Raw genomic sequence first — 71,525 nt, 5'->3', positions numbered from 1 at the left:
CCCGGGTTTGGGCGCTCCCGCTGTTCCCGAACTCTCCCGGGTTTGGGCGCTCCCGCTCTGCTCCCGCTGTTCCCGAACTCTCCCGAGTTTGGGCGCTCCCGCTCTGCTCCCGCTGTTCCCGAACTCTCCCGGGTTTGGGCGCTGTCGCTCTGCTCCCGCTGTTCCCGAACTCTCCCGGGTTTGGGCGCTCCCGCTCTGCTCCCGCTGCTCCCGAACTCTCCCGGGTTTTGGCGCTCTCGCTCTGCTCCCACTGTTCCCGAACTCTCCTGGGTTTTGGCGCTCCCGCTCTGCTCCCGCTGCTACTGAACTCTCCTGGGTTTTGGCGCTCTCACTCTGCTCCCGCTGTTTTTGAACTCTCCCGGGTTTTGGTGCTCTCACTCTGCTCCCGCTGTACAGGTTGGGTGATTGGGCAGAAACATGGCAAATGCACTATAATGTGGATAAATGTGACGTTATCCACTTTGGTGGCAAAAACAGGAAGGCAGATTATTATTTGAATGGCAATAGGTTGGGAGAAGGGGAAGCGCAAAGAGACCTGGGTGTTATTGTGCACCAGTCGCTGAAGGTAAGCATGCAGGTGCAGCAGGCGGTTAAGAAGGCAAATGGTATGTTGGCCTTCGTAGCAAGAGGGTTCGAGTACAGGAACAAGGATGTCTTGCTGCAGTTGTACAGGGCCTTGGTGAGACCGCACCTTGAGTATTGTGTGCAGTTTTGGTCACCTTACCTGAGGAAGTACGTTCTTGCCATGGAGGGAGTGCAGCGAAGATTCACCAGGCTGATACCTGGGATGGCAGGAATGACGTACGAGGAGAGATTGTGTTGATTGGGCTTATACTCACTGGAGTTTAGAAGATTGAGAGGGGATCTCATCGAAACCTATAAAATTCTGTCAGGTCTGGACAGACTAGATACAGAAAGGATGTTTCTGATGGCCGGGGAGTCCAGAACCAGGGGTCATAGTCTAAGGATAAGGGGTAAGCCATTTAGGACTGAAATGAGGAGGAATTTCTTCACCCAGAGAGTGGTGAACCTGTGGAATTCTCTGCCACAGAGGGCGGTGGAGGCCAGTTCATTAAATATATTCAAGAAAGAGTTGGATATATTTCTTGAGGCTAAAGGGATCAAGGGATATGGGGAGAAGGCAGGGACAGGGTACTGAATTTTGATGATCAGCCATGATCTCATTGAATGGCGGAACAGGCTCGAAGGGCCGAATGGCCTACTCCTGCCCCTATCTTCTATGTTTCTATGTTTTTGAACTCTCCTGGGTTTTGGCGCTCCCGCTATGCTCCCACTGCTATTGAACTCTTCCGTGTTTTGGCGCTCTTGCTCTGCTCCCGCTGCTTTTGAACTCTCCCGGGTTTTGGCGCTCTCGCTCTGCTCCCGCTGCTTTTGAACTCTCCTGGGTTTGGGCGCTCCCGCTCTGCTCCTGCTGTTTTTGAACTCTCCTGGGTTTGGGCGCTCTCGCTCTGCTCCCGCTGCTTTTGAACTCTCCCGGGTTTGGGCGCTCTCGCTCTGCTCCCGCTGCTTTTGAACTCTCCCGGGTTTGAGCGCTCTCGCTCTGCTCCCGCTGCTTTTGAACTCTCCCGGGTTTGGGCGCTCTCGCTCTGCTCCCGCTGTTTTTGAACTCTCCCGGGTTTGGGCGCTCTCGCTCTGCTCCCGCTGCTTAAAAATAGCAAACTGTCTGACTCACTGGGCCTCATATTGACTGGAGCACAGAAGGCTGTGAGAAAGAAACAGCCTCTGTTACACAGGGAGATAGAGATCTAAAAAAAGACCAATCAAGTTTTAAAAGGAAAACTATGTTCTTTAACATACAAAAGCAAAATACTGCGGATGCTGCAAATCTGAAATAAAAACAGAAAATGTTGGAAATACTCAGCAGGTCAGGCAGCATCTGTGGAGAGAGAAACAGAGTTAACGTTTCAGGTCGATGACCCTTCGTCAGAACTGAAACTTTCACCATCCTGACCTGCTGAGTAATTCCAGAATTTTCTGTTTTTATTTCTTTAACACGTACCCCTGGCAAACCTCACATCTTTTACTGAGATGGCGTTCTTTCCAGTTTGAAGCGAAACCACCGTTCTTCATCCTTTGAACGCTGTGTGAACTCTGTGTGTGTGTTAAGTTGAAAAGTGAAAAGGAAGGGCCATGCTGTGGCATTGCTGTGAGCCTGTAATGAGTCAATTATCTGCTCCCTTTGAGCTGAAGATCAGAATGCACTCGCAGCTAGCTCCCTGACCCATGATGTCTTTTCTGTCTCGATGACCTTCTTTGCTGCTTATCAGTGGCAGTGGGTACAAAGCCTTCATAGTGGTAGAACCTAACACTGTTCACCGGGGTCAAATCGAATTATGGATCCGGTTCAGCCCTCACCAGAGAATGCTTGTGCGCTGGAACGTTCCATGTGATCGGTGGTAAGACGAGCTTGAAAAGTTCTTAATCCTGCGGATAAAATGGGCATATAATCATTAAGTGTCAGCGATGGCTCATTGCTGAGTCAGAAGGTCGTGGGTTCAAGTCCCACTCCAGTGACTTGAGCGCAAAATCCAGGCTGACATTCCAGTGCAGTTACTGAGCGAGGGCTGCACTGTCGGAGGTGCTGTCTTTCGGATGAAACGTTACACCGAGGCCCAGTCTGCCCTCACGGAAAAGATTTTATTGCTGTTTGTGGGAGCTTGCTGTGCATAATTTGGCTGCCACGTTTCCTACATTACAACAGTGACAGCACTTCAAAAGTATTTCATTGGCTGTAAGGTGCTTTGGGACGTCCTGAGATCGTGAAAGATGCTATAAAAATGCAAGTTCTTTCTTTTCTTTTATTCTAATTAAAAACTACAGATTTTACCTACTTGTTCCTGTTGCCAGTTCCATGCTGGAATGAATGCCACCTGACAAAACCTTGGCTATTAAATTGTGCCTTGCAGATCACCAGCGATTGCCTTAATGGCCACAGTGAGTATAGAGATGCTGCAAAGTAAACCCAGCAAGAGTTAATGGACCGTCCATAGACACCATCTGCCCTCTTATTTCCCTTACTTTATGGACCATTGACACATACAGTGTTGAGAACAGCAGGGCTGAATAGCAGTGAATGGTGTTTTTTTCCCCAGACAGCAGAAGGGTTCCCACAACCCATATGATTAGTGGGGAACCGCCCACACCCCCTGGATAGGAATATCCCACTGGATCTCAACCCAGACTTCACAGGCGAAGCTCGGGCCTTTGCTCGCTGGGACTATCTGGAGCGGGGTTTGAACCAGGCACATTATGATTCAGAGTCAGGAATGCTGCCACTGAGCCAAAGGCTCACACCAGTTCAAGTGTTTAAGGCAGAGAGTAACTAAGCCATTCAAACCAGGAAGGTCCCAAGTTCAATCGCTGGCTTGTGGTGAATTAGTTGATCTCAGCTCTGGTGCTTTAGCACCCATAAGAACATAAGAAATAGGAGCAAGAGTAGGCCATTTGGCCCCTCGAGCCTGCTCCGCCATTCAATAAGATCATGGCTGATCATCTACCTCATCTCCACTTTCCCGCACTATCCCCATATCCCTTGATACCCTTAATATTCAAAAATCTATCGATCTCTGTCTTGAATATACTCAACGACTGAGCCTCCACAGCCCTCTGGGGTAGAGAATTCCAAAAATTCACCACCCTCTGAGTGAAGAAATGTCTCCTCATCTCAGTCCTAAAAGGCCGACCCCTTATTCTGAGACTGTGACCCCTGGTTCTAGACTCCCCAGTCGGGGAAAACATCCTCCCTGCATCTATCCTGTCAAGCCTTGTAATAATTTTGTGTGTTTCAATGAGATCACCTCTCATTCTTCTAAACTCTAGAGAGTATAGGCCTAGTCTACTCAACCTCTCCTCATAGGACAATCCCCCCATCCCAGGAACCAGTCTGGTGAACCTTTGTTGCACTCCCTCTATGGCAAGTATATCCTTCCTTAGGTAAGAAGACCAAAACTGAACACAGTACTCCAGGTATGGTCTCACCAGGGCCCTATATAATTGCAGCAAGACGTCTTTACTCTTATACTCAAATTCTCTTGTAATAAAGGCCAACATACCATTTACTTTCCTAATTGCTTGATGTACCTGCATGTTAACTTTCAGTGATTTGTGTGCAAGGACACCCAGGTCCCTCTGAACACCAACATTTCCCAATCTCTCACCATTTAAAAAATGCTCTGCTTTTCTATTTTTCCTATCAAAGTGGATAACTTCACATTTCTCCACACTATATTCCATTTGCCACATTCTTGCCCACTCACTTAGCCTGTCTATATCCCCTTAAAGCCTCCTTGCATCCTGCGCACAACTTACATTCTCACCCAGCATCATCAGCAAACTTGTATATATTACATTTGGTCCCCTCATCCAAATCATTGATGTAGATTGTGAATAGCTGAGGCCCAAGCACTGATCCTTGTGGTACCCCACTAGTTACAGCCTGCCAACCCAAAAATGACCCGTTTATTCCTCCTCTCTGTCTTCTGTCAGGATCTTACTGAATGGCGGAGCAGGCTGGAGAGGCCAAATGGCCTACTCCTGCTCCTATTTCTTATGTTCTTACTGTTTTTGAATTTACTCTTTCCTGAATCCTCCCACCCCCCCTTCATTAGTTTAAAGCCCCTTCTACCTCCCTAGTTATTCGATTCACCAGCCCAGTTTAAGTGGAGCCCGTCCACACAGAACAGCTCCCTCTTTCCCCAGTACTGGTGCCAGTGCCCCATGAAGTGAAACCCCTGCCTCCCAAACCACTCTTTGAGCCATGCATTTAACCTTCCAATCGGTTTGTCCCTATGCCAATTTGCGTGTGGCTCAGGTAACAATCCAGAGATTATTACCTGTGAGGTTCTGCATTTTAATTTCGACCCTAGCTCCTCAAACTCTCAGCAGAACCTCATTTCTAGTTCTACCTTTGATTAGGGAGGGGAGAATTGGCTAAGGTTCCCTCACCTTATTGTGAATCAGGGACCTCGTTCAGGGGGTGGGTGAGGAGAGGATTAGGGTCACGTGGTGACCCCAAGGTTAAATTGATGGGCAGAAAATCGGACAGTTGCCATTCGGGGCAAGTTCTCCTCTCCACCTGATTTTCTTCTATTCACGGTGCCCACGTGATTCAATAGTCCTAGGTACAGGAATAAGAAAATCTTGCCCATAGAATTTAGCACAGGAGGAGGCCATCCAGCCTTCTCACCAAGTACAAGTTTAGAGTCTTGTCTTACAAATAGATACAATGCTGCTAGTCACTCCCGTGAGCTGTCTGAGCGTCTTATGTTTTGGCATCGCTTGTGTTGGCCAATAACTCAACATGTGATAAGATTACCCAGAAGTGTAACAACAGCATTCTCTTGTGATCTGAACTGGATATTTGTGTCGTGGACTGAGAATACACTTGGTAAGACAAGGCTGGATATGAATCATTGAGCTGCTTTATTTTATAAACAGGGAATATATAGAGCAACAGTTATGATAGAACTCACTTAATTCAATCAGTGCAACTTGTCTTCATGTAATAATACAAAATAATGAACATACTATACTTCACCACATCACTGGGCCGACTTGCTTGACTTAAACAAGTCTTAACTACCATCTTGCATTTTCCTTCTGAGCCTGTCGAAAACTAGCCTTTGCAGCTTTCTGATTAAAAACCTGACTGACTCTGATTTTAATCTACTTCTGTTCACAACTCAACGGGACGGTCTATCCCAGATAACCCCTGCCAAGTGGCCAGGATCAGAGACCTCCCAATACAATGGGTGTGAGGTATTTAGCGATTACTAAGACAGGTTAATGAATTGTTTATTATTTAGAGTCTTTGAGGAAACAATTTTGATGTCCAGCACATTGGCATTTTAATCACCTTCTATCTCAGTGGCTGTTTAAAAATTTATAAATGCAATTTCCTTCTTTCTTTACCAGATCTCCTCAAAATCTTTTCTGCTGTAATGAAAAGATTCCCTGTTTATCCAGTCTCTCCTCAAAACTAAAGGCACTCATCCCTTATATTATCATAATGAATTTCTTCTGCACTCGCCCTCCAATGCCTTGACATCCTTTCTAAAACAAAAACACCCAAATCTAGACTGGCCCAGAAATTCGGGTCTCCCCGGGTGAGTACGCATGGGGTACACACCCGTAGGCCCAATGGAAGTGCCGGTTTCCTGCATGCACTGCGCATGCGCGGGAAACCGGCACTTCCGTTCCCCTGAATGAAGGGGTTCAGAGGTCGAACGCGTGCGCAGGAGAGGCAGCGCGTGTGCATCGAACTTCGTTTTTTTTGCAGGTTTTCCCGGGAAGGTAAGTCTGCAGAAATTACACATTTAAAAAGCAGGCGTAAGGCCTGCTTTTTACAAGGTAAGTGGTGAATTAATTAAAATTAAAACATTTTTTCCACAGGTTTATTATTTTTAAATACTTTAAAGTAAGGTAAGTTTAATTTTAGCCCCGTTAGAAAATAAAATTATTTTTTTCAAAAATTTAAATTATTGTTTAAAATAGTTATTTCATGTAGTTTATTTAAAAAATATGCTTTTTTAAAATTTATTTGAAGATTTAGTATTTATAAGTTTTGACAGCTCTTCATATCAAACTTATGAATGGAGCATTCCCTGCTCCGATTGGCTCTCCATGGCCCACGTGATCCCAGGGGACGCATCGAACTAACTGCGCCCCTGAGATAAGCAAGCACTGCGCGCCGGCAGTTGGAGGAGGCCCAGGATCGGAATCCCACACGGGCCCAAAGCTCAACGGCCAGCGCGCTAGGTAAGTGCAGGTCGGGGGCTTGCACCCGCAGGAAGCCCCCGACCCGAATTTCTGGGCCAATATTGGTACTGTATTTTTTGAAGCAGTTTCTGTGCTGCACTGTGCTTTAGTTGGACTCCACTGAAGTGAGCACTGTGGATAAGTATGTATGAAAATCAATCCTTTTAATCCAGGGTGCCCCGATGTATGCTAATGCAGGGAGGATGTTTCCCCTTGTGGGGGAATCTAAAACAAGGGGGCATAGTTTCAGGATAAGGGGTCGCCCATTTAAAACAGAGATGAGGAGGAATTTCTTCTCTCAGAGGGTCGTGAATCTTTGTAATTCTCTACCCCAGAGAGCTGTGGAGGCTGGGTCATTGAATATATTCAAGGCGGAGATGGACAGATATTTGAGCTACTGGGGAGTCAAGGGTTATGGGGAGCGGGCGGGAAAGTGGAGTTGAGGCCAAGATCAGATCAGGCATGATCTTATTGAATGGCGGGGCAGGCTCGAGGGGCTGAATGGCCTACTCCTGCTCCTATTTCTTATGTTTTTATGAATGCCTTTACAACAACCTGTGAAGATCAAATCACAGTTTCTAGCCTTAATTTGCAGCAGGTAAGCAAAGCTGCCGAAGGGTGACGCAGTTACCTGAGGAGAGGGCAGGGAGATGACAGTAAACAAGCTGAGGTCACACCCAAGGTCAGGAGGCCCAGGCTGTGTTTACCAGCTCGAAGCTGCTGGCGCAGGCTTTGCCTGCCTGATTTATCACCTCTCAGGTCATTTTAATCTCATCTTCACTCAGGCATGAGGCATGACTGGCTGCTAAACATGTCGGAAAGAAACGGTGTTGTCCCTCCCCCAGCCCCCCTCCTCCTCTCTGAAGGCATTGACTCACACTGGGGTACTGTTCCACCTCGGGTTGCTAACTCTGGGTGGAAACATTCCTGGAGGTTTGATCACATGACTTCCCACCCAGTGAAACAGCCTTTTTTCCTCCCATCTCCAATATTTTTATGAACAGACAAAAGTGTTCAAAGAAAATGAGAAAAAAAAGCGTACCATGTTTTAATGCACTCCAGTGTTTCTCCCGGGCTGCTCCCAGCAGTGTCCGGGGGATCAATCCTGAATTTCTGGAGATTGAAGCACATTCCTGGAGGGTTGGCAACCTTAATTCTATGGACACCCAGTTTTGCTAAATCGTCCAAATGCGTGAGTTTAGACAATGGAATGCCAGCAATTAGTTGACAGTGCGCGGGTGCTCCAGTCCTGTCCTCACCCAATCACCGTGCGGGCATTCTATGTCAGGGGTCACTGGATGGATGGGGTGATCAGGAGCTGGAAGTCCCTAGCCCAGGGGTGCTGAGGCCAATGGTCGTATCCCCTACAGCCAGCTTAACTGAGATTAGCTTAACTCAGCACAGGCTGCCGATTTAACCTCTGACCTCCCTGGCCAGCTGCGTCAACTTTAGCTGTAGAGGTTATTACCAGCGCTCAACCGGAGCCCCGTGGACGATGCAGCCACCTGCTCCACAAGTGGAAGATGAGGGACGACCCGGAGTGGGACTCTGGCCATGAGTCCCACATCACATGGAACACATCACATCAACCTGCCCACTGAGATCTATTGCGGGAGGCACCTCATTTCTCCACTCGGCATCTCAGGAGACCATCGAATGGATCGCCAAACCAGACAACCCATTATAAACTGCTCCCGTCATACGAAAGTAGTAGTGCCAGAGGGAAGAGTGCATTCCATCCCAATTGTAAGGTTCTCAGTCGTAACCAGCTCTCCTCTAACTAGGCTAATGGACCCTCTCTAACTAGGCTAATGGACTCTCTCTAACTAGGCTAATGGACCCTCTCTAACTAGGCTAATGGACCCTCTCTAACTAGGCTAATGGACCCTCTCTAACTAGGCCCTCTCTAACTAGGCTAATGGACCCTCTCTAACTGGGCTAATGGACCCTCTCTAACTAGGCTAATGGACCCTCTCTAACTGGGCTAATGGACCCTCTCTAACTAGGCTAATGGACCCTCTCTAACTAGGCTAATGGACCCTCTCTAACTAGGCTAATGGACCCTCTCTAACTAGGCTAATGGACCCTCTCTAACTAGGCTAATGGACCCTCTCTAACTAGGCTAATGGACCTGGGGTGCTGGTAGTACAATAACAAGTTCTGTTCGGGGAGAGTCACTTTTGGCACTTTCACACTAAGTGAGTGCTATTGATTGCAAGCTCTCCTGTCATCAACAGTGACAAAGACGTGACCAAACAGAGAGCGATATCTCATGGGTCTCACCAGCCGCTGTCTGGGCTACAGTTAAAACTAAAGGCACAAAGCTGAGTTCCCCCTTTTCAGCATTGGGGATTATGGGCCTCTGGTCGTGGCAAGAAGCGAGGGCTAGAAGGACCTGGGTCTCTGTTGGAGCCCCCAAAAATTCTCATCACAATGTAAACTAGCTTCTAGCCCCTCAACATTTAAACCCTTGGCGCAAAATGACAGTGGGTAAAATTATGGTTACTAAAAAATTGAATTATCATTAGCCAAATGTAACGGTATAATGAGCAGAATAGGTGAATAGTGCTGAGATCTGACAGGAATTGTCTGGTCTTTGTTGATCTCAATGCTATTAACACAACATTTTGTCAGATCCTCGAGAAGTAGCTAGATTCTCAAATCAAATCCTTTATGGTCCTTCCCCAGTGGCTGTATGTGAATGCCACTTGAGGACAGGATTGGCTGTTGATGTCTCCACAGTCAAATAGCCGACTGAAACTCCGCACAAACTACAGAATTAATACGGCACTTTCACTAGTGATAAGGATGCTGGGATAGTACTGCTTCCATAGCGAAACAAAGAGAAAATCACAAATCCTGCAGTCGGGTGTGCTGTTGATACAGCGGAGAGAAAAAGAAACAGAGAGGAAAAAGAGAGAAGCAGGAGAAGGAGAGTAGAGTTTTAATGGCGCTTTAAATCCACAGCAGCAGGCCGTGCCCACTTCACTTCATGGTGTCAGTGGGAGCTGTGCTTTCATTGCTTGCTGCTATTGTTAAGCCAGCTCTCCATAAATACATCATCCCAACACCCAGTCTCACTCGAACAATAACTGAACATCAGAGACTCGGAGTGGGCTGTATCCATGGTAACAGTGAGCTTGAATTCAAGCACAGACAGGCCGTCCCTTTCTTGTGTCAGGCTGTTTCCCATCTTTATCCAAGTTGATGTTCTTGGTACGAGGCAATGAGTCAGGTATATAGCTTGACTGAAAATCTCACACCGGGGATTTGGCCAATGTTGGCAGCACTGCGTTAGATATTTCTCAATATAAGAGAATTATTTAATATATCTCAATATTATTTATCCTCCTGTTCTTTTTGGGCCTGGTCATTAGGAAACACATGGCTTGAAACTGCTCTGTAGGCCTGGGCCACAGCATTATATACTGGGGGACCTTGTACTGCCCTCTGAACCCAACACCCCACATCTTTCCTGCCCAACCTTAGACCACTATCGAGGATTGACTGCAGTCCTAAGAATGAGTAATACCACCTATATATACCCTACTGTGTAAGTATCTCAGTGTTTATACCTGCAAGTAACCTGTAGTCTGCATTCTGCAATGCATCACGGTGACCTGGGAAAGCTTGTAAACGGCCAAAGAGTTTCAATCCCTCGATAATGCTGGAACGCGCTGGGTGACATGATGAACAAATGCTTTGAAAAACAAGCTGGCTCTGTGCTGCGATACTAAATCATAAAGAATGGAGGGTCTCAGGTTGGATTCCCAATCTGTGCCGAGTTAGCTGATCTCAGCCAGAGCTAAGGAAGAGAAACAATCAGTCAGGATTCCCATTCCTGATTGCCATCAAATGGCTCCCGCTGGAAAGTGACTGTGTACACGTCGGGTGAGGACAGGGCTGAGCTCGGCTGTCATGGCTTTCATTTTTAAAATTCATTCATGGGATGTGGGTGTTGCAAAGCCAGCATTTATTGCCTATTACTAGTTGCCCTTGAGAAGGTGGTGGTGGTGAGCCGCCTTCTTGAACCGCTGCAGTCCATGTGGTGAAGGTACTCCCACAATGCTGTTAGGTAGTTCCAGGATTTTGACCCAGCGACGATGAAGCAATGGCGATATATGTCCAATTCGGGACGATGTGTGACTTTGAGGGGAACTTGGAGGTGACAGTGTTCCCATTCACCTGTTGTCCTTGTCCTTCTAGGTGGTGGAGGTGCTGCTGAAGAAGGATTACTTACGGGATACTGTGAGAACAGGCAGGTTTTGTACATCCACATATTTAACAGTTAGGTAGGGAGTTCCAGGATTTTCACCCAGCGATGATGAAGGATTGGCGGTATACTTCCAAGTCAGGATGGTGTGTGACTTGGAAGGGAACTTGGAGATGGTGATGTTCCCATGCGTCTGCTGCCCTTGTCCTTCTAGGTGGTAAAGGCCATGGGTTTGGGTGAATCGTCTGCCAACAACTCACTGTCATGGCTCACATTGAGCACTTGAGTGAGGTACTGGAGGGCTGCAACCAACTGCCAGCCAGTAGGGGTCAGCACCTTCAGGAAAGGAGGGGGTAAAAACAGGACATTTAACTCCGCCACAATCACCATTTGCCTTTTTCTAGAACTGTTAAATATGTGGATGTACAAAACCTGCCTGTTCTCACAGTATCCCGTGAGTAATCCTTCTTCAGCAGCACTTCCACCACCTAGATGGACAAGGGCAACAGGTGAATGGAAACCTCCAAGTTCCCCTCAAAGTCAAACATCGTCCCGAATTGGACATATATCGCCATTGCTTCATTGTCGCTGGGTCAAAATCCTGGAACTATCTAACATAAGAACATAAGAAATAGGAGCAGGAGTAGGCCAATCGGCCCCTCGAGCCTGCTCCGCCATTCAATAAGATTATGGCTGATCTGATCCTAACCGACAATCTACTATCACAGAACCATCTCCTGAATCTAACAGAATTAGACACACAAAATAGGAGCAGGATCAGGCTACACGGCCACTGGGCCCGCTCCGCTACCCACAGGGCCATGACCGATCCGAACCTAGACTCATGTCCAAATTCCTGCCCGCTCCCCGTAACCCTTAATTCCCTTTACTTCTAGGAAACTGTCTATTTCTGTTTTAAATTTATGTAATGATGTAGCTTCGACAGCTTTTTGGGGCAGCATATTCCATGGACCTACCACCCTCTGAGTGAAGTAGTTCCTCCTCATCTCAGTTTTGAAAGAGCAGCCCCTTATTCTAAGACTATGCCCCCTAGTTCTAGTTTCACCCATCATCGGGAACATTCTCCCCGCATCCACCCGATCCAACCCCTTCACAATCTTATATGTTTCAATAAGATCGCCTCTCATTCTTCTGAACTCCAATGAGTAGAGTCCCAATCTACTCAACCTCTCCTCATATGACCACCCCTCATCCCCGGGATTAACCGAGTGAACCTTCTTTGTACTGACTCGAGAGCAAGTATGTCTTTTCTTAAGTATGGACACCAAAACTGTATGCAGTATTCCAGGTGCGGTCTCACCAATACCTTGTACAACTGAAGCAATACCTCCCTATTTTTATATTCTATCCCCCTAGCAATGAAAGCCAACATTCCATTGGCCTTCTTAATCACTTGCTGCACCTGCATACTAACCTTTTGAGTTTCGTGCACCAGGACCCCCAGATCCCTTTGTACTTCAGTACTTTCCAGTTTCCTGCCATTAAGATAATAACTTGCTCTACGATTTTTCCTGCCAAAGTGCATAACCTCACACTTTCCAGTATTGTATTCCATCTGCCAAATCTCTGCCCACTTACTTAGCCTGTCTATGTCCCCTTGCAGGTGTTTTATGTCCTCCTCACTCACTACTTTCCCCCCCATCTTAGTATCATCTGCAAACTTTGATATGTTACACTCGGTCCCCTCCTCCAAATCGTTAATATAGATTGTAAAGAGTTGGGGACCCAGCACCGACCCCTGCGGAACACCACTAGTTACTGATTGCCAGTCTGAGAATGAACCATTTATCCCAACTCTCTGCCTTCTGTTAGATAGCCAATCCTCTATCCATGCCAGAATATTACCCCCAATCCCGTGATTTTTTATCTTAAGCAACAATCTTTTGTGTGGCACCTTGTCAAATGCCTTTTGGAAGTCTAAATACACTACGTCCACTGGTTCCCCTTTATCCACCCTATATGTTACTTCCTCAAAGAACTCCAGCAAATTTGTCAAACATGACTTCCCCTTCATAAAACCATGCTGACTTTGTCCTATTAAATTATGATTATCCAAATGTCCTGTTACTGTCTCCTTAATAATGGACTCCAAAATTTTACCTACCACAGATGTTAGGCTAACCGGTCTATAGTTTCCAGCCTTCTGTCTACTGCCCTTTTTAAATAAGGGTGTTACATTAGCAGTTTTCCAGTCTGCCGGGACCGTTGCCGAGTCCAGGGAGTTTTGGAAAATTATTACCAATGCATCCACAATCCCTACCACCACTTCCCTCAAGACCCTAGGATGTAAGTCATCCGGTCCAGGTGATTTATCCGCCTTGAGTCCCATTATTTTACCGAGTACCACTTCCTTAGTGATTTTGATCGTGTTTAGCTCCTCCCCCCTATAGCCCCCTGTTTGTCCAGTGTTGGGATATTCTTAGTATCCTCTACTGTAAAGACTGATACAAAATATTCATTGTGTTTTTGCCATCTCCATATTTCCCACCATTAATTTCCCAGTCTCATCCTCTAAGGGACCAACATTTACTTTAGCCACCCTTTTCTTTTTATATAACTATAAAAACTCTATCTGTTTTCATATTTTTTGCTAATTTACTTTCATAATCTATCTTCCCTTTCTTAATTAATCTTTTTGTTATTTTTTGCTGTCTTTTAAAGTTTTCCCAATCCTCTATCCTCCCACTAGATTTGGCTACCTTATATGCCCTTGTTTTTAGTCGAATACTATCCTTTATTACTTTACTTAGCCACGGATGGCTGTCTTTTCTTTTACACCCTTTTCTTCTCAGTGGAATATTTTTTTTTTGGAAGTTGTAAAATAACTCCTTAAATGTACACCACTGATCATGTATCGTCTTACCCTTTAATCTATTTTCCAAATCCACTCTACTCAATTCCGCTCTCATACCTTCATAGTCTCCTTTATTCAAGCTTAGCACGCTTGTTTGAGATCCAACCTTCTCACCCTCTAATTGAATATGGAATTCAACCATTCCAAGGGGATCCTTTACTAGGACATTTTTAATTAATCCTGTCTCGTTACACAGGACCAGATCTAAGGTTGCTTGCCCCCTGGTCGGTTCAGTTACATACTGCTCAAGAAACCCATCCCTAATACACTCAATGAACTCATCCTCAAGGCAGCCCTGCCCAATTTAATTTGTCCAATTAATATGATAGTTAAAATCCCCCATAATTATAGATGTTCCCTTATTACAAGCCTCAACTATTTCCTGATTGATACTCCGTCCAACAGAGTTGCAACTGTTCGGAGGCCTGTAGACTACGCCCACTAGTGTTTTTTTCCCCTTATTATTCCTTATCTCCACCCAAACTGTTTCATTATCCTGATCTTTTGACCCAATATCATTTCTCTGTATTACAGTGATTCCTTCCTTTATTAACATAGCCACCCCACCTCCCCTTCCTTCCTGCCTGTCCTTCCTGATTGTTAAATAACCTGGTATGTTTAATTCCCAGGCATTGTCACCCTGCAGCCATGTTTCTGTAATGGCCACAAGACCATACCCATATGTAGTTATTTGTGCCATTAACTCGTCTATTTTGTTACGAATGCTACGTGCATTCAGATAGAGAACTTTCAAATATGTTTTGTGACACTTAGTTCCTGCTTTTGCCCTTTTTATTACTTTACCTTTTACTCCATACCTTCTGCCCCTTCCTGACACGCTCTGGTTTTTAATTTCCCCACTGCTACCTAAGTCTATGACCTTCTCTGTTGTCATTTTTATTATTTGCTCTCTAGGAACCTCCCCCCCACTAGTTAGTTTAAAGCCCTCTCTACAGCCCTAGTTATATGATCCGCCAGGACTCTAGCCCCAACAGCATTGTGGGAGTGCCTTCACCACACGGACTGCAGCGGTTCAAGAAAGCAGTTCACGACCAAAGGCAGCTAGGGATGGGCAATAAATGTTGACCTTGCTCACACCCCGAGAATTAATTAAAACATTGATGTACTGTATTATTAATTTGGGTGGAGGTGGAAGATCTCTCATTGTTGAAGTGATTTGAGCGTCGACTGGTTTCTACAGTAGCTCCAGTGTGTTTTAATGTCTCTTTAAAATTAAGAGATGCTTTTGTCCAACAAGCCCAAACACCAATGTCATGTATCGGGCAAACAAGATGAACCACATGCTGCTTTTGTGATGTAAATACCTTTTGCAGTGAGTCTATGTGATAGAACAGGAAGCCCAGATGGTTCAGATAACACAAGCCACTGCAAACCCGTAGACCGGCTCATGTGAGGGATTAGCGGATGGGGGTTAGCCAGACTCTGCTCACAAACTGTCAGCGTGTAAAGCTCACTGTAATGAGGACGCTCTCTCAGGTTCCACCACAGGTGTTTATCTGTATGCCTCACTGAACATTTCTGAAAGAGGAAGCCATTGTGTACTCCCCACCTGCAAGGGGAACCCGGGAGCACGGGTCCTTTGTGTTTATTTTTCTAATCCTTCTACTTAATTTGCATGAAAGCATTTCTCAGGTTTTTGTGCAAACTGGCCACTAAAAGAGCTCCTGTTCCATTTTGCGACCACACTGGGGCCGTGGCTCAGTTTGCAGCACCCTCGCCTCGGAGTCAGAACGTTGTGGGTTCAAGTCGTGCTCCAGAGACTTGAGTGCATAATTTAGGCTGGCACTCCAGTACAGTACTGAGGGAGTGCTACACTGTTGGAGATCCTGTCTTTTGGGATAGATGTTAGATTGAGGCCCCATCTGCCCTCTCAGGTGGACATAAAAGATCTCACGGCACTATTGGGAAGAAGAGCAGTGGAGTTCTCCCAATATTCACCCCTCAACCAACACCACTAAAACTGATTAATCTGGTTGTCACATTGCTATTCGCGAGAGCTTGCTGTGCACAAATTGGCTGCTGTGTTTCCTACATTGCAACAGTGACTACACTTTGCAGTACTTTGGTGTTAGTAAAGCACTTTGGGATGTCCGGAGGTGGTGAAAGCCTCTATATAAATGCAAGTCTTTCTTTCTTAGCAACATTTGGATGCCCACCATAGGCACCGAGAATGGTTTCTAATCTGGGTTCAGTTATGCGAGTGAGCCCAGATCAGTATGCCATTGGGAAGGTGCGTCAGATCAGAAATAACATCACAGCATCCTAAAGTAAGGCAATGGCTGAACTTTAAGGCTGCACTAAGGTTTGCAGCAGTAGTTATCCACCAGTGTGTTGTGGAGTGATTACCATTAAGAGGCTGCATCATAAGTACAGAGTCCTAGCTCACCCCGTGGCTCACCAGCATCTGTAAGACGATAAGTTATAACATTTTGGAGTGTGTAACCCTTGAGCACTGATGAAGTACACACTCCCCAACTGGTGTGCGACAACTGGCATCAACAACACTGGCCCAGGGATGGGTAAAGTTGTTCAGGTTTTCCCCTCTCAACCACAGTACGGTGACTGCTGCTGGAAAATGTGGAGAGGACTGGGCTCATCTGCGATGCCACCTGCAGTTGTTCACTATCCCGCATCACACATGATGGATGCACCTTGAGTGAGGAGCTGAAGTGCTGTGAGCATTGATGGAACTGTATAGAAACACAGAAGATAGGAGCAGGAGTAGGCCATTCGGCCCCTCGAGCCTGTTCCGCCACTTAATGAGATCATGGCTGATCATCCAAACTCAGTACGCTGTCCCTGCCTTCTCCCCATATCCCTTGATCCCTTTAGCCTTAAGAAATATATCTAACTCCTTGAATATATTTGATGAATTGGCCTCCACTGCCTTCTGTGGTAGAGAATTCCACAGGTTCACTACTCTCTGGGTGAAGAACTTCCTCATCTCTGTCCTAAATGGCTTACCCCTTATCCTTAGACTGTGATCCCTGGTTCGGGACTCCCCCGCCATCGGGAACATCCTTCCTGCATCTAGTCTGTCTAGTCCTGTTAGACTTTTATAAGTTTCAATAAGTATCTCAGCCTTTAGAAGAGGATGGGGTATTTTTTTTTAATTCATTCATGGGATGTGGGCATCACTGGCAAGGCCAGCATTTATTGCCCAGCCTTAATTGCCCTTGAGAAGCCTCTATATAAATGCAAGTCTTTCTTTCTTAGCAACATTTGGATGCCCACCATAGGCACCGAGAATGGTTTCTAATCTGGGTTCAGTTATGCGAGTGAGCCCAGATCAGTATGCCATTGGGAAGGTGCGTTAGATCAGAAATAACATCACAGCATCCTAAAGTAAGGCAATGGCTGAACTTTAAGGCTGCACTAAGGTTTGCAGCAGTAGTTATCCACCAGTGTGTTGTGGTGACTTGCCTTCTTGAACCGCTGCAGTCCTTGTGGTGAAGGTGCTCCCCCAGTGCCGTTAGGAAGGTCCAGGATTTTGACCCAGCGACGATAAAGGATCAGCGATATAGTTCCAAGTCAGGATGGTGTCTGACTTGGAGGTGGTGGTGTTCCCATGTGCCTGCTGCCCTTGTCCTTCTGGATGGTAGAAGTCAGGGGTTTGGGAGTTGCTGCAGTGCAGCTTGTAGATGGTACACACTGCAGCCACGGTACACCAGTGGTGGAGGGAGTGAATGTTTAAGGTGGTGGATAGGGTGCCAATCAAGCAGGCTACTTTGTCCTGGATGATGTCGAGCTTCTTGAGTGTTGTTGGAGCTGCACTCATCCAGGCAAGTAGAGAGTATTCCATCACTCTCCTGACTTGTGCCTTGTAGATGATGAAAAGGCTTTGGGGAGTCAGGAGGTGAGACACTTGCCGCAGAATACCCAGCCTCTCTCTGACCTGCTCTTGTAGCCACAGTATTTATGTGGCTGGTCCAGTTAAGTTTTTGGTCAATGGTGACCCCCGGGATGTTGATGGTGGGGGATTTGACAATGGTAATGTATAAACCTGTCCCACTGATTGTTTTCTTTCCTCAACCCCCAGTACATGCATGTATCAGAATCGTGCCAGCATTCACTCAGCAGGCTGTTGGAATGGATGCACATCTCAGTCTGCCACTTGCATGCCATAAGTAACTCATCTCCCAGTGTACGGCACTCTGGTCCTCGGCACCCCCTCCAGTAATTCAGCAGGTATTAAATCGGATTGAAGTAGAGAATAGTACTGGGTTTGTGTCAGTTGGCAGTTCATCACACATTCAAAAAGCATGGAAAAAGCACTCTGCATTTACATAGCTCTGAGAACACATTTGTTTGTCGGTCAGATTAGGAAGAGCTTCTCGCTAGAATGACTGTGAATGAGCCAGTAGAGGTCATTGATTGCACAGATGCTGGAAGTTACTGCACAGACTCTCACTCTATTAATCAACCCATATTCAGTATTTTATCAAAACACCTCAGATCAAATTATAAATGCATCTATTACCACTTACATGTAAATGAGGCCTGTACTCAGATGAAAGCTCCACCTGCCTCATTTCCATGACTCTATAAATTTTAAACAATGCAGATTTAAACCCTGCCTTTTAATAAATGGCTTCAAAGTCCAGGACACAGGTGTTAAGATTTGACTATTGTGCAGGGAGTACCAGTAACAGATATCAGACCACATCAGGCACCCAACACAAAATGGTTTCCATGGCAGGGTGTGGGGTGGGTAATTTCCACCTTCACCACTTACAGTAAACTGGTGGAGTGGATCACCCATCGTTCTAGAACCCACCCAGGTTAGATTTCAATGGGATGAATATCAGGCAGGTTCCATAATGGCCGGCAATTCCACTCCACCAGTGTACTTACTGCCCAAGAGCTGAAGGTGAAAATTAACCCCCATATTTCTATGGGCTCTGATCGGCTTAATTTTGCATTGACAATTTACAGAATCTTTTTATATGGACCCCACTGTGAAATAAATCAGGAATGCAGAGTCCAATTTACAGTGCAGAATATAGGCCGTTGGAGGTCAATAGAATAAAAACTGTAGGTGCTGGAAATCTGAAGCAAAAACTGAAAATACTGGAAATACCCAGCAGCTCAAAAGAGAAAGGACAGGGATTGGGACCCGGATACAAGGCCCTTCATCATTCCCAAAATGTTAGCCTGTCTTTTTACTTTGCAGACACTAACCGACCTGCTGTGTATAGCCAGCCTTTTCAGATTTAAGCAGGCATCTAAGTTTTTTCCAGCTTCCCAACAGTCAGTGCAAATATGACTGTAAATGATCCAGCATGTAGCAACGCTGCCACTTTGATCCCTCTTGCTTTCTGTCCAGCTGTACCCAAGAGTGTAACATGAGAACATCCCACACATCCAGGGCTGAGTGATGCAAAATATATCACAAACATCAAGACTGAATTTAAGCTAGATCAATAGATGTGAACTGAATTCGATCTCCCAGGTACCTGTGGGGGGAGTGGGCGAATGATCTATTCATTGCCCACTGCTGTCACAAGGTAACCGGATCTATCTCAAATACTATCTACAGATGCTTTGAGACTTTGATATATCACTGTTAAGGGTTCTACTGCAAAGATTAAAAAAGATACATTCCCTAAATATGTGGCTGCACTGACTCAGGGACTGTGACAGTAAGAAGGACCAACTAAAATCTGTCAGAGGGCTACACTATTCAATACTTAATTGCAAGTTTAGTGACGAATGTGAACCAAACTGGTTAATAGACAAATAGTTCAAGGCTGTTTGCCCCTATGATTTTCTGAAAATGCTTAAGCAGCCCATCTCATTTAGGGATATTAGGAACAGGAGAAGCCCATCAGGCCTGCTCTACCATTCAATTAGATCTTGGCTGATCTGCACTTCAACTCCATTTTCCCACCCTTGATATCCTTACCTAACAAAAGTCTATTGAGATCAGTCTCGTTTATCTAGCCTGTCCCATTTTTGAAGAAATCAATTTAAAAATGACTGGACTTTCCTCTTTTAAATTTGAAAAAAAGGGGAGCAATGCCCATCTTTCATTTTAATTTATAGCCTGGTAAAGGAATCGCAGGGACGGAGTTCCTGAGCTGAGATTGTTAGTTGGGGGGTAAGGGGGTTTACCAGAAAGCTAGCACTCATGGCAAATCTGTAGTGATGGTCCTTTAACACTTCTCGGAGCTAACCAGGATAAACATGGGAGAGTGTGTTAATGCAACTGTGGGTGTGCAGTTTTTGTGGATAATGGCTCAGTGAGAACGGTGAAACGTCTATTGACAGCCAGAGCCCACGTGTACTGGTAACTTGCTACGGAGAAATTTGAGCAGCTTTTCGCTGGTGGGCGGGGAAGGGAGGAAGCGAGAAGGGTGGCTCTCAAAAATCCAGAGGAAGAGAGGATCATATGCCACTCAAAGGGCTGTCAACTGGCGGATGGTCCAGAGGCATCTTAAAGAGCATGCAAGTAAGGACGTATAGGTTGTTAAAGTTACTGGAAAAAAGACAAATTTTCACCAAGAAATATTAATCAGGGTGCTACAATTGGATAGTTAAGAGCAGAACCAAACGAGGGTAGTCCTTTTGGAATTGGTAACAGGGGAGGGTGTTGGAGGAGGAAGATGTGTTCAACCGGGTGAAAGGCAGCAAAGCCTGAGGAGCGATAATACACCCTACTTACAGTCAGAGTACGTCATGTGACTGGTTGGGGTTGTTTGGTGCTGCGGGAGGAGAATTGGAGGGATTCAAACATGGAGTTGTGGGAGAGATGGGCACAGAGCTGGGAAGTGACAAAATATTTAAGACCCTCGAGAGGAAAGGGATGTGGCAGCAATTAGAAAGGGCGGGGGGGGGGGGGCGGTGACGACAGCAGTTTTGAAAGGGAAGGGGGACAGTACCCGACGAGAGGGAAGCGTTTACAATGTCAGCTAGCATGGGGGCGCTTTCCCCCCCCCCCCCCCAAGAGCAATCTTCCCTCAAAGCTGCGTGGATGTGCAGCATCTGCGAGGTCCCGTGCAAGCCGCTCACCGGTTTTTGCATTGTTAAAACTGCGCATGCACAAAATTTGAATGGGCTGCGCAGCGATTTAAAGGCACAAAAGAAAAATAGAGGGAACATAGCCCTAGAGTAGTGGACAGTTTTGACAGAGGAAAAGTCAAAAAGAAAGCAAAATAATACTGTTTACTAGTTTTCAGAATTAGCTTTGCAGCCAGAAAAATCGCTCAAACTGACTACTGTATATTCAGATGTTGTGCAGCTTTGATTAGGAACCACATTTTCAGAAGTTACAGGATTTAAAAAAAAAAGCTGCATTCATTTTCACGTGTAAACAACTGCTAAAGCGCATGTAATGGACATAACTTGCCTTCCACTACAGTAGAATAACCCATCAAAACAGGAAATCTAACACAAGAGCGAGTGGAGGAAGGCCTGACTTACTGCAGCACACACCCGATAAGATCACTGCACTACCCAAGGCAGCCTGATGTGTGTTGAGATGTGTTTCAGCAAGAGATGCAAGCTGCATTTAACAATACAGACTGTGGTATTTCAATGTTACCAGGCATTTTATCTCATCAGACTTCAGTGTAAATGGCTCCCACAGCTATTGGGCAACACTAGACAAGTGGGTACATGTTTATCGTGCATGAAGCAGGCAAGTGGTTCAGAAAGACCCTGGTGTGGAAAACCTACACAAATACAGGTTTCCCGTTCATTTTTGCAATCAGATTTTTAAGTTCGTTTGAAACATTAACTGCAACATTTCTTTTTTCAATGTTGTGCCGAACAGTTCTTCCCAGTTTGATAGCATGCTCACCTCCAAGTCAGGAGGTTGTGGGTTCAGGCCGCACTCCTGTGTTTTGAGCACATAAACTCAGGCTGATTTAGGAGGGCAGGTCTGAGGGATCGCTGTATTGTCAGCAGGGTTATATTTCAGATGAGGTGTTAGACCGAGAGTCCCGTCTGCCTGTTCAGGCAGATATGGCACTTTTTGTAAAAGGAGGAACTGAGAGCTCCCAGTGTTTTGGCCAACATTCCTCTCTCAACCAGACAGCTTAAGTGACCATTTGTCTCATTTGCTGGTTTTTAGACCTCGCTGTGCGCGCACATTAGCTCCCACGTTTGCCTATATAACAGCGACTACGCTTCAATAAGGAATTAATTGGCTGTGAAGGGTTTGGCTGCTCCACAGATATGAAAGGAATATGAAAGCAAGTTCTTTCATCCTATTCCCCTCGACAAGTCTCTGTAAAGCCCAAGTTATTGCTCTGCTTATGTTGACACTTGGGGCCTGAACTCAGGCTCAGCATTTGAATCCACACAGCTCAAGTGTTGAGCCACCCTGTTCATAGTTAGACATGGGTCACTAACAGGCTGGCTTTTGAGCAGACTGGAAATCTTGTGTAGAGGGACACCAAAAGTCCCTTTTCAAAAATATAGCAATCCAGCTTTTGCCCTTTACTTATATGGAAGAATTGCTTAATAACATTGTTGAGCCTTTCAATTAATTATCAGCAGCAAGGCAAACCACAGAACTGTAGCTATGCTACTCCCCACCCCACCTGCTTCGGTAAAAGGTGGGATCCCCAATGCAGTGTCAGTCTGCCTTGTGTGTTCACCATGTTTGGTAGCGTGGAAGTTTTCCTCTTGTAGCATTACATTATTTGTTAAATCCAATCCTGTCCTTGTTCACCATCACAACCGTCAGGAATCCCTGAATAATGCTCAGGAGTGGAAACACCGGATTATTTTTCCTCTCCTTAAACCTAGGGGTGAGGTCACCCTCGTGCTGTCTAAGAACAGCTGGTCAGTGAGGCTCAGCTATTCAATGGATAAACTTACAGGCTGAACTTTGAGCCTCAGATCCTCAGTTTTTTACTGACTAATAATTTATTGTACAGCGAGGCCCTTTGTGGATGACAATTTTCAAGGTGAAACACTTTCTTTGCCCAGCTTTCTCCTTTTGAGAATTTTACTGGGATAAAGTTGTACAGGGGCCAGTCACTTTCCAGCATCTAGTCTAAATGGTAGGTGTGTAGGAGGGGGGCTGGGCAGGGCTGTCAATTGCAATGCCCCTCACCCTCCAGCTAAGATCAGTTGCCTCAGCACATATCAGGAATAAAACCAGATTCCCAAACAACGCATTTAAAATTCTCATCCTTGTGTTCAAATCCCTTTAGGGCCTCACCCCTCCCTATCCCCGTTACCTCCTCCGGCACTACCACCTTCCCAAGAATTCTGCATTCCTGTAATTCTGGCCTCTTGCGCATCCCCTACTCGCTTCAACCTTTCAGGCCCTGCGCTTTGGAATTCCCTCCCTAAACATCTCCACTTCTCTCCTCTCCTTAAAACCTACCACTATGACTAAGCTTTTGGTCACTCCTCCTAATGGTGGCTCCTTCGGCACGGCACCATTTTTGTCTGATCACGCTTCTATGAAGCACCTTGGGATGTTTTGCTATGTTAAAGGTGATGGATAAATGCAAGTCGTCGTACGGCTCAGCTACTCAATTAGAGGATCCTCTCGCATCTTTTTCAATACCTGCTTTAAAATGAATGGCGCGGAGATGATGGGTGGTATGGGGACTGGGGGAGAAAGAAGGGACACCTCTGGGTTTGTGACTCTGCTGCCAGTTTATATTGACATGTAGCTAAATAGACACCAGCATCAAACCCATTGCCTGAGGGGTAACAAGAGGTCAGATTACACAGTCAGTTCTGGGCTGAACCCAATGTCTGTCAGTCACAGTAATCACCGTGGTGATGCCTGCAACCTCACAGGAACAGTGGACAGAATAGGAGATTCTGAATTGTAGTAAGGCGATTATTTACTGTGGTTTTGTAATCATTCTCTATGCTGGAAATCCATAGCAGGACAGTCAGCATCTGCAAAGAGGAGACAAATGATGCCACTTTCCCAGCCTCTGTTACAAATGCTGGCTGACCTGCTGTGGATTTCCAGCATTTGTAGCTTTTCTTCCTTGTACAATCCTACATTATCCAAATCATTAGTGTTCCCTCTGGCTCAATGGACAAATGCACAGCCCGCTGTGATGTTCAATTGCAAGACCAGGAACAACCTGCGCTCAAGCCCTAGTCAGTTATTTTTAATCACAGGTAGGCAGTATTAGAGGGCACTATTATTGGCCTCAGCACCCATGGGCTAGAAAGGCGGGGGAGCGGTGGAAAAGTTCAAATTCCTCTTCCTAAATCACTATAGTGACGCTTACTGGAAACTGCACGAATTTGTGTTGATAGGATCAGGCCCAGCTGTGATGCCCTCTACAGCCAAATAGCCAAACATTGTGTCTAACTTCTTGCACAAAGAATAGGCACTAGGGTGAGGTACTGGAGGACTGCTGGCTCCCATACAATTGTATTCCAGCATGTGTTTATGCCTTACAAGAGAGAGAACGCATCCAGGTAAAGAGATTTAACAAAAAAGTTACAATAAAAAGGTTCTGGCATGATTAATGAAATGATTTCCCTCAGTAGAGGGGTCAATAACCAGGGGCGTAGATTTAAAGTAATTGGTAGAAGGATTAGAAGGGAGTGGAGGAGAATTTTTTCACCCACCCAGAGGGTGGTGGGGGTCTGGAACTCACTGCCTGAAAGGGTGGTAGAGGCAGAAACCCTCACCACATTTAAAAAGTACTTGGATATGCACTTGAAGTGCCGTAACCTACAGGGCTACAGACCAAGTACTGGAACGTGGGATTAGGCTGGAGAGCTCTTTCAGCCGGCACAGACACGATGGGCCAAATGGCCTCCTTCTAGGCTGTACGTTTCGATGATTCTATTTATATGCATGAGACTTCAAGTGTGCCTTGTAGGTCCAGCAAGGTCACCGTATAGAGGAATGTAGACTTTCTCCCCTCCCTTTTAGCCCAGAGGTGCGGCGGCCAATAATAGTGCCCTCTATGTTAGGATGCAGTGTCAAAACTGTCGAGTCACAGAATGAGCTCCAGAAGGATCGGATTCTCAATCTAGACCCCTCCTCCCACCCACTCCAGAACAACGCAAGACGTTCAATTCTAAAATTAACTCTTCCTTTTTACGGGAGCTGTATCAGAATATATAGGCCCAGAAATTCGGGTCTCCATGGGTGAGTACACACGGGGTACTCACCCGTAGGCCCAATGGAAGTGCCGGTTTCGTGCATGCACTGCGCATGCGCGGGAAACCGGCACTTCCGTTCCCCTGAACGAAGGGGTTCAGAGTTCGAACGCGTGCACGGGAGGCTGCGCGTGTGCATCGAACTTACGTTTAAAAAAAAAAAAAAAACAGGTTTTCCCGGGAGGGCAAGTCTCCAGAAGTTACACATTTAAAAAGCAGTCGCAAGGCCTGCTTCTTACAAGGTAAGTGGTGAATTAATTAAAATTAAAACATTTTTTCCACAGGTTTATTATTTTTAAATACTTTAAAGCAAGGTAAGTTTATTTTTTTAGCCCCGTTAGAAAATTTAAAAAAAAATTTCAAAAATTTAAATTGTTTAAAGTTATTTCATGTAATTTATAGTTTATTTAAAAAATGTGATTTAAAAAAAAATTTATTTGAAGATTTAGTGATGTTTTGGGGCCCGTAGTATTTATAAGTTTTGACAGCTCTCCCTGTCAAACTTATGAATGAAGCATTCCCTGCTCCTATTGGCTCCCCATGGCCCACGTGATCCCAGGGGACACATCGAACTAACTGCGCCCCTGGGATACGCAAGCACAGCGCGCCAGCAGTTGGAGCAGGCCCAGGATTGGAATTCCACGTGGACCCACAGCTTAACGGCCGGCACGCAAGGTAAGTGCAGGTCGGGGGCTTGCACCCGCGGGAAGCCCCCGACCCGAATTTCTGGGCCATAATGTTACTGTAGAAAATGTAATTTAAAACATCACAAACCTGTACTACCAAGCATAAAAATACTAAATAGGTGATATTTTAGACGCAACCTAAAAAGATAAACTGCACCTCAAAGACAATTAAAAACATATTGGACATACCAGGCGCAAGAGTTTCGTGGGCATTCGCTGGGTAGTAGTTGGGCAAACAGCCAGCGAATGTCCATTTCCTGCGCATGCGGATGATCTGTCAAAATGACAGATCGCAAGTTCCGGGTTTTTGCGCGATCATAGGCCCTGTAAAATCCGGGCCGTTAGTTACACTTGGCTACTTGCTACAACTCTCTACTGCCATCTGTTGGTAGTAAACATTCTCGCACTGTGCCTTTACTTAGCAGCTCCAGTCACAACCCAGACATCACACCGATGCAACCCAGAGTTAAACTGCTGTGTTCTTCTAACCTGCAGTCTGAAACTGACGAGCACGTTCCAATCTGCAAGATTACGTGACCAAACAACAATTTAATGTTCTTTCTTTAAGCAGTAAATCTTTCCCCATCAAAATAGCTCAATAATCTTTCAGTTTTCAGTTCCGAGTGCCCAAAAGAACTTGCATTTCTATAGCGCTTTCACGACCACTGGACGTCCCAAAGCACTTTACAGCCAATGAAGTACTTTTTGAAGTGTAGTCACTGTTGTAATGTGGGAAACGCGGCAGCCAATTGACACACAGCAAGCTCCCACAAACAGCAATGTGATGACCAGATAATCTGCTTCAGTGATGTTGGTTGGCCCCAGGACACCGGGAATAACTCCCCTGCTCTTCTTTGAAATAGTGTCACGGGATCTTTTACGTCCACCTGAGAGAGCAGACGGGGCCTCGGTTTAACGTCTCATCAGAAAGACAGCACCTCCGACAGTGCAGCACTCCCTCAGCACTGCACTGGAGTGTCAGCCTAGATTTTTGTGCTCAAGTCTCTGGAGTGGGACTTGGACCCACAACCTTCTGACTCAGAGGCGAGTGTGCAACCCACTGAGCCACAGCTGACAAAGCATTACATTGTCTTTCCTCTTTCTACATCTCGACAGACCGGTGGTGCATTTCTGGTTTCTATTTCACATTTCCTCGATGGCTTATCTTGGACTTTCCAAGTTTGATTGTGCCACCTTAATGCAGCTTCTCAGTTAATTGCAAAGTTTAATTGGACGTCGGGGCAGGTCCCTTGTTCATTTCTCTCTCCTTTTAACCAGTGACTGGCGTGAACCAAAGGAGATGGGAAACCAAGACGGGGTACGGAGCATGTTTATTTAAAGAAGCTCTTCCTGTGGTCTGTTCCTTCCTGTTGCTACAATTTAAAAACAAAGTGCACCCAAATTTCACAATGTGCTTACTGAGGCATCGAGTAAATCACTTCTTTCTAGACCAGTAACTTTCCACCCTCAACTGAAAAAAACATGCGGCAGGTCACACACACAGTACCGTTCCTTTATATGTAAATAACAGTATCTGAAAGGTCACAAACACACCTCTTTTAGTGAAATTCTTATGTAAACTTTGGGTGAAGGACTCTGAATTGGAATGTTGGTGTTAATTGCAAGGGGGACAGCGTATAAAAGTAGGGAAGTTTTGATGCAACTTTACAGGGCGTTGGCGAGACCACACTGTGGTAAACCAGTTTGTTGTTGTTGTTGCACACTGTTGTGCCTATGCATGCCTCAGCTGACTCCGCCCCGGCTCCACCCACATGCCCGGGTATAAAGGTGACTGCTCTGCAGCCCCCTGCCCTTTTGAATACCAGGCAACCACGAAAGGCATGCTCTGTTCTTTGCTAATAAAGGCCTATTAATTAACTCTCTGTCTTTTATGAGGAATTGATAGCGCATCAATTTTATTAGCAAAAATGTCGGATCCAAATGCTGAACAGCAGGAGCTGCATCAACCGACGGCGCCAAACGCTGAGCAGCAGGCGCTGCTGCGAGCCCTCAGACCAACATGCCTGCACCTAGACCCCCAAGAAGCGGGTTCGGCTACCAAATTCGCACAATGGCTGCGTTGCTTCGAGGCTTACCTGGAAGCCTCAACTGTAATCCTAGACGAAAACAAGCTGAAAATCCTGGCCTCAAAGGTGAGCCACCAAGTTTATACACTAATCCAGGACGCGACGACCTACGCGGCGGCTATCGATCTGCTTAAAGGGCAATACGCACGCCCGGTAAATACGGTCTATGCCAGGCACCTCTTAAGATCCCGCAGACAGCAGCCCGGGGAATCGGTGGAGGCTTTCCTACGGGCACTACGGATACTCGGCCGAGGCTGCGATTGCAAAGAAGTATCAGCCGCAGCACACATGGAGGGACTGATCCGAGATGCTTTCGTTGCGGGTCTAAGGTCCGACTACTCCCGGCAGAGACTGTTGGAGAAGGGAGAAATAGACCTGAAAAAGGCAGTGTCCCTTGCGCTCTCGCTCGACGCGGCCCACAGGAATATGGACGCTTTCTCCCCTAACCGCTCCGCACCGTGGACGCCGCCACCTCCAACTGCTGCAGCGATGTCCAAGGCACAGAAATGTTATTTTTGTGGCCAGGCAAAACACCCCAGAGCACGCTGCCCGGCGAAAAACGCTACTTGCTCCGGCTGCGGGAAGAAAGGACACTATGTCAGCGCCTGCAAAGGGAAAACCGCTAACGCCAGCAGCGCCGCGTGCGAACCGTGGGGGCAGCCATCTTGGGCTCCCCCAGCCGCGTGGGGATCGGGATCATGGGCGCCGCCATTTTGTCCGCCTCCAACTTCAATCAGGGGGGACCCGGACTCAACCACCGCCTCATCTGACGTCCACATCGACTCGCTTGACCATACGCTGGCCTCCGTGACGCTGGACCAATCTCTCCCTCATCAACTGTCCAGGTCCATGATGGACATTACGGTAAACGGCCACGCCACTACCTGCCTTTTTGACAGCGGGAGCACGGAGAGCTTTATCCACCCCGACACGGTGCGCAGTTACTCTCTCCCGGTCCTGCCGACGCGCCATCGGATCTCTATGGCTTCCAAAGCCCAGTCAGCGGACGTCGGTGGCTACTGTGTAGTGACCCTTTCAGTACGGGGCATAGAATACAAAAATTTTAAACTTCTGGTCCTGCCCCATCTCTGCGCTGCCGTTCTACTGGGGTTGGATTTTCAGTGCCACCTTAAAAGTGTCACATTAGCGTACGACGGACCCCTCCCCCCACTCAGTCTGCAGCCAGCAGCTTTTAAATCGCCCGCCGCGCACCATTTGCAGCCTCTCCACCCTTAAAGTCTCCCCCCCCCTCCTTGTTCGCTAACCTCACCCGCGACTGTAAGCCCATCGCTACCAAAAGCAGGCGTTACAGTGCCGGGGATAGGAGCTTCATTAAATCCGAGGTAGCAAGACTCCTGAAGGAAGGGATTATTGAGAGTAGCACCAGCCCATGGCGAGCACAAGTGGTGGTGGTGAAGACTGGCGGAAAACAGCGCCTAGTTATTGACTACAGCCAGACGATCAATCGCTACACCCAGTTGGATGCATACCCACTCCCCCGCATATCTGACATGGTCAATCAGATAGCACAATACCGGGTGTTCTCGACGATTGATCTGAAGTCGGCATACCACCAGCTCCCCATCAGGGCTGAGGACCGCCAGTACACAGCTTTTGAAGCTGACGGTCGTCTCTACCACTTCCTCAGAGTTCCCTTCGGCGTCACCAACGGGGTTTCAGTCTTCCAACGGGAGATGGACCGGATGGTTGACCAGAACGCGCTCCAGGCCACTTTCCCCTATCTAGACAACGTCACCATCTGCGGCCACGACCAGCAGGACCATGATGTTAACCTAGAGAAATTCCTCCGTACGGCCCAGCGGCTGAATCTAACATACAAGGACAAATGTATGTTTCGTACCACGCGCCTTGCCATTCTTGGCTGCGTAGTGGAGAACGGAGTCATCGGCCCCGACCCCGACAGAATGCACCCCCTTATGGAGCTCCCCCTCCCCCACTGCCAAAAAGCACTGAAGAGATGCCTAGGGTTTTTCTCGTACTATGCTCAGTGGGTGTCCAACTACACGGACAAAGCCAGACCCCTCATCAAGTCCGCCTCCTTCCCCCTGACAGCAGAGGCATGTGCAGCCTTCACTCTCATAAAAAGAGATATTGCGAAGGCCACAATGCACGCAGTGGATGAGTCCATCCCTTTCCAAGTGGAAAGTGACGCATCCGACTTTGCCCTAGCTGCAACCCTTAACCAGGCGGGGAGACCCGTGGCCTTTTTCTCAAGGACCCTCCAGGGCCCCGAGATTCGACACTCCTCTGTCGAAAAGGAGGCCCAGGCCATTGTGGAAGCTGTGCGACATTGGAGGCATTACCTGGCCGGAAAACGATTTACCCTGCTCACTGACCAGCGTTCAGTAGCTTTTATGTTTAATAAGCAGAGGGGCAAAATCAAGAATGACAAGATCTTGAGGTGGAGAATCGAACTCTCCACCTACAATTACGATATCTTGTACCGGCCCGGGAAACTCAATGAGCCCCCAGATGCCCTATCACGTGGTACATGCGCCAACGCGCAGGTTGATAGACTGAAGACCCTCCACAATGACCTCTGCCACCCGGGCGTCACCAGGTTGTTTCACTTCATCAAATCCCGTAACCTGCCCTACTCCATCGAGGAGGTCAGGACCTTGACCAGGAACTGCCAAATCTGTGCCGAGTGCAAACCGCATTTTTATAGGCCTGACAGAGCGAGCCTGATCAAAGCCACGTGCCCCTTCGAGCGGCTGAGCGGCGATTTTAAAGGGCCCCTCCCCTCCTCTGACCGCAATGTGTACTTCCTCAATATAATTGACGAGTACTCCCGTTTCCCATTCCTTGCTCAGACATGACCAGTACCACGGTCATTAAATGTCTGAATGACCTCTTCGCCTTGTTCGGTTTCCCTAGCTATATTCATAGCGACAGGGGCTCATCCTTTATGAGCGACGAACTTAGTCAGTACCTGCTCGCGAGAGGTATTGCTACAAGCAGGACCACCAGCTACAACCCCCGGGGGAATGGCCAGGTGGAAAGAGAGAATGCGACGGTCTGGAAGTCAGTCCTTTTAAACTTGAAATCTAAGGGCCTTCCGACCTCTCGCTGGCAGGAGGTCCTCCCTGCGGCGCTCCATTCCATTCGGTCACTGCTCTGTACAGCCACCAATGCCACCCGTCATGAGAGAATGTTCTCCTTCCCCAGGAAGTCCACATCGGGGATCTCGTTACCGACATGGCTGACTTCTCCAGGACCCGTCCTACTGCGGAAGCACGTGAGGTCCCATAAGACGGACCCCCTGGTCGAGAGGGTGAGCCTCCTCCACGCCAACCCTCAGTATGCTTACGTGGTGTACCCGGACGGGCGGGAGGACACAGTCTCCATACGAGACCTCGCACCTTCAGGTGCTCCCGAAACACTTCCTTCGCCACCCACCACTACCCACGCCTACCCCCAGTATGCTTACGTAGCGTACCCGGACGGGCGGGAGGACGCAGTCTCCACACGAGTCCTCGCACCTTCGTGTGCCCCAGTGACACCACCATCGCCACCCACCACTACCCACACCCCGACCCCTGTAGACGGCATGCCGCAGCCCCAGGACCCGCCATTGACTACACAACCTCTCAACGAGACGCCAGGTTCGGCGTTGGATGCTGCACCATCACCGCCGCTGCTGCACCATCACCGCCGCTGCTACGACGATCAGGACGGCATACAAGGCCACCGGATAGACTTAATTACACGAACATTTAGTTTACACGAACTTTTAGTACACTTCACCCCGCCGGACTCAATTTTAAACAAGGGGTGAATGTGGTAAACCACTGTTATTGTTGTTGTTGTTGCACACAGTTGTGCCTATGCATGCCTCAGCTGACTCCGCCCCTGGCTCCACCCACATGCCCGGGTGTAAAGGTGACTGCTCTGCAGCCCCCTGCCCTTTTGGATACCAGGCAACCACGAGAGGCATGCTCTGTTCTTTGCTAATAAAAGCCTATTAATTAACTCTGTCTTTTATGAGGAATTGATAGCGCATCACACACCTGGAGTGCTGCGTACAGTTTTGGTCTCCATATTTAAGGAAGGATATACTTGCATTGGAGGCAGTGCAGAGAAGGTTCACTGGGTTGATTCCTGAGATGAAGGGGTTGACATATGAGGAAAGGTTGAGCAGGTTGGGCCGATACTCCATTGGAGTTTAGAAGAATGAGAGGGGATCTTATTGAAACATTTAAGATTCTGACGGGGAGTGACAGGGCGGATGCTGAGAGGATGTTTCCCCTCGTGGGGGTACCTAGAGCTAGGGGGCACAGTCTCAGAATAAGGGGTCGCCCATTTAAGACGGAGATGAGGAGGAATTTCTTCTCTCAGAGGGTCGTGAATCTGTGGAATTCTCCACCCGAGAGAGCTGTGGAGGCGGAGTCACTGAATATATTCAAGGCGAAGATTGACAGACATTTGAACTACGAGTGAATGAAGGGGTCTGGGGAGAGAGCGGGAAAGTGGTGTTGAGGCCAAGATTGGATCAGCCATGATCTTACTGAATGGCGGAGCAGGCTCGAGGGGCCGATTGGCCGACTCCTGCTCCTTATGTTATGATGAATTCTGCATTCCCCACAGTTGCTCAGAGTGCAGAATCATCATCATGTTTATATAAATGGGTTCCTGGGATTGTACCTGGATACAAGAACATCCTTCAAATATGTTCTTGGCATAGTATCAAATGGACTGGCGCTTCAGCTTCTTTTGCAGGACAGTATTTCCCCAGATGGTTAAGAGTGCCATTTGAGTCAAGTTTGCAAGTAAACGACCCAGCAGGAGTGCGGACGGAGACACTGAAATCTGTCGTGGGTGTAGACTTCACTGGGTGCCTCTGATGATGAAAAGTGCCAGTGGCCCATGAAGCCAAGTGGCTCCCGGTTGACTGGACTTGCATCGGGTTTGCAGTCTAGGCTCTGGCCGAGGGTGGGCTCACCCATTTGCGGTACTGCTCGTCTGTACAACTTTCCACATCAGGGAGGTCTGCAACCACATCGACTAGGTCACAATCCAATGGAATTGCCTCAATTGCAGAACCGCTTCTATTGGAAAAGGCTCCGCAATGCAAACAGCACAGGACTTCACAGCTGGCACTACTGCAGATGCATACAAAATGCACATCTGTTTATATACAGAGTGCAAAACCAATACAATTTCCGGCAATACATCTGAAATCTGATCAAATTAAAATGCAAAGATTGGCCACAATGAACGAGCTCTAGATCCAGTGCAAGAAATCTGATCCACCAACAAACACCACGAGCGAGAGGGTTTGAATACAGGAACAAGGATGTCTTGCTGCAGTTGTACAGGGCCTTGGTGAGACCACACCTTGAGTATTGTGTGCAGTTTTGGTCGCCTTATTCCACAGGTTCACCACTCTCTGGGTGAAGAAATTCCTCCTCATTTCTGTCCTAAATGGCTTACCCCTTATCCTTAGACCGTGATCCCTGGTTCTGGACTCCCCGGCCATCGGGAACATCCTTCCTGCATCTAGTCTGTCCAGTCCTGTCAGAATGTTATAAGTTTCAATGAGATGTAAACGGTCCCATGATACTATTCAAAGAGCTGCTGAGTTCTCCTGGTACCCTGGCCAACATTTATCCTCCAAGACAGATTAACTGGCCACACATCTCATTTGCTGTTTGTGGGACCTTGACTGCACAAGTTGGATGCCTTAATTTCCTTTATAAAAACCAGAGAGTGTAATTAAACAGTGTATTGGAACATCAAGTGAAAAGCTTATAAAATGCAAGTTCTCTCTTTCACACTCCCTGCCCATACAGACCTATATTGGTTTGCAATAAGCAGTTTTAGATTAATTTTAAATTAGCTTCCAAGGAACTTGGTTTGTTTGCCTTGGCTGCATATACACAACTGGAGTTCCAGGAATCGAGTCCATTTAGAACTTCAAATGAAATATTTACTGGCATTGCTAAAACAAAATAAATATTTGGGTTTATAAACTGCTTTATCACATCAAAACATCTCAAAACACGATGAATCACTTTTGGAGTCTAGTCACTTATGTAAGCAAACACAGCAGCTACTTTGCTCCACCAACAAGGAGATAAAAGGTGCAACTTGGTTTCCATCTCAAATGGTGAGGAGAATGTTTTTCTCCTGCGGCAACTGAAGTGGATTCAAGGTCTAACCTTCAGTCTCGCCCAAGGTCTGGAGCACAGACTTAACAACAGTGATGAAACTGTTGAGTAGCCCCTCGCTGCTATTCTCCTGTTTAACGGTAACTTGCACGTCCCTCTTGCCTGTTTCAATTAACAGTTCGGTTAAAAACAGTGACCCAGTCTCATTCCTGGCAAACAGGTAGGCCTTCCAGGGCTGCGCTCCTACTCGGCTGATCGCAACAGGGTGGATGTGAACAAACTGAAAGGCAGACTGGATGGCATCAGGGCGTGGGTCTCTGCGCCAGTCCACAGTCACAACTTTAGCAGCTTCCAGACGCACCCAATACTCCTCAAACTGTCCCGGTGACAGGTGGGCACTGGTCTCCAAACGGACTGGTCCAGAGTCCGGGACCATCTCTTCACTTTGTTCTGGGTTTGAGTCTTTGCAGAAAGAGAACACAGAGTTACACAGGGCACTTTTTACAAAAAACCAACACAGCTGAACACAGACTAATGCGAAACGAAGCACATTATAGGACAGGAAATGCCCTTTTTGCCCCTCTCCTGAAGGCAGCGCCTTGTGCCGAGATACCAAACGTTTTAGGAGTCCTTTGGTACCTCGCCAAAGTAGACATTCTCCATGTGTGAGCCTAGACAGCACATGTCAGCAGGGGGGGACAATCACAGCCAAGCCCCATCCTCAGCAGATGTCCATACACAAGCACTTTTCCAACAGGAGCCACTGGATAGTGATCAGCAGATTCTTTGCCCTCCTTAGTCCAGGGGTACCAAGGCCAATTTATAGCATCCCAAGTGCTGCCCAACTGAGATCAGGTAACTCAGCACAGGCCAATTAAATCTGGGACCTTCTGGTCTATACAGTTTAATACCACCTCTCCCCACTGGACTTTTGGGGGAAGAACATTTAAAGCATTGTGAAATAAGGCACATTTTCTTACCGTAAATATCGCCCGTTAAACATGCTATGCAAAACTGTAGCAAGTTACATTAAAAGGTGAACAGTGCCTTCGGACCATCAACACATCAGACAGCCATGCCATACCGTTATTGAGCTTCTACACACATGAACAGCACAAATACAATACTTCAGGCAGGAATGCCAAATTAAAGCCATGTTACATCTGCAAGAGAGCCTTGGACAAAAAACTAAAACTACGCCCGCTCCACACATGCAAGTGTTTGCCAGAGTGGAGCGGTTTGTAAAAGGCCTCCCGCAGAAACTCCTCGTGTGCAGGAGCACAGGGTAAAATACACTCACTCAGACAATCACTTGCTGATGGACATGTTGGCCTCAGTGTAGCAGACCAGCACTGATTCCGAGCTCTGTAAAGGTTAATGCTGATCGTAAAATATATGTCGCTCAAACATATACTGGGGCTTATGCAGGCGACGGAGAATAACTAAGTGGGCTTGTCTGGGGAGATTCCTCTTGCTGGTTTATTTGTTGCGACAGTAAATGTATTGCCAAACTGATTTAAAATGTCATACGTGTAGTACTTTAAAAAAACAAAAAAAATGAAACGGGGTCCTTTTGGTGACAGTAGTGGAGTGATGATAACGATTTGCATTTACAGATAACCCCCCCTCGAGTGAAAGATATCTCAAAGCACTTTACAAGAGGGTGAGTTCGGCACGGAGCAGGAGACGGTGGGTGGACTGAAAGCATAGTCCAAGAGATAAATCTTTAGAAGCTTTTGATGGCAGGAAGAGAAGTCGGAAGGCAAGGTGGTGGCAGGAGGGAGCTCCGAAGGGAAGGTCGCAGTGAGTGGAGGAGCTGCCACTGATGGTGGAATCAGCAACAGTCCAATGTCGGAAATGCAAGGTCCAAGTTACCCCACTGTTCAAAAAAGGTGGTCGAGAGAAAACGGGGAATTATAGACCGGTAAGCCTGACATCGGTAGTGGGGAAAATGCTAGAGTCCATTATAAAAGATGTAATAGCAGAGCACTTGGAAAACAGTGACAGGATCGGACAAAGTCAACATGGATTTACAAAAGGTAAATCATGCTTGACTAATCTACTGGAATTTTTTGAGGATGTAACTGGTAGAATAGATAAGGGAGAACCAGTGGACATGGTGTATTTGGACTTTCAGAAGGCTTTCAATAAGGTCCCGCATAAGAGATTAGCGTGTAAAGTTAAGGCACATGAGATTGGGGGCAAGGTACTGACTTGGATAGAAAACTGGTTGGCAGACAGAAAGCAAAGAGTTGGAATAAACTGGTCTTTTTCCGAGTGGCAGGCAGTGACTAGTGGGGTACCGCAGGGATTGGTCCTTGGACCCCAGCTATTCACAATATATATTAATGATCTAGGCAAGGGAACTAGATGTAATATCTCCAAATTTGCAGACGACACAAAGCTGCGTGGGTGTGTGTGCTGTGAGGAGGATGCCGAGAAACTCCAGGATGATTTGGACAGGTTGGGTGATTGGGCAGAAGCATGGCAGATGCAATATAACGTGGATAAATGTGAGGTTATCCACTTTGGTGGCAAAAACAGGAAGGCAGATTATTATCTGAATGGCAATAGATTGGGAGAAGGGGAAGTGCAACGAGACCTGGGTGTCCTTGTGCACCAGTCGTTGAAGGTAAGCATGCAGGTGCAGCAGGCGGTTAAGAAGGCAAATGGTATGTTGGCCTTCGTAGCGAGAGTACAGGAAAAAGGATGTCTTGCTCCAGTTGTACAGGGCCTTGGCGAAACCACATCTTGAGTATTGTGTGCAGTTTTGGGCACCTTATCTGAGGAAGGATGTTCTTGCCATCGAAGGAGTTCAGCAAAGATTCACCAGGCTGATACCTGGGATGGCAAGAATGACGTATGAGGAAAGATTGGGTCGATTGGGCTGGTACGCGCTGGAGTTTAGAAGAATGAGAGGGGATCTCACTGAAACGTATAAAATTCTGACAGGACTGGACAGACTAGATGTTCCCGATTGTCGGGGAGTCCAGAACCAGGGGTCACAGTCTAAGGATAAGGGGTAGGCCATTTAGGACAGAAATGAGGAGGAATTTCTTCACCCAGAGAGTGGTGAACCTGTGGATTTCTCTACCACAGAAGGCAGTAGAGGCCAATTCATTAAATATATTCAAGAAGGAGTTGGATATATTTCTTAAGGCTAAAGGGATCAAGGGGTATGGGAAGAAAGCAGGGACCGGGTACTGAATTTGGATGATCAGCCATGATCGCATTGAATGGCGGAGCAGGCTCGAGGGGCCAAATGGCCTACTCCTGCTCCTATCTTCTATGTTTCTATGTGACATGCAAATGGAAAACAAAACCACTAATACATGGATGCCATGCCATAATAATAGAAATGGATTGGCAAGCAGTAATATGTTTAGGCCTGGAACAAGACTGTATTGACTCCTTACCTGTCTCATCTGACTTTACTGCTGGTATCTGTAGGATTTCTAAGGAGTTCCCTTTCTGCGCTGTTAAGCAACTCCAATGTTCTCGGCCATAGATTGGTATCAGTGTGTTAAAGTATTTTGCCCAGGCACTGACTGCCTCATTGGCTTGACCACTTATTACGCCCAAGGATGGATCAGATTTCGGTCCACAGACTACTCGCTTGACCTCTTCAACTCCTTGCTGGAGCAGCCGATAATACAGCAGCCCATGATCACGCACGGCCATATCCAGCTCCTCCTCTGTCAATAAATCAACAAACTTCTGCGGTGAGAATAGCAGCAAGTGACGTGATTAATCTTAGAAAACCCACAGTTGATTAGTAAATGCACCGCCTAGTTGGAATTGAACCATAAATCTTATAAAGTCTTCGATTTGATCACCGGTCTGTGCTGAAAACAGCTGACCTAAGGCACGTGGTGAAAATGTGCACGTGTGGAAGTCTGGTAAGACTTGATGCGGAGGAGTCGCTGGGTGTTCTGTAAATGTGAGGCTTCATATTGTTGGCAAGTTCTTAATTGGTCAGCGAGGACATTGTTTATTTTGGAAGAGTGTATTTTGAGTTGTGCCCGGGCATGAGGCAAATTGATACTAGATCAATTGTTAATTTTAAATCAAAGATTGATAGGTTTTTGTTAACCAAAGGTTTAAAGGGATATGGGGCAAAGGCGGATATATGGAGTTAGGTCGCAGATCAGCCATGATCGCAGTGAATGGCGAACAGGCTTGAGGGGCTAAATGGCTTACACCTGTTCCTATGTTAAATAAGCAGTAACGAAGATTTCTAAAACGATGTACTTGTTTCCCCACCAACAGTGAGGGGAGTGCTGTGAAGAAGACTGCCCTCCTTATGCTTTTCAGCCCTTTTAACTAACTTTAAATCACAAAAAAGGCAGCCAACACATTACTTCATCCTTTGCCTCATGCCTGGTTGCTGCCCTTCCACATCTCAAAATACACTCTTCCAAAATAAACAATGACCACGCTGACCAATTAAGAACTTGCCAATATGAAGCCTCACACCAAAGAACACCCAGCGACTCCTCCGCATCAAGTATCTCAAACTTTCTAAACAGTACCTTCCCTTCCTCCCCCTAGTACATGTCCCAGAACTATGTCTCAATGAGACATGGCTGCAAGTAACATAAAACACCAATCTGCGACTGTCAGCCGACACACTCACGCGATAATGAAGTGGAACTACTGAAGCGTTGCGCACTTGTGGGTATTTCTGGCTGCAATTAGCTTACAGAATCTTTGACACCTGCCTGCTAGGCTCTCACACTGAAGAATGGCCACTGGTGCCAGGCACCCATGTAACCAAACCCCAAGCACGAGTCAGGGTTCTTAGGACAGGAAGGGAGAAAACAGTCACTCCTCCCCCCCACAAAAACACCAAGCTAACCCGAATGATAGATGCTCTGTCATTAGCGCGATCCATACCGATAACATAATACAGCAGTCTGCCCAGCACATCCTGACATTCAGCCGGGCGGCTCAGGAACAGGCGCACCATCGCTGTCAGCAGCTCCAGCTTCACTGCCGCTGAAGTCTCCATTTTCACATTATCCACAAACTCCTCCAAGACGTATGGAGCATTGGGAATGTGCTCTCCGTGCATGCCGAGGAGCCAGATTAGGGCTTGCTTCCCCTGGTTGGTGGGAGGGGGTGGGGAAAAAAAAGAGGGAGAGTAAATTAATTAGTTTAGAACAGAATCATTTTTAATCCTGTATATCTCCATGGACTTGCGCAAATACTATTCATTTTGTGAGCCCACACAGTGAGTGTTGATAGGCTATTCTACCATGGGGATATCACAGCTGAGCTTATCTAACAACCACATAGATTCCAAGAGGCTATTAGATAGTGAACAGCAGTGGGAACCCTGGTTCACTGTTGCCCCGCCCCCACACCCACCCAGCCTTGGGACAAGTCCAAACGCAAAGCCCTGGCTGAGATTGGCTAAGGTTTTGAACCTGGGACGTTCCGGGTCTGCATGGCTCAGTACCTAGGCACAAGGTAAATACTATGCAGGCCAATCACAGGACTTAAGAATAAAAACTGCTACCTCATCCCCCTTAACCTACCTCACTGTCTTGGATGTTCTCCTCGCAGCCTGGTAGTGCCTGACACACAGTCACTGTACACTGGGGACACAGCCATACAAGGTCGCGAAATGTTTGAATGACAGCTGAAGACAAAGAGAGGGAGATAGTTTAGTTTAGTTTAATACTGAATAAACACAAGCAAATGGCTGATATCTGGAGACTGGAGGAGTGCTGTACCTGAAGTAATATGTTCTTGCTTCAGACCCAGCAGCCCTGTCAAAATAACCACACACTTTTCACTGTACGTCCGTGCAATTCGACCTAGGAAACACAACACACAATTGAAGAAAAAAATGGAGATTCTCTATCATCCTTCAGAAGCTATACTTTCCATAATAGTTTCTGTTACATATTAACTCAAAAGCACTTGTTACAACATTTGTGCACCCTGTATGAAATTCTCCTTCAGTCAGCAGGAGAAGGGGAAAATAAGCTTGATCTGCATCAATGGCTCAGTTGGTTATGGCAGTGAATAGCTGAACTGTACAGACATGAGGGGTTCCAGCTTTGATCCCAGCTGAGTTAGCTAATCTCAACCAGGAGCATCAACAGAGCTGCCAAAACTGGCCCAAGTGTGCATGAACCAGAGAGGGGTGGAAAAAAACAAAGCCAGGGCCTCTGGTCCAGTGACCGCTGCTGGAAGTGACGGTACAGACATTGGGTAAATATTGGCCGGGGGGGGGGGGGGGGGGGCGGAAGGAGAAGGCCTGGGGTCGGCGGTGATGCACCTGGCTGTTGATACTTTCTACCGAGGCTGAAGTAGTACAGCCCACCTGCATGAGGTACTAGAGGGTGACCCCACAAGCAATCAGCACCCTTAGATGGGGGACAGGGCAGAACATTGAAAGGAAAAAAAAGACATGACATGCCATATGAGCTCCAATACATTGAGAGAGAAGGGAGTCCAGTTCAATCAATAGTTCAGTGTGTTACTGCACGTGTTGTGGTACAAAGTTAAATAGACAAAGGATGGGGGAAGGCCTAGTCACTTGGACAGTGCTGTGTCCAGTTCCTGTCCATGAGAAATAAGAGACATTCAAGCAGTGGAAGCAGTGCAAAGAGCCGCCGTGGAAGCAGTGCAAAGAGCCGCCGTGAGGCTGATCCTCAGTGTCCCCAGGAGCTAGGAGAAAAGACTGGAGAGAATTGGGCTTCTCAGCCCAGAGAAGAGACAGCCTAGAGGTGATCTTGTAGAAGTTTATAAAAGATAGTTAACGGCATGGAAAAAGTAATTAAAAATAAATTAAATCACAGGGGTAGGACAAGGGAACACAGGCTCAAACTAGTAACGGTAATTTTAGGACCGACGTCAGGAAATTCTTTAGAGTGCTCAACACATGGAACGGACTCTCAGTAGAGTAGTGGAAGCAAAAGCCTGGAATCATTTAAGAAGCAATTGGATGCTGCAATGGGCCAAATGGCCTTCCTCAACTGCCTCCAGAGCTTAAAAAACATTTCCCCGAATCCATGGTGCAACTCAAGAGACCTCGTTATCAAATTAACACATTTCAGTCAAAAAAACGAACTTCAAAACTTACCAAATTAGCGGAAACACAAGGACTATAAATCACAGCACTATATTTACAACAGAGCGGCAGTACCAAGGCCCTGTGGGTAGCACTACTGTGAAGACTGTATGTAGCTCAGCAGCACCACCAGCAGGAACTTACTGGTATAAATTGAAATGGAGGGCCAGACAGAAATGGAATCAAACAGTGGTTGGTGAACGAGAAATTTCTCTGGTAATTGAGAAAAAAGCCACTCTTGGCGTGGGCGAGTGTGTTGACTGTTACCATTTGCGAACTCACTGGGTGCAGTGGCACATGCCTGCCAGCCAGCTGCTGGGAGGCGGAGGCTGCAGGATTGCGCATGATCAGGAGTTCTGGGCTGCAGCTGTCTGCACGATCAGTATCCATAGGGAGTTTCCCCGGAAGAACCTAGGGCCACCAGGTCTGCTAAAGGAAGAGTGAACCAGTCCAGATTGGAAACAGAGCAGGTCAAGGCCTCCCCATGTCGCAGCTGCTCAGTAGTGTGATCGCACCGTGAATTGATGCCTGGCCAATACAGTGGGACTCGGCCTTTTCCCATTCTCAGCTTAACAAGAAAAATAGTGTGACCTCAGATAAACTTGTGTTTATTTTACCTCAGTATAAATTGGGGTAATAGATGAATGTTTTGTTAGGCAACTATCCAGACAGCAGGACTGGGTTGAAAGGTGTGAACATGCAAAATGAATGGTTTCTTTCACCTATATTTAAAATGGCCATCTGGGCCAGCTCTACAGAAATGTCAGTGCAGTAGGTCTGAAGCTCCTCAAGGATCTGCTGGACATTCTCATCGTTCACCAGGTCCCGCAGGATCTCCATCTTCTGGTATTTGATGTAATTCGGTTCGGCGTACGTGCAGAAGAACTTCTTGTAGTGGCCACTGAAGTGTCCAGGCAAGCTACGGAGGATCTCTCGCGCGTGGCACAGGCCCAGGAAACACAGCTCGTGGCATTCAGAGGTGCAGATAGTCAGCAACGGCCCTTTAACCCGCTCCAGAACGTCTACCTGCACATTGGGGAAATCTTCGGCCAGGAGCAGGAAGAGTTTGGTGGTCGCCATTACAACGTTGGGTTGACTGCTCTTGAGAAAGCCATCGAGTATGTTCAGAATAGCAAACACTTCGTCTTCAGCTCGGGTCTTGTAGCGAACCAGGAATGCCAGCACTTCACTCTGCCCCCAGTGATCCAAGTCTTTCATTCTAAACAAACAAATAAAGTGGAGTAGAATGCCTCAATAAAAATGCTCCATCCCTCATCATCATTCTCCTTTTCCCACTCACCCCATAATCTCAAAAGATTGCCCTCTTGCCCGAAAGCACGAACTTCTGCTGGGGTAGTCTCACAGGCACAAGCCATTCTTCAGTACTTCGCCCAAAGGTATCTAGATAATGAGTGCTGGCAGGCTATTTGGCCACAGGAAGCATTACAGGTGAGCCTAACCCTGTCCTCGCGCACATGCACTTTCCAGCAGCAGTCACTTGATGGCAATCTGGATTAGAAACCCGGAAAGGTCAACTAGGTTAGGTAGTCAGCCAGGGTGCTCGCTCCTGATAACTATCCAGTGACTCATGCTGGATAGTATGGATGCCAGGCTCCGCTATATGCCCCCGCTCCACCCCACGGTTTCAATGCCTTGGCTCAGACATGAAGAATGGGCACTTGAGCAAAGCATTAGCGGGTAACCAGTGCAGCATAAAACCTGCGCCTTCAAGACTGCAGCCAAGATAATGGGATGGGAAAAAAGTCACCTCCCCATTACCCTAGAAAGTAGCCTGTAAAATGACACCAGGTCCTGTGAAGCGATTCTGAAGCTTTTCATTTCCGCCATTTTGACAGATAAAATCTACTGCATTGCTCCAGAAAGCGAATACTGGACAGCATGGGTAGCAAAACATTTTTTTTTGTAGGTGCAGTTCTCGCACAACATTTAAATCATGTCAATGCAACAGAATAGAACCAACCTGTTTAAAAGGTGATGTGCTATTGGCTTGTTGATGACCACACCCCCTTCATGTTTCAGGATTTCCTCCAACGCTCGCAAGCAGTTCACCATAACAATGGGGTCCGAGTCACGCAGCATAGCGTACAACTCGTTTACCACGGCCCCGTCTGTGGGGAAATAAAACACACAAACTACACAACAATCCCAAATCTATTAACTCGCCAGACTTTTATGACTCCTAACAAACAACTAGCTTAGCAAGAAATGATATCCATGGTCAAAACCAGGCTTTGAATGGGCTTCCACCCTCCTATTTCAAAGACCCACACTCTCTCTCTCTCTCTCTTTAGTGATGAGTAATGAACCGGAGTTCATCAATAATCTAACGGTAAGGAAACACCTCACTAACGGTGACAATAATGATAGAATTTTATATTAGGTTTGAGAGGGACATGGGTGAGTCACAAACCAAGGTTTTAAATTTAGGTAAAGCTGACTTTGGCAGGAGGAGGCAGAAATTGACCACAGTTGACTTGGCAGAACTATTCATGAATAACAACTTGCATTTATATAGCACCTTTACCATAGTAAAATGTTCCGAGGAGCGATTATCAAACAAATTCTGACACCGAGTCACATAAGGAGATATTAGAGCAGATGACGAGGTAGGTTTTAAGGAGTGTCTTAAAAGAGGAAGGAGAGGTGGAGAGGTTTAGGAAGGGAATTGCAGAGTTTAGGTACTAAAGGCATGACTGCCAATGGTGGAGTGATTAAAATCAGGGATGCTCAAGAGGCCACAATTGGAGGAGCACAGTTATCTTGGAGGGCTGTAAGGCTGGAGATTAGAGATAGGGAGGGGCGAGACCATGGGAGGGATTTGAAAACAAGGATGAGAATTTTAAAATCAAGGCACAAGGGTGATGGGTGGACGGGACTTGGTGCGAGTTAGGACACGGGCAGCTGAGTTTTGGATGACCTCAAGTTTACACAGGGTAGAGTGAGGGGCCAGCCAGGAGTGCGTTGGAATGGTCAAGTCGAGAGGTAACAAAGGCATGGATGAAGGTTTCAGCAGGAGATGAGCTGAGGCAGGGGATGAGACGGGCGATGTTACAGAGGTGGAAATGGGCAATCTTAGTGATGGCAGAGATGTGTGATCGGAAGCGCATCTCAAAACTATGGATGAACAGTGGGGGTTGTTCAAAAAGTATCTGGTGAATACAAGACCTGTACATACCCCTAAATGGCAAGAGCTGTGTGTGTAATGAAATAACCTTGGTCAACAAGGGAAGTGAGATAGTATAAAACTAAAAGGGCTTTTACAAAAGCAAAGAACAGTAGAGATGCTGCGGACTGGGAAAGATATAAAGAACAGCAAAGGGATTCAAATAAAGAGCTGCAAAAAGGGAATGAGAAAAAGCTTGCAAGGGATATCAAGGACAACACTAAAGGTTTTTACAAATATATTAAGAGAAAGAGGGTGGCCAAGAGTGATGTGGGCCCCTTAATGACAGACGCAGGTGATATTGTAATTGGAAATCAAGAAATGGCAGGCTTACTAAATTGCTACTTTGTATCAGTCTTCACAGTAGAGAATGAGGATAAAGTACCAGAGATACAAGGAAAACTAAAAATAAATCAAGGGGAGGAACTAACTAGATTCAAGCAAAAAAGAAATGGTAATGGAGAAACTAATGAGGTTAAAGATGGACAAATCTCCAGGACCCGATGGTTTCAACCCCAGGGTATTAAAAGATGTCGGTGAGGAAATTGTTGATGCCTTAGTCATGATCTTCAAAACTCTCTCGATCCAGAAATTGTCCCCTTCGAGTGGAAAATTGCAAATGTCACCCCAATATTTAAGAAGATTAGGAGAGATAAACTAGGAAATTATAGGCCTATTAGTCAAACGTCAGTTGTGGGGAAGTTACTAGAATCAATCATTAGGGACACAGTGACTGAGCATTTGGACAAACGTGAGCTGATCAGGGAGCCAGCATGAACTTGTAAAGGGAAAGTCACGTCTAACGAACATAGTTAACTTTTTTTGAGGCGGTAACAAACGTGGTAGATAAGGGAGTGTCTATAGATGTTATTTATATGGACTCCCAGAAGGTATTCAACAAAGTTCCACATAAGAGATGGTTAACAAAAATAAGAGCACATGGAATTGGAGGCAGCCTACTGAGGCTAGGTGAATTGAAAATTTCAAAACTGAGATCCATAGACTGTGTGTTCGGTGAGGGTATCGAGGGTTACGGACCAAGGCAGGTAGGGAGCAAGGTTTCCTTTAAGAGGCTGCGCACCCCATTCAAAATACTGCGCATGTGCAGTTTTTCACTATTTAAAAGCCGGTGAGCTGGCTGCGCGGGAGCTGCAGAGCACTGTGTGGCTGCGCAGCTTAAAGGAAACATTGGTAGGAAGTTAGAATACAGATCAGCCATGATCTAACTGAATGGCTGAATAGGCTAGAGGGTCTAAATGGCCTACCCCTGTTTCCACCTCCTCCCGCTGCCACCTTGGCTATCAACTAACTTGACACAGACCAGGGATTATAGTTAAAACCCTTCTGGTACATATGACCGAAGAGCTGTTTATAGATTACCAAGACATCATGCACATCCTGATCTCACCGAAAGGAACCTGCAGTGAATGACACAATTTCAGCTGTTCCCATGTAAACATTAAAATAGTAGTAACAAGACTATGATCAAATAGATCTGATTTTTTTAAAGTTTTAAATGATCTCGAGCATACTGCACCTTCCCAAAAAAATTCCGTAAATCTGTGAAATACATTCTTAAAAAGAACAGATTGCTTTTGTGTTTACCAACTTGTGTGTCTCCCTGAAGAGTCTGCATTTTAGCACATCCCAGGACTGCTGCTCGCCTGACGTAGGAAGCTTTATCTCTTAATCCATTCAATACTGGCTGCTGAATGTACTCGCTTATACCAGGCATTCTAAACAAAACACAGAGGTCACTCGCTCAGACTCTCAGCAATCCTGTGCACAGTTTAGTTATTTTTCCAAGCATGAAGAATTAACCAGTACTTTTGTTACCAAGTGATGCACTACCTCAGATACCAGCACAAGGTCCATGAAGTTATCCAGTTTGTAAAGCATCGCCTACTGTTACCATCAATCTGGTCGATGCATTCACCCCCTCCCAACCTCCCCCAAGTTATGTATTGCATTATACCATCGCACCATGCCTCAAACGTCACAAGGACAGATACGGTCATACTGAATTTCCACCCTCCCCCACCTCACACAAGGTTCCCCCATTTTCCCTGAAGATGTTGACTCTGGCTGAGGTACAGAGCCAGCCATTTCCAGCACTGCTCTTAGGTAGCCATTCTTTATGTTGTTTATCATCAGCAAGCTCCTCGACTGAGGGGGACGGAACTATGAGGTACGCATTCTAACATTTTTCTATACATTAACAACCTAAGATATTGATTGTTATTTGCAAACTTGATTCTACTAATGGTTACTGATACAATATGTAATGAAATGAAGTCTTTTCTTCTCCTCCTCCTCCTGTGCTGAAGCAGACTCTTGCAGTGCTTTAGGCTCTGGCAGTTCTGACCATCATCCAGTACCTCACCCAACTGGCTATTCTTCCTTTGTGGGCCTAGGCTCTGGGCATTGGCAGGCGGTACAGCCCAGTCCAACACTAGCCCTGAATCTCAAGTTAATGCTGTAGGGGCAGAGGAGCTCAGCAGTGCAAGTTTTTACTGGCCATGTGTGCTGCCCTTGATCAGTACTTGAAAAGAATGGCCTGACTGCCTAAACATTGCATATGCAAATATGACTTAATAAGCATAGCCAATTGGGATAATTCCTAATTGGGGATAATATTGACAAGATGGTATACCAATTATCCAGTTCAGTGCATCAGTGGCAACACAGTTGCAGAAGACCAAGGATTTCTCAGAACTGCTAATGAAAAATAAGAGTGGTTTTGGGTCTGGGTAGTGGAGTAGCTAAACATTCAATTCTGAAAAAAAGTGTCAAACACTGACTGATAGGATTTGCAAGGGTCCTACATAGGAGGAGTTTGGACAGTCTTAAAAATCAATTCTTAGTGAACATTGGTCCCAATGCAAAACTGCACCTAATTTGGCATCATCACTCAGAGGCTCAAGAATAGCTGCTGAGGAACATAGAAACATGTTATGTTGGTACAAAAAGAGGGACTTTTCTTGTGTCTGGGATAAAGACATATTGTTGAAGCAGAATAAAAGCAGCTTTACTTTGAATTTAACCATATTACCAGAGCGGACACTGGACTCGTGAAATGGAAAGGGCTTCCATCACCATCATCTTAATTGGCACAAAACAAAGTGGAGCTCAGAGTATCGGAGGCTACAATTCAGGACAGCAGTTACATTAGGCACCATTCTTACTGCACTTTAGAACTAGAAGTAGCAGGCTGTGATAGGAGAATTCAAACACCTTTAAGTCAACCCATCTAACCTCCCCCTCCAAATGAAGCCAAGCCCATTTAGTCTTTATTTAGTGGGAAGATGTCATAGGAACAAGAGTAGGCCATTCAGCCCCTCGAGCCTGTTCTGCCATTCAATTAGATCGTAGCTGATCGACTCCATTTACTTTGCTTTTAACCATATTTCATCTTTGGAGCTTTCATAGCAAAATGGCAAAAAAGCATCTATAAAGAACGTGTTTGCAACCTCACTAGACGCGATGCACAGGGGAAATCCTTCCCCCCGTTTGATCTGTAACACACACACACACACACACGAATGAAAAGCCGATATCCAAGTTAATTCTGCTTTTGGGCAAGTGCGAGGTCAACAAACCTGAGGCTGCAAATGCTCCTGAGAGCCAGGCCCCGCACCATGGGGTTGGGGTCAGTGCAGTCTTTACGCAGGGTGTTGATAGCCAGAAGCGCCAGGTTGGGTTTCAGAGCGGCGTACGTGCACATGTAGAGGTAGACCAGCTTCTTCTGCACGATGTCCGCCGTGGCGCTGGCCTTCAGCATCTCCATGAAGAGAGCCGAGACGTCCAGCCCCTGGGTCATGAAGCGGATCACCTTGAGAACCGCGTTCCTGTACCTCAGCCTGTCGGCCTGGACACTGGGGTTGGCCAGGCCCCGCCGCAGCTCCTTTACCGTGTCCTCGGAGCCGCAGTACGGCATGTCCCGGCCGGCCGTTCAGGGACAAGAGGAGCTTGTAACCTGAGTCCGGACTGGCCGCACAGACCGAGCCGGGTTAGGATCCTCCGGGCTCCCACAGTCCCGGCGGAGCCTCACTCACACTGACGGAGAGGGGAGGCCACCTCCCCTTAAACTGCTGGGCGGTTTTCAGGCCGCCACCACCTCCTCACTTCCCGGCCCTAGCAACACACACCGCAAACTCCTTCCATCTCATTGGCCCACCCGACCAGTAAAACACACCGCCATTGGCCGTTAGAAAGAAACCAACGAGTACCGGGCGCAGCCAAGAGTGCACCCAGTGCCGTTCCTGCGGCTCTCCCGCCCCCTGCTGGGTGGAAATGATAAAAGACAGACTTGCATTTCTATAGCGCCTCTCGCGACCACAAGACCACAGCCACTGAAGTATATTTTGAAGTGTAGTCACTGTTATAATGTAGGAAACGCAGCAGCCAATTTGTCCGCAAACAGCAATGTGATAATGACCAGATAATCTGTTTTCTGTTATGTTAATTGAGGGATAAATGTTGGCCAGGACATAGAAACATAGAAGATAGGAGCAGGAGTAGGCCATTCGGCCCCTCGAGCCTGCTCCGCCATTCAATGAGATCATGGCTGATCATCCAAACTCAGTACCCTGTCCCTGCCTTCTCCCCATATCCCTTGATCCCTTTAGCCTTAAGAAATATATCCAACTCCTTCTTGAATATATTTAATGAATTGGCCTCAACTGCCTTCTGTGGTAGAGAATTCCACAGGTTCACCACTCTCTGGGTGAAGAAATTCCTCCTCATCTCTGTCCTAAATGGCTTACCCCTTATCCTTAGACTGTGACCCCTGATTCTGGACACCGGGGCAAACCCCCTTGCTCTTCTTCGAAATAGTGCCATCGGGATCTTTTACAGCCACCTGAGAGAGCAGACAGGGCTTCAGTTTAACATTTCATCCAAAAGACATCAATTCTGGCAGCGTAGCTCTCCCTCAGCACTGCATTGGAGTGTCAGCCTAGATTTTTGTGCTCAAGTCTCTGGAGTGGGAGTGGAACCCACAACCTTCTGACCCCATGCAAGAGTACTACCCACTGAGCCACAACTGACATCCACATAGCTGTGATATCTGTGTTCTGATGAAAGGTCATCAACTTGAAACGTTTACTCTGTTTCTCTCTCCAGAGATTCTGCCTGACCTGCTGACTCTTTTCCAGTATTTTCTGTTTTTATTTCAGATATCCAGCATCTGCAGTGTTTTCCTTTTATGATATTTGCACGCTTGGTACCTCCAGCACGCTACTTACCATTTTTAACAATGGGTCAACTATTGAGATTAGTGCCCCCCAGAATGGCTATTCACCATTCAAAAAGGGACCTTGAAGCTACTGATGGGCACCTGCTGGAGTCTGTCCCAACTGTTGATTCTTCCAGGTGCCTAGAGGCGGTTCTGAAGGGTGTGGGTTGCCATGATTGATTGGACACATCACTGGAGGTCTCATCACATGACCTTCCACCCAGTCAAACAGCCTTTTCCCCCTTCATCTCCAATATTTTTATATAACTAATAAACGAAAATGTTCAAAACATGAAAAACACACCATTTTTTAACGCCCCTATGATTTTTCATCTGAGTTGCTCGCAGCAGTGTTCAGGGAATTAATCTTTAATTCCTGCAGGGTTGGCGACCCTAACATGGGCGCCAGCTTTTTTGCTTGGACACAAAAACAGGAAATGCTTGAAACGCTCAGCATGTCAGGCAGTATCGGCAGAGAGAGAACAGACAAGTTAGTTTTTCAGGTGGGGACCCGTCATTATGAAAGGCCCATACCTGAAAAGTTAACTGTTTTCTCCCCACAGATGCTGCCTGACCTGCTGATTGTTTCAAGCATTTGTTTCAGATTTCCAGCATCTGCAGTATTTTGCTTTTTGTTAGTTTGGACACAGTTTACCCCGAGAAAAGGGGAAACTACCTTTGGTCTCAGTAACAGCAAAATCCCAGTGGAGGTTAAGCTGTTTGTTCAAATAGAGGTAATTAGAGTGGGCGAAGACTTGTGTGAAGTATAAACACCGGCCTAGACCAGTTGCGCCGAATGGCCTGTTTCTCTGCTGTAGATTACATTACAATTAGATTACATTTCCCACATTATAGCTGTGGCTCAGTGGGTAGCACTCCCAGTCAGAAGATTGTGGGCTTAAGCCCCACTCGAGAGACTTGAGCACAAAATAACTAGGCTGCCACTCCAGTGCAGTACTGAGGGGGCGCTGCACTGTCAGATGAGACATTAAACTGAGGCATTAACCTTGTCTGTTTTCTTAGGAAGATGTAAAATATCCCAAGGCACTATTTTGAAGAAGAGCAGGGGACTTCTCCCAAGTGCTCTTGTCAATATTTATTATTACTACATCCCCCCAAGATCTCTGCACCCCGCCAATTCTGGCCTTTTGCGCATCCCCAATTTTAATCGTTCCACCATTGGCGGCCGTGCCTTCAGCTGCCTGGGCCCTAAACTCTGCAATTCCCTCCCTAAACCTCTCCGCCTCTCCACCTCTCTGTCCTCCTTTAAGACACTCCTTAAAACCCACCATTTTGCCCAAGCTTTTGGTCATCTGCCCTAATATCTCCTTATGTGACTTGCTGTCAAATTTTGCTTGATAACGCTCCTGTGAAGCGCCTTGGGACGTTTTGCTATGTTAAAGGTGCTATATAAATACAAGTTGTTGTTGTTGTTGTTGAATCAATAAAAGTTAATGTTGCGAATGATTCTCTGGCTTAGGTTCCCGTCTGAAGTTCTGTTCCCTATGCCTGCCTTCAGATCTGGACTAAAGCTCTTCTCAGCTTCACTAGGAAATAGATTTTCAGAATCCATCTTCTTTCTTCTCACTGTCTCAGCAGTCTTTATAGTTTGGCAGTCTTTATAGTTTACTTTCCCCCATGCTGTCTGCTTCTTGAAATCTCACTCTGCTTGCAGGGCTTCCGTATATTCTTTCCATGCTGGTTACTCCCCGCTGTGTTCACCAAATGGCCGTTCTCTTGCTCCACTGGCCCCGGCTTTCCAAAGATGCACAGCCTACACTAATGGGTTTACACATGCCAGCTGTACTCAGTCTTTGAAAGACACAGGTACCACTCGACATGGATGTTATACATGACATGGGTTAAAAAAATCAGAAGCTGGCATCCAAGGAGATGAGGGAGATTTGGAAAATCGCTGGACGTTCCCTTTGCGCCACAACAGGCACCCCCAGGGGAAAATAAGCATACGTATTCATATAGAGTGTGTGCTCACACTGCCAACACCAGTGGAGTGGGGAACAAGGAGCTGGGGATGGTTGGAGAGCACAATGCAGAATCAGATGGACTGGAAAGTAGAATTGAGAGGGCAGAGTCATAGAAGGCTCAAATAGGAGAGTTGGAGACGGTGGAGTTGGGAGGGCTGGACAGCACTGAATTGGGGAGGCTGGGGGAGTGCGGTGTCGAAGGGGCTGGGCCCTCCACTAACAGCTATTTCCCACTCATGTCTATACTTCCTTCTACATCGCGAACCTGATTTGTCCAATTGCATTGGACATATCCGCCCAAACCGCACCTGCATTGACAAGAGGCGTGCACTGTTTTATTCATAAGAACATAAGAAATAGGAGCATGCATAGGCCATACGGCCCCTCGAGCCTGCTCCGCCATTCAATAAGATCATGGCTGATCTTCTGCCTCAACTCCACCTTCCTGCCCGATCCTCATATCCCTTGATTCCCTCAGCGTCCAAAAATCTATCGATTTCAGTCTTGAATACACTCAATGAGAAATTTAAGGCAGGGTTTAGGGCCCTGCCTAAAACTGCTGTACCCGCCCCCCCCGCCCCCGCTCCCCCCACCTCACCCTGAACAGTGGTCGTCAAGCACTCAAGGTGATTGCTGTTATTCTAAAGGATCCAGGCCGTGCAACTCCTTGAAAATTGCAGAAATTTACTGCTCATTCTGAGGCAATTTGCTGTTCTTCTGATTTATTTATTTTTGTACCAGAGACATACCATAATACATAAAGCAAGGCTTCCATTTATCTTCATAGAAGGTCCACTTACCTCATTCATCGATCTAACTGAGGTCCAGGCATTACCTTAACCATCGTTTCTATGCAGTCAATAGAGGTATCTGTCTCTGTTACTCTCCTCTTTTCTGTCATTCTCTCGCACCCTGTTCTATTTTTCTTCCCCTATAGCGCTGTTATTCTCCTTACTCCCCATGTCTCTTATTCTGATAAGAAAGAACCTGCAAGTGCTGGAAATCTGAAATAAAAGCAGAAAATGCTGGAAATACACGTCAGCCTCACCTTTCTGGTGTTAGACCATTTCCTGTTGTGCTCTACCTGCCCCTCACTGTGTTTCTGTTACTCTTTCCCTATGTCTCGTCAATTTTAGCAAAAACTGTGCACACTACTGGTCTGGATGACTCATGCACTGTAGCATGCACAGGAAAAATAATCTGTTGTATCCATCTGTGTGACTGACAAAGGCAAGTGGTATTTTTCCAATGCATCCTCAGTCCAGTATACACCCATGTCTTTAATAACTTTACTACTTGGCAGCAAAGGCCACAGTCAAGGAAATCGATAGGGAATATACCTTAATCCTAGTTTCTACGCAGTCAATAGATGTACCTGTCTCTGTCACTCTGCCCTATCCTGTGATTCTCTCTTCCTATATCTGTTCTTCGCTCCCTATACCTCTATTACTCCCTTTCTCCCTCCAAATTTCTGTCATTCTCCTTTTGTCCCATGCACATACTCCATTAACTATGCTGTTGATTCTTACCGACAGGAAACAGCGTCAAATTGATAAGAAACTCACAGAATCACAGAAACCCCACAGTGCAGATAGAGGCCATTTCGGCCCATCGAGCCTGCACCGACACATATCCCACCCGATCCCCGTAACCCCACGTATTTAATCCCCCTAACACTAAGGGTCAATTTATCATAGCCAATCAACCTAACCCGCACATCTTTGGACTGTGGGAGGAAACCGGAGCACCCGGAGGAAACCCACGCAAACACGGGGAGAATGTGCAAACTCCACACAGACAGTCACCCGACGCCGGATTCGAACCCGGGTCCCTGGCGCTGTGAGGCAACAGTGCTAACCACTATGCCACCATGACTTCAAGCCAGGGCAGTCCAGCAGAGGATCCCAGAAGAGGCAGTGACTGATGGGGAAATGGACCCCTGCTGACCACACAACCACCCGGAATCGGGCAGAATTAGGAGTGGAAAATCAGCTCTTTTAAGATGCTCACCTATTACATTTTACATGTGTCGAGGCTATTGCGCAGGGATGGTAATCTGATTAGTTTCTTATTGAAAATAAGACCCATTTGTTGAAGAATAAGAAAGGTTCATAGCACAGAAACAGGCCATTTCGCTCAACTGTTCTATATCTGTGTTTATGCTCCACACATGCCGCCTCCCACCCTACTTCAGCTCATCCTACCAACATAGCCCTTCTATTCTTTTCTCCCTCATGTAAATATCTAGCTTCAAGGGTTAAATTTTGAGGAGAGATTACACAAACTAGGGTTGTATTCCGTGGAATTTAGAAGGTTAAGGGGTGATTTGATGGAAGTTTTCAAGATATTATGGGGAACTGATAGGGTAGAGAGAAACTATTTCCGCTGGTTGGGGAGTCCAGGACGAGGGGGCACAGTCTAAAAATTAGAGCCAGACCTTTCAGGAGTGAAATTAGGAAACATTTCTACACACAAAAGGTGGTGGAAGTTTGGAAAACTCTTCTGCAAACGCCAATTGATGCTAGATCAATTGTTAATTTTAAATCTGAGATTGATAGATTTTTGTTAACCGAAGGTATTAAGGGATATGGGGCAAAGGAGTTAGGTCACAGATCAGCCATGATCTATCTCATTGAATGGCGGAACATGCTCGAGGGGCTGAATGCCCTACTCCGGTTCCTACGTTTCCTTTAACTGCATCAATGGTCATGAAATAATTAGTCAACAGTGTCTTGATAGTTTGGTGCCCTTTTAGTAAAATGTTGGTACAATAAATCTCTGTTCAGGCTGAGTTTGTTGCATGTAAACTTGTGAACTGTCTCAACTTAGTGTGTTGCAGCATGAAACTTAGCTTAAAATGCTAAAGTATGATGCAAGTGCCAAGCGGGCGTGTCAACTGCAACAGTGGGTCGCGGCAATTGCAATAGGGGCGTGGAAGCTGCTGAAGACGATTTAAGTATTTTGCAGCTTGGTAAAACTGGTGACTCAGCAGTCTGCATTCAAATTGGTCTTCCAGCCAGAGTAAAGTGAGTCCATTTTCTCTGTGACTATTTTCTTTAAAAAAAGAAAAAAATTCGCTCAGCCCTTTTCTCCCGTAGTGTTTCTTCTTCTTGTGTCTGCTTCAGTTTCCTTCACTGTTTCCCAATGGCGCTCTGCCATCGGTTTTCTACGTAGGCGCACCCGATTCTCACGAAAGATGCCCGGAACTCAGTCGAGAATGAAGCAGCGACCCTCTGCCAGAAACTGATCCTGTATCCAGGGAGTGAGATCCTCATCTTCGGGAAGTAGGGCATTGGATTGTAATCTGATGCACGAGGCTTGCGTTGAATGTGAACTGGGAGAATGGCTGGGATTGTGTTCTGGGACAAAGGGAGAGAGCGGCTGGGAATGTGTTCAGGGACAAAGGGAGAGAGAGGCTGGGATTGTGTTCAGGGATGGTGGAGAGTGATTGGGATTGTGTTCAGGGATAGAAACATAGAAGATAGGAGCAGGAGTAGGCCATTCGGCCCCTCGAGACTGCTCCGCCATTCAAAGACCATGGCTGATCATCCAAATTCAGTACCCTGTCCCTGCTTTCTCCCCATATCCCTTGATCCCTTTAGCCTTAAGAAATATATCTAACTCCCTGAACATATTTAATGAATTGGCCTCAACTGCCTTCTGTGGTAGAGAATTCCACAGGTTCACCACTCTCTGGGTGAAGAAATTCCTCCTGGTCTCTGTCCTAAATGGCTTACCCCTTATCTTTAGGCTGTGACCCCTGGTTCGGGACTCCCCCGCCATCGGGAACATCCTTCCTGCACCTAGTCTGTCTAGTCCTGTTAGAATTTTATAAGTTTCAATGAGATCCCCTCTCATTCTTCTAAACTCCAGCGAATATAAGCCCAATCGACCCAATCTCTCCTCATATGTCATTCCTGCCATCCCAGATATCAGTCTGGTAAATCTTCGCTGCACTCCCTCCATGGCAAGAACATCCTTCCTCAGATAAGGCGCCAAAACTGCACACAAAACTCAAGGTGTGGTCTCACCAAGGCCCTGTACAACTGCAGCAAGACATCCTTGCTCCTGTAGTCAAATCCTCTCGCTATGAAAGCCAACATACCATTTGCCTTCTTAACCGCCTGCTGCACCTGCATGCTTACCTTCAAGTGGTGCACAAGGACACCCAGGTCTCGTTGCACTTCCCCTTCTCCCAATCTATTGCCGTTCAAATAATAAACTGCCTTCCTGTTTTTGCCAACAAAGTGGATAACCTCGCATTTATCCACATTATACTGCATCTGCCATGCATCTGCCCAATCACCCAACCTGTCCAAATCATACTGGAGTTTCTCGGCATCCTCCTCACAGCACACACGCCCACCCAGCTTTGTGTCATCTGCAAACTTGGAGACATTACATCTAGTCCCCTCATCTAGATCATTAATATATATTGTTAATAGCTAGGGTCCTAGCACCGATCCCTGCGGTACCCCACTAGTCACTGCCTGCCACTCGGAAAAAGACCTGTTTATTCCAACTCTTTGCTTCTTGTCTGCCAACCAGTTCTCTATCCAAGTCGGTACCTTACCCCCAATCCCATGTGCTTTAACATTACACGTTAATCTCTTATATGGGACCTTACCGAAAGCCTTCTGAAAGTCCAAATACACCACATCCACTGGTTTTCCCTTATCTATTCTACCAGTGTCATAGAGTCATAGAGTTATACAGCACGGATAGAGGCCCTTCGGCCCATCGTGTCCGTGCCGGCCATCAAGCCCTGTCTAATCTAATCCCATATTCCAGCATTTGGTCCGTAGCCTTGTATGCTATGGCATTTCAAGTGCTCATCCAAATGCTTCTTAAATGTTGTGAGGGTTCCTGCCTCCACAACCCTTTCAGGCAGTGAGTTCCAGACTCCAACCACCCTCTGGGTGAAAAAGTTCTTTCTCAAATCCCCTCTAAACCTCCCACCCTTTACCTTGAATCTATGCCCCCTAGTTATTGACCCTTCTACTAAGGGAAAAAGCTCCTCAGCATCCATCCTACCTATGCCCCTCATAATTTTGTACACCTCAATCATGTCCCCCCTCAGCCTCCTCTGCTCCAAGGAAAACAAACCCAATCTGCCCAGTCTCTCTTCATAGCTGAAGCGCTCCAGCCCTGGTAACATCCTGGTGAACCTCCTCTGCACCCTCTCCAACGCGATCACATCCTTCCTGTAGTGTGGCGACCAGAACTGCACACAGTATTCCAGCTGTGGCCTAACCAGTGTTTTATACAGCTCCATCATAACCTCCTTGCTCTTATATTCAATGCCTCGGCTAATGAAGGCAAGTATCCCATATGCCTTTTTTACCACCTTATCCACCTGTTCCGCCGCCTTCAGGGATCTGTGTACTTGCACACCCAGATCCCTCTGACCCTCCGTCTTGCCTAGGGTCTTACCATTCATTGTGTATTCCCTTGCCTTGTTAGTCCCCCCAAAGTGCATCACCTCGCACTTTTCCGGGTTAAATTCCATTTGCCACTGTTCCGCCCATCTGACCAACCCATCTATATCGTCCTGCAGACTGAGGCTACCCTCCTCGCTATTTACCACCCTACCAATTTTTGTATCATCCGCGAACTTACTGATCATACCTTTTACATTCATATCCAAGTCATTAATGTAGACCACAAACAGCAAGGGACCCAGCACCGATCCCTGTGGTACCCCACTGGCCACAGGCTTCCAGTCACAAAAACAACCTTCGACCATTACCCTCTGCCTTCTGCCACTAAGCCAGTTTTGTATCCAATGTGCCAAGGCACCCTGGATTCCATGGGCTCTTACCTTCTTGACCAGTCTCCTGTGCGGGACTTTATCGAAGGCCTTACTGAAATCCATGTATACCACATCCACTGCGTTACCCTCATCCACACACCTAGTCACCCCCTCAAAAAATTCAATCAAATTAGTCAGACATGATCTTCCCTTGACAAAGCCATGTTGACTATCCCTGATTAATCCTTGCCTCTCCAAGTGGAGACAAATTTTGTCCCTCAGAATTTTTTCCAATAATTTTCCTACCACTGATGTTAGGCTCACTGGCCTGTAGTTCCCTGGTTTTTCCCTACTTCCCTTCTTGAATAATGGTACTACATTAGCGGTTCTCCAGTCCTCTGGCACATCCCCTGTGGCCAGAGAGGTCCTGAATATATGTGTTAGAGCCCCCGCAATCTCTTCCTTTGCCTCACACAGCAGCCTGGGATACATTTCATCCGGGCCTGGGGATTTATCCATTTTTAGGCCAGCTAAAACCGCCAATACCTCCTCCCTCTCGATGTTAATATGTTCGAGCATATCACAGTCCCCCCGCCCTATTTCTATGTCTACATCGTCCTTCTCCATAGTGAAAACAGATGCAAAAAATTCATTTAGAACCCCTCCTACATCTTCCGGCTCCCCACACAGATTGCCACTTTTGTCCCTAGTTATCCTCTTACCCTTAATATACTTATAAAACATCTTAGGATTTTCCTTTATTTTGCTCGCCAGTGTTATTTCATGGCCCCTCCTTGATCTCCTAATTTCTTTTTTAAGTATCCCCCTGCACTTTTTGTACTCCTCTAGGGCTTCCTCCGTCTTTAGCCTTTTGTATCTGCCAAAAGCCCTCCTTTTTTTCCTAATCCATTCTCGTATATACCCTGACATCCAAGGTTCCCTGTGGTTTTTGGAACCACCCTTGACCTTTACGGGAACATGTTGCCATTGTATGATCTCAATCTCCCTTTTGAAAGCCTCCCATTGCTCCGATGCGGATTTTCCTACAAGTAGCTGATCCCAGTCCATTTTGGCCAGATCCTGCCTTATCCTATTAAAATCGGCCTTCCCCCAATTTAGAACCTTTATTTCCGGCCCATCCCTGTCCTTTTCCATGACCACCTTAAATCTCACCATATTATGGTCACTGTCACCAAAGTGCTCACCTACTAGCACTTTTTCCACTTGGCCGGCCACATTCCTTAGAATTAGGTCCAGTACCGCCCCCTCTCTTGTAGGACTTTCTACATGCTGGCTCAAAAAGCTCTCCTGGATGCACTTTAAGAATTCTACACCCTCTGAGCCTTGCACACTCTGACTATCCCAGTTAATATTGGGGAAGTTGAAATCCCCCATTATTATTACCCTATTATTTGCACATTTCTCTGAGATTTGCCTACATATCTGTTCCTCTATCTCCCCCTGACTGTTTGGAGGCCTATAGTACACTCCCAGCAAAGTGCTTGCCCCCTTTTTGTTTTTAAGCTCCACCCATATGGCCTCATTAGAGGAGCCTGCTAATATATCATCCCTCCTTACTGCAGTAATTGACTCCTTAATTAATATTGCGACACACCCTCCTCTTATACCTCCCCCTCTGTCTCGCCTGAAGATTCTGTACCCCGGAATATTGAGCTGCCAGTCTTGCCCCTCCCTCAACCATGTCTCCGTGATAGCAACAATATCATACTCCCATGTGTTTATCAACACCTTCAGTTCATCCACCTTATTTGCAAGACTCCTTGCATTAAAATAGATGCCATCCAGCCTTGCCCTTATATGTTTGCCCTGTCTACCAAGCTGACTTGTTTTTTTCTCTATAATTGGCAGCACATCACCCCCTATTTCAGCTCCCCTCTGTATCCCATCCCCCTGCCAAGTTAGTTTAAACCCCCCCCAACCGTGCTAGCAAACCTCCCCGCAAGGATATTTGTCCCGCTCTGGTTCAGGTGCAACCCGTCCGACTTGTACAAGTCCCACCTTTCCCAGAAGCAGGCCCAGTGATCCAGGAAAGTAAAACCCTCCCCCTACACCAACTCTTTAGCCACGCATTCATCTGCTCTATCCTCCCATTCCTATACTCACTAGCACGTGGCACTGGGAGTAATCCAGAGATTACAACCTTTGAGGTCCTGCTCTTTAATCTGTTACCTAGCTCCCTAAATTCTTGATGCAGGACCTCATCCCCCTTCCTACCTATGTCGTTGGTCCCAATGTGGACCACGACCTCTGCCTGCTCCCCCTCCCCCTTAAGAATGCCCTGTAGCCGCACAGTGACATCCATGACCCTGGCCCCAGGGAGGCAACAAACCATCCTGGAGTCACGTTTGCGGCCACAGAAACGCCTATCTGTTCCCCTTACGATAGAATCCCCTATCACTATTGCTCTCCCACTCTTTTTCCTCCCTTTCTGAGCAGCAGAAGCGTCCCTGGTGCCAGGAAGCTGGCTGCTGCTGCCTTCCCCTGGTGAGTCATCCCCCTCAACAGTATCCAACTTGGTATACCTGTTTGAACGGGGGATGTGGTGGAGAGTGGCTGGGATTGTGTTCAGGGATGGTGGAGAGTGACTGGGATTGTGTTCAGGGATGGTGGAGAGTGGCTGGGATTGTGTTCAGGGATGGTGGAGAGTGACTGGGATTTTATTCAAGGATGGTGGAGAGTGACTGGGATTGTGTTCAGGGATGGTGGAGAGTGGCTGGGATTGTGTTCAGGGATGGTGGAGAGTGGCTGGGATTGTGTTCAGGGATGGTGGAGAGTGACTGGGATTTTGTTCAAGGATGGTGGAGAGTGACTGGGATTGTGTTCAGGGATGGTGGAGAGTGACTGGGATTGTGTTCAGGGATGGTGGAGAGTGGCTGGGATTGTGTTCAGGGATGGTGGACAGTGGCTGGGATTGTGTTCAGGGATGGTGGAGAGTGACTGGGATTGTGTTCAGGGATGGTGGAGAGTGGCTGGGATTGTGTTCAGGGATGGTGGAGAGTGACTGGGATTGTGTTCAGGGATGGTGGAGAGTGGCTGGGATTGTGTTCAGGGATGGTGGAGAGTGACTGGGATTTTATTCAAGGATGGTGGAGAGTGGCTGGGATTGTGTTCAGGGATGGTGGACAGTGGCTGGGATTGTGTTCAGGGATGGTGGAGAGTGACTGGGATTGTGTTCAGGGATGGTGGAGAGTGGCTGGGATTGTGTTCAGGGATGGTGGACAGTGGCTGGGATTGTGTTCAGGGATGGTGGAGAGTGACTGGGATTGTGTTCAGGGATGGTGGAGAGTGACTGGGATTGTGTTCAGGGATGGTGGAGAGTGACTGGGATTGTGTTCAGGGATGGTGGAAGGATAAGTAGTACAAGCTGATAGTACCGTATCAAGGTGAGGGACAGCATTGCACTGTGACAGGAGAGGGCCCACTGACTAGCCTTTCTGACGCTCGGAACAGGCTGCCGGTCAGTGTTTCAACACCATGCCTGTGCTGTTCATGTCAAAGTAAAATAAAATTATTTAAGTGTTTTTGTGGCGTGTGTTGAAATCCTGGCATATGGCCAATTATGGTACAAGCAGAATATCTTTGGCAAACTGGAGTTATTTTGTTAGATTTGACTGTGTATGTAATGTGCTTTGGTGCTCTGCTTGATATTCAGAGCCCCTTTTACAATTTTGGGGGTTCCTGTCTATCCAACCTGACCCTTATCCCTCCCCCAGTTAAAAGAAGAATGAACTTGCATTTATATTGCTCCTGTCACAACTTCAGGATGTCCCAAAGCACTTCACAGCCACTTTTGAAGTGTAGTCACTGTTGTAATGTAGGGAAAGCCGACAGCCAATTTGCACACAGCAAGTTAGCATAAACTGCAATGTGATAATGACCAGATAGTCTGTGTTTAGTGATGTTGGTTGAGGTATAAATATTGGCCAGGACATCGGGGAGAACTACCCTGCTCTTCATCGAATCATGCCACGGGATCTTTTATATCCACATGAGAGGGCAGTTGGGGCCTCGGTTTAACATCTCAACCGAAAGACGGCACCTGCGACAGTGCAGCACTCCCTCAGTACTTCTACATCTGAGAAGCTCTTGTGGCTTTTAAAACAGAAAACCTATCGCTTATTCTTTCCCATTTTCTCTTTATTATTACAATTAGAAAAACTCATGAGTTTATTTTTTACTTTGAGTGTCACAAGATCGGTTCAGATGAAGAATATCCTTTGGCACATTTGATCTCATCTTTCAAGGTTCAAGAAGAAGGCTCCCTACCAACTTCTCAAGGGTAACCAGGGATTGGCAGTAAGTGCCAGCTCCACCAGTGCCACCCATATCACAGGAATGAATTGAAAAAAATCTTTCTCAAGTACCAACTCTGCTCCCATTATTGGCAGTGAAGCCATGCAGAGCTGCCATTCTGCAGATCCCCTCCCTTAGACAATTGAATCAAGTTCGTTGGCTATGAATCCCAGGCCCTCATTTTCCATAACAATGCCCCAAATTCTGTAAAAGCATAAACCATGCCATTAACAGCAAGCCCCCTAATCTATTCTCCTGGCCCATTCAAACTACCTGTATCCAGGAAGAGATCCTAAGAACATAAAAAATAGGAGCAGGAGTAGGCCATTCGGCCCTTCGAGCCTGCTCCGCCATTCAATGAGATCATGGCTGATCTTCTGCCTCAACTCCATTCACCGGCCCTATCGCCATATTCCTTGATGCCCTTACTAGTCAGAAATCTATCGACTTCTGTTTTGAATATACCCAATGACTGAGCCTCCACACCCGTCTGGGGTAGAGAATTCCAAAGATTCACCACCCCCTGTGTGAAGAAATTTCTTCTCATCTCAGTCCTGAATGGCCTACCCTTTATCCTGAGGCTATGGCCCCTGGTTCTAGACTCCCCAGCCAAGGGAAACATTCTCCCAGCATCCACCCTATCAAACCCTGCAATAATTTTGTATGCTTCAATGAGATCCCCTCTCATTCTTCTGAATTCAAGAGAATACAGGCCTAGTTTACTCAATCTCTTCTCATACGACAGTCCTGCCATCCCAGGAATCAATTTCATGAACCTTCGTTGCACTCCCTCTATGGCAAGTATATCCTTCCTTAGGTAGATCCTGACCATGTTAACTCTCAATATCCTGAGGCTTGTGAGATCCTCACTGTGGGTAACTGCAAGTGCGATATAATGCATGGGTTTTCAAATAGAGCTCTTTGTGTAATCAACCTGTAACATATCACAACCCATGAAAGCATGTAAACTTTACTGAATTCAATGGGAACCTAAAAAAGAGAATGTAAGTAAAATATTGCTATTTACTAAGTACTGTGCAATGTTTGTATTCGTGAATTCGTTCTGTTGAATGAATCTCTTTTGATCTGATTTTATAGAATGGCTGCACCAGCAAGGGAATTTAACAGAAGTGTTGAGGTTGAAATCACTAACAACACCGAGAACCAATTCTTCACTTCACCTGTGTGAGTATTCAAAGGTGTGATCATGTGTTCCAGGCAAATGAGAGGTCCGCGATTTCCCAACCAGTGTTCCCTGAAAGCACCACTCCCTCCTGGGAAGGCCGAGTCAGGGAATCGGCCTCATAAATGTCCAAAATAACAACATAAAATGCTGGAAACACTCAGCAGGTCAGGCAGCATCCGCGGAGGGAGAAAAACAGAGTTAATGATTCAGGTCGATGACCCTTCATCAGAACTGGAAAAAGTTCGAGATGTAACGGGGCAGGGAAAGGGAGGAGGGGAGGAAAGAACAAAAGGGAAGGTCTGTGATAGGGTGGAAGGCAGGAGAGATTAAAAGACAAAAATCCTCGGCCTCTTACACTGTTCCAATGAAGCTCAATGTAAGCTCGAGGAACAGCACCTCATCTTTCGATTAGGCACTTTACAGCCTTCTGGACTCAACATAGAGTTCAACAATTTCAGACCATAACCTCTGCCCCTATATTTTTAATTTTAATTTTTTTTCTTTCTCACTGTTGATATTCTGCCATTGCCATTTACACTTCATCTAGCATCATCTTTTGTTTCTTAACTTGCCTTACACCATCATCCCTTTTGTCTTTTAATCTCTCCTGCCTTCCACCCTATCACAGACCTTCCCTTTTGTTCTTTCCGCCCCTCCTCCCTTTCCCTGCCTCGTTACATCTCTAACTTTTTCCAGTTCTGACGAAAGGTCATCGACCTGAAACATTAACTTTGTTTTTCTCTCTCCGTGGATGCTGCCTGACCTGCTGAGTGTTTCCAGCATTTTCTGTTGTTAGTTCAGATTTCCAGCACCCGCAGTATTTTGCTATTGTCATAAATGTCCAAACTGGTTTTAGTAATTTTACATTAAAGCCATACCCAGCATTGTGGTGATGTCAAGCTGGAATTTGACTGTGTTGGGCCGCATGTGCCGTGTAACTGTAGAATAGCCTGCTGACACTCACTGTCTAGACTCACATAATGAAAGACCACATGGGCCAGATACCGAAGGGTAGTCTGCACCCATGGAACCATACCCTAGCAAATCAACTATCAGCAAGGTGAGGGGAATATCTAGGGAGAAAGATGATAAGGCACTCGGCGTGTGTACAGTTGTTTACAGTTTTGAGCCACGTTCAGAAAAGTGCAACAGAATGCATTGAAAATTGTTTAATAAAGGAAGTCGCAGGAGAACATTAAGCTGGAGCTTTCTTGATGGCTTTGCTGACTGTGTGCTGTGGTAGTAAGTTGTCCCAAGTTCTGTTACACAGAATTACATATTACATAGAATGTACAGCACAGAAACAAGCCAGAATGTACAGCACAGAAACAAGCCAATCAGCCCAACTGGTCTATGCCAGAGTTTATGCTCCACACAAGCCTCCTCCCACCCCTCTTCATCTAACCCTATCAATATACCCTTCTATTCCTTTCTCCCTCTTGAGTTTATCTAGCTTCCCCTTGAATACATCTATGCTATTCACTATACACATATATAGATATTGCATTCTTTTTAAACCAAAAGCCCTTTGAAAAAGTCTTCGATTCTATAACCTTTTCATGAGTTGCTCTGTAACATTGCTAACTCAGCTGGCCTCAACACACCCATTAGATTGATAACAACAACTTGCATTTATATGGCGCCTTTAACATAGGAAAACATCCCAAGGAGCAGAATCAGGGACAAATTGACACCAAGCCAAAGAAGGAACATAAGAAATAGGAGCAGGAGTCGGCCATTTGGCCCTTCGAGCCTGCTCCACCATTCAATAAGATCATGGCTGATCTTCTACCTCATCTCCACTTTCCTGCACTATCCCCATATCCCTTGATTCCCTTAACATTCAAAATTCTATCGATCTATGTCTTGAATATACTCAACGACTGAGCCTCCACATCTCAGTCCTAAATGGCCGTCCCCTTTTTCTGAGACTGTGACCCCTGGATCTAGACTCCCCAGCCAGGGGAAACATCCTCCCTGCATCTACCCTGTCAAGCCCTGTAAGAATGTTGTATGTTTCAATGAGATCACCTCTCATTCTTCTAAACTCTAGAAAATATAGGTCTAGTCTACTCACTCAATCTTTACTCATGGGACAATCCCCCCATCCCAGGAACCAGTCTGGTGAACCTTTGTTGCACTCCCTCTATAGCAAGTATAACCTTCCTTAGGTAAGGAGACCAAAACTGTACAGAATACTCCAGGTGTGGTCTCACCAGGTCCCTATATAGTTGCAGTAAAATGTCTTTACTCACTCAAATAGTCTTGTAATAAAGGCCAACATACCATTTGCTTTCCTAATTGCTTGCTGTACCTGCATGTTAACTTTCAGTGATTCATGTACAAGGACACCCAGGTCCCTCTGAACACCAACATTTCCCAATCTCTCACCATTTAAAAAATACTCTGCTTTTCTATTTTTCCAACCAAAGTGGATAACTTCACATTTCTCCACATTATATTCCATTTGCCATGTTCTTGCCCACTCAATTACTGTAGCTTGTCTATATCCTTTGAAACCTCCTTGCATCCTCCTCACAACTTGCATTCCCACCTAGCTTTGTATCATCAGCAAACTTGGATATATTACATTTGGTCCCCTCATCCAAATCATTGATATTGATTGTGAATAGCTGAGGCCCAAGCACTGATCCTTGCGGTACCCCACTAGTTACAGCCTGCCGACCTGAAAATGACCCGTTTATTCCTACTCTCTGTTTTCTGTCCGTAACCAATCCGCAATCCATGCTAGCATATTACAGGAAACTTTCTGGTATCCGGCACTGACGGGACGGAGCTGTTGATGTTCCATCAAAACTGCCGGAGAAACCAGCGCTAATGTTAAAACATACGGAGCTTCTGAGCTCCGTGTGAAGCAACAAACCCTGTTGCTTCAAAACAGTCGGTGTAGCTTGCAAGCGTCTCTGTAGCTAAGCAACAGCTTCAGCTAGACCTTGCAGAGCCACAACTGGAGAAAAAAAGCAACGAGAAGTAAAAAAAACTTAATCTGAACCGACTCCTGAATTTTGCCGGTGGATAGAGCTTTCCGGACATTTAACCTCTGGTTAAACAAAAGTTTCCTGTACCCCCATTCCCATGAGCCCTAATTTTGTTTAATAACCTCTTGTGTGGTACGTTATTGAATGCTTCTGAAAATCCAAATACACCACATCCACTGGTTCTCCCTTATCTATTCTGCTAGGTACAACCTCAAAAAACTCAACAGATTTGTCAAATATGATTTCCCTTTCATAAATCCGTGTTGACTCTGCCCAATCCTATTATTATTTTCGAAGTGCCCTGTTACCACGTCCTTAATAATAGATTCTAGCATTTTCCCTACTACTGATGTCAGGCTAACTGGTCTGTAGTTCCCCATTTTCTCTCTCCCTCCTTTCTTAAATAGTGGGGTTACATTTGCTACCTTCCAATCCGTGGTAACCATTCCAGAATCTATGGAATTTTGGAAAATGACAACCAATGCATCCACTATCTCTACAGCCACCTCTTTCAAAACCCTAGGATTTAGGCCATCAGGTCCAGGGGATTTATTGGCTTTCAGTCCCATTAATTTCTCCAGTACTTTTTTTTTACTAATACTAATTTCTTTCAGTTCCTCATTCTCGCTAGAGCCTTGATTCTCCACTATTTCTGGAAAGTTTTTTGCGTCTTCTTCCGTGAAGACAGAGACAAAGGGGTTGATTTTCAGTGTGCCATGAGGCGGGATTTTAGGCGTGCGGGGGGGCTAAAATACCGAATTCAGGGGTCCCGACACCATCCCGCTCAAAACCCGCCTCCATGCCAGTTTCAAAGGAGGCGGGTACCGGCCCCGCACTGGGACCCGCCGACCCGAGGCGGAAAGGGATATGTGCCAATTAACTGCCTGTTAACAGGTAGTTAACAGGCAGTTTTTAGCCTAATCCCTATTTTGAAGGTTGTCGTGTGGGATTCCCGACAGCTCCAAACCACGCCAAGTTAGGGGAGTCGGGCAGTCGGGTTGAAGGACTTGGAGGGGTTGAGATGTCGGTGTTCAGGTGAGTGATGGGTGCATGAGTGCAAAGGTAAGTGTGTTTGGTGTGTCTAAAGTGTGTAACGAAGTTTAAATTACCTGTACTTACCTTTACAGCCTTCCTTCCTCTAGGTTTCGGGAGTCCATCATTCAGCCGGCACAGAAAGCAGAATGGCCGCGAGCTGTCAAAAGTGACAGCCTGCAGCTTTCAGTGCCGGCGAGATTTCTAACTGAGTCTGCATAGAAGGACTCAGGTTAGAAGTAAGACTGTCGGTGTTTGACAGCTTCAAACAGCTGTAAAACACTGATATTTCATCTGACAAAACGTCATGACAGATGAAATTTCAGCCTGTGACGTCACCTGTTGCCGGGTGGCCCTTAATTGGCCTGCTGAGCCCGCTGGGCGGGCTCAACAAGGTCAATCAAGTAAAAATCGCATGGATTGGCCGCATCTCGATGGAGGCAGGACTACAACCCGAAAGTTGTAGTCCCGCCTCCTTCCCGACTTCTGAATGAAAATCCAGCCCAAAGTATTTGTTTAATTTCTCTGCCTTTTCCTTATTCCCCATTATAATTTCTCCTGTCTCAGCCAGTAAGGGACCCAGATTTACTTTGGCTAATCTTTTTCTTTTTACAATACCTATAGAAGCTTTAACAGTCTGTTTTTATTTATGTCTCTCGCCAGTTTACTCTCATATTCCATTTTCCCTTTCCTTATCAATTTCTTGGTCCTCCTTTGCTGAATTCTAAAATCTTTCCAATCCTCAGGCTTACTGCTCTTTTTGGCAACATTATAAGCTTCTTCCTTTGATCTAATACTATCTTTAACTTCTCTTGTTAGCCACGGCTGAACCACTTTTCCTGTGGGGTTTTTGTGCCTTAAAGGAATGTATATTTGTTGTAAATTATGTATTAATTCTTTAAATGCTAGCCATTGCTTGTCTACCGTCATACCTTTTTAATGTAGTTTTCCAATCTACCGTAGCCAACTTGCCCCTCAAACCTACGTAGTTTACTTTGTTTTGATTTAAGACCCTAGTTTCAGATTTAACTAAATCACTTTCAAACTCAATATAAAATTCTATCATATTATGGTCTCTCTTCCCTAAAGGCTCCTTTACTACAAGGTTATTAATCAACCCTTTCTCATTGCACAATACTCGATCTAAAATAGCTTGTTCCCTAGTTGGTTCCTCAACATACTGATCTAGAAAACTACTTGCATACATTCCATGAATTCATCCTTCACACTATTACTGCAAATTTAGTTTGCCCAATCTATATGTAGATTAAAGTCCCCCATGATCACTGTATTAACCTTGTTACATGCGCCTCTAATTTCCTGATTTATACTCTGCCCTACATTACAACTATTGTTTGGGGGCCTATAAACAACTCCCACCAATGTTTTCTGCCCCTTGCTATTTCTTAGCTCCACCCAAACTGATTCTACTTCTTGATTTTCAGAGCTTAGATTCTTTCTCTCTACTGTCTTTATCCCATCCTTTATTATCAGGGCTACCCCTCCTTTTCCATTTTGCCTATCTCTTCTAAAAGTTAAGTAACCTGGAATATTTAATTCTTAACCTTGGCCACTTTGCAGCCACGTCTCTGTTATGGCTATTAGATCAAACCTGCTCCTTTCTATCTGCGCTATTAATTCATCTATTTTGTTGCGAATGCTTCATGCATCGGATATAGTGCCTTTAGCTTTGACTTATTTCTATTTTTCCCTGATATCACCTTAGTCACTGATGCCTTATTACCTTTGTTACTCTCTCTGTCCCTTCCTGACCCACTCTGCTTATGTTTACCCAAAACTCTACTCTGCTCTCGAGCCTTGACATTTCTCTCGCTGCTTTTAAATTTACTCTTTCCTGAATCCTCCCACCCCTTCTTCATTAGTTTAAAGCCCTGTCTACTGTCCTAGTTATTCGGTTCGCCAGGACACTGGTCCCAGCCCGGTTTAAGTGGAGCCCATCCCAATGGAACAGCTCCCTCTCCCCAGTACTGGTGCCAAAGCCCCATGAATTGAAACCCCTTCCTCTCACACCACTCTTTGAGTCACGCATTTAAACCTCTAATCTGTTTGTCCCTATGCCAATTTGCGCATGGCTCAGGTTAACAGTCCAGAGATTATTACCTTAGATGTTCTGCTTTTTAATTTGGACCCTAACTCCTCAAACTCCCTCAGCAAAACCTCATTCGTAGTTCTACCTATGTCGTTGGTTCCTACGTGGACCACAACAACTGGATCCTCGCCCTCCCACTCCAAGTTCTTCTCCAGCCGCGAGGAGATGTCTTTAACCCTGGCACCGGGCAGGCAACACAACCTTCGGAACTCTCGATCGCGACTGCAGAGAACAGTATTTTCCCCTGACTATACTGTCCCCTACCACAACTACATTCCCTTTCACTCCCCCCCACTTGAATGGCCTCCTGCACCATGGTGCTGTGGTCAGCTTGCTCATCCATCCTGCAGGCTTTCCCCTCATCCACACAAGCAGCAAGAACCTCATACCTGTTGGACAAGGGCAAAGGCTGAGGCTCTTGCAGCACTGCACCTGGGGTCCCCTTACCTGCCTGAGTTGCAGTCACACCCTCCTGTCCCTGACCACTAACCAGGCCTGTACCACTACCTAATCTAAGGGGTGTGACTGCCCCCTGGATCAAAGTGTCCAGGTAAATCTCCCCATCCCTGATGCCCCGCAATGTCTGCACCTCAGACTCCAGCTCAAAAACTCTGAGCTGAAGTTCCTCAAGATGCAGGCACTTACTGCAAACGTGGTTGTCCGGGATCACAATGCTCTCCACAATCTCCCACATGCTGCAGTTGTGGCACACCACCTGCACTGCCATCACTATATGACCTTGTTTTATTGAATTAAATTTGTATTTAGGTAACTTAGTTTACAGTGTGGTTTCTTGACTACTTACTTGATCTAGATTAAGTTCAGGGTACTGAAATTAAATATCTACCTGTAACACAAAGCACTACAAGTAGTTAAGGCAAAAAGCAACAACTCCTTCCCCCTCTTCTCCAAATTCCTGCGCTTTCCAAATTCCCAAATAAAACACCCTGTTCAAGTTCACTCCGTTTAATCCCGTACTGTGCAGGCCGCTCCAAGGAAATACTAGGAGGGGTGACTAAAAGCTTGGTCAAGAGATGGGTTTTAAGGAGCATATTAAAGGTGGAGAGGTTTGGGGAAGGACATCCAGAGCTCAGGGCCTAGGTGTCTGAAGGGACGGCCGTCAATGGTGGGGCGAAGGGAATGGCTGTCATCATTGTATCCCCGTACCTTCTGTCAGGTAGCCCGTGGAATGAGCTTAGGCTATGGATAGGTGAGACCCACAACTCTCGTCTGCCCAGCCGTTCCATGTTGAGAATGGTGAGCTGGCAGCATAGCACTCCACTTAAAGTTAGTTACAAAAATGTAATAATTGACAGCTTAAGAATTCAATTTGCAATGTTATTGCTTAAACATTCAACGTGTTTCTTTGCCCTTATTTTAATGGAGGTGTTAACCAGTTTAAAATAAAGCAGACAGACTAACTTGATACGAATGCACTGAGGATAATATTGTACAATATCATTTCCAGGCTGGTTTCTATTGGTAGTTTTGGTTATTATTGATGTACTATTGACCTTCTGTTCAGGCTTTCTTTGGAGACTAATCTTTCTCAGGTTGGAAACTTAAGGGCATGATTTCAGAACTCGAGATAAACCCTTCCTTAATACTCTACATGTAATATGTTTTTTATTATAGGACATATATTTACAGTGGTTATATATTCAGTCTGCCAACACCCTTGATCAACCCTGGGAAGAAAGGAAGTGCTCTCTTTGTTAGGACCTCAGGTACAGCTTGCGGCAGTGTTGGAGTGCTGACCTACTCGTTTGGTCGTACCCAGTTCTCACTGCTGTTCTCCAACCCCTATGATTACAACTTGTACGCAATGGTTTGTGCTTTATACATCCCTTACAGACCTGAACCAACGGATGAAAAACTCTACTACAAGATGTATGATGAACTGGCACCATCAGAATTCTTTGCTAAAGAAGAACTGGACTCAGGAACTGGAAAGATGTCTGTTAGAGGAGAGAATATAATCATTTCAGCCACAATAAATAAAATGGGTAATTCCCTCATCAGCATAGATATCAGCGATATTTATCCAGTTGGTAAAGTCTGAATTAGATTCTTCAGTGATTCATTTGTTGCGATCTTCCTTCTGATTTGGCGACACTCTGCAGCATTAATAAAGCTTCCGCACACATATTTACAATTCATATTTTTTTATTAGATCTAAAACGTGTTGTGAGGTAGTAGAATATATTCAGCTGGTAAAAATACTGATTTAAGAAGTACCAGTGAGAAGTTGGTTCATTTTCATTTTTCTTCAGATTGAAACATTTACTTGGACCATAAAGTTTTCGGAGGTCAACGCTGATCAGATTAGAATGAAGGGAGTCTTTAGGGTCATTGATACAGTTTACTGATCGTGTAAATGAAGGACGTGTTAATTTGCAACACCTAAAGCCCTGATTGGGCCCCCTTGATGTCAAGTCCTGATTGCTGATTGGTCCCCTTGGAGGATAAGCCACACCCAGCGGTTTCTCTGGAATGTGTAATTAGATCCTCCCTGCCGACGTAATCAGTGACTTTACAAAGTGTAATTCGAGCCATTCTGACTGCTGACTCCAGACAGAACAGAGCTCACTTGGAACAGACAGGGGTCACTGTCACAGGTTAAGACCTTCTCCCACTCCCGAAACAAGTTCCTGCCCACATCCCCAAGTTCCTGACCCCCTCCTTCCAAGTCTCTGACATTCTCCTCCCCCTGCCCAAGTTCCTGACCTCCTCCCCCCGCTCAAGTTTCTGAC

At 46.3% G+C, this 71,525-nt stretch overlaps 2 protein-coding genes across 6 annotated transcripts; one reads left to right on the top strand and one right to left on the bottom strand.

The window, feature by feature from the left end:
* Positions 1–21,031: 21,031 nt before the first annotated feature.
* Positions 21,032–48,314, bottom strand: ap4b1 (adaptor related protein complex 4 subunit beta 1). Of its 3 annotated transcripts, none has more exons than XM_086011559.1 (9): positions 47,758–48,314; positions 45,764–45,894; positions 42,956–43,103; positions 41,697–42,193; positions 39,629–39,712; positions 39,431–39,534; positions 38,787–38,994; positions 37,307–37,585; positions 21,032–34,352 (listed from the first exon to the last, which is right to left on the bottom strand). In XM_086011559.1, exons 1-9 carry the CDS (start codon positions 48,093–48,095, stop codon positions 33,937–33,939), a joined length of 2,205 nt encoding a protein of 734 aa, XP_085867685.1. In that variant the 5' UTR covers positions 48,096–48,314; the 3' UTR covers positions 21,032–33,936. The 3 variants fall into 3 exon arrangements, with proteins under 3 accessions (XP_085867685.1, XP_085867687.1, XP_085867686.1); XM_086011561.1 differs by having other exon boundaries at positions 48,214–48,306; XM_086011560.1 differs by lacking the exons at positions 42,956–43,103; positions 45,764–45,894.
* On the top strand, positions 46,198–71,009 carry LOC147105313 (uncharacterized). 3 transcript variants are annotated; one of them, XM_086011562.1, is made up of 3 exons: positions 46,198–46,346; positions 62,544–62,630; positions 70,408–71,009. In XM_086011562.1, the coding sequence occupies exons 1-3, from the start codon at positions 46,231–46,233 to the stop codon at positions 70,832–70,834; spliced, it is 630 nt and encodes a 209-aa protein (XP_085867688.1). In that variant the 5' UTR covers positions 46,198–46,230; the 3' UTR covers positions 70,835–71,009. The 3 variants fall into 3 exon arrangements, with proteins under 3 accessions (XP_085867688.1, XP_085867689.1, XP_085867690.1); XM_086011563.1 differs by lacking the exon at positions 46,198–46,346 and adding an exon at positions 54,204–54,405; XM_086011564.1 differs by lacking the exon at positions 46,198–46,346 and adding an exon at positions 54,572–54,663.
* The last annotated feature ends 516 nt before the right edge of the window (positions 71,010–71,525 follow it).

Source organism: Somniosus microcephalus, chromosome 18 (assembly GCF_052327205.1).
Source record: "Somniosus microcephalus isolate GS21.2 chromosome 18, FLI_Smic_1.0, whole genome shotgun sequence".
Classification (NCBI taxonomy): domain Eukaryota; kingdom Metazoa; phylum Chordata; class Chondrichthyes; order Squaliformes; family Somniosidae; genus Somniosus; species Somniosus microcephalus.
This window is presented reverse-complemented; position numbering and strand designations above follow the sequence as displayed.

Bases quoted from the DNA above. Each gene is read 5' to 3' on its own strand.
- LOC147105313 (XM_086011562.1), top strand. From the start codon at position 46,231: ATGTTGACTCTGGCTGAGGTACAGAGCCAGCCATTTCCAGCACTGCTC. The intron at 46,347-62,543 runs GTACGCATTCTA...CTGATTTTATAG, and splicing joins GAGGGGGACGGAACTATGAG to AATGGCTGCACCAGCAAGGG. The intron at 62,631-70,407 runs GTGAGTATTCAA...TTTTTATTATAG, and splicing joins CAATTCTTCACTTCACCTGT to GACATATATTTACAGTGGTT.
- ap4b1 (XM_086011559.1), bottom strand. From the start codon at position 48,095: ATGCCGTACTGCGGCTCCGAGGACACGGTAAAGGAGCTGCGGCGGGGC. The intron at 45,895-47,757 runs GTTTGTTGACCT...TGTTTTGTTTAG, and splicing joins AGGAGCATTTGCAGCCTCAG to AATGCCTGGTATAAGCGAGT. The intron at 38,995-39,430 runs GTAGGTTAAGGG...CCCACCAACCAG, and splicing joins AGAACATCCAAGACAGTGAG to GGGAAGCAAGCCCTAATCTG.